This window comes from Eublepharis macularius, chromosome 16, assembly GCF_028583425.1.
Source record: "Eublepharis macularius isolate TG4126 chromosome 16, MPM_Emac_v1.0, whole genome shotgun sequence".
In the NCBI taxonomy this organism is placed as follows: domain Eukaryota; kingdom Metazoa; phylum Chordata; class Lepidosauria; order Squamata; family Eublepharidae; genus Eublepharis; species Eublepharis macularius.
In genome coordinates, this window is record NC_072805.1 from 17,391,532 (window position 1) to 17,463,620 (window position 72,089).

General features: G+C 43.9%; 1 protein-coding gene across 2 annotated transcripts; it reads right to left on the minus strand.

The window, feature by feature from the left end:
- Positions 1–15,356: 15,356 nt before the first annotated feature.
- On the minus strand, positions 15,357–39,539 carry LOC129343844 (cytochrome P450 2J2-like). Of its 2 annotated transcripts, XM_055000223.1 has the most exons (9): positions 39,315–39,539; positions 37,697–37,859; positions 36,588–36,740; positions 36,210–36,370; positions 33,857–34,030; positions 31,450–31,588; positions 29,234–29,421; positions 17,991–18,132; positions 15,357–15,848 (listed from the first exon to the last, which is right to left on the minus strand). In XM_055000223.1, the coding sequence occupies exons 1-9, from the start codon at positions 39,471–39,473 to the stop codon at positions 15,661–15,663; spliced, it is 1,467 nt and encodes a 488-aa protein (XP_054856198.1). In that variant the 5' UTR covers positions 39,474–39,539; the 3' UTR covers positions 15,357–15,660. The 2 variants fall into 2 exon arrangements, with proteins under 2 accessions (XP_054856198.1, XP_054856200.1); XM_055000225.1 differs by lacking the exon at positions 36,588–36,740.
- Between the last annotated feature and the right edge of the window lie 32,550 nt (positions 39,540–72,089).

Below are 72,089 nucleotides of genomic sequence, written 5' to 3' on the forward strand. Positions count from 1 at the left end.
TTTGAAGCATGCAAGAAATGCCAGTTTTGGTGCGTACAGTCATCCACGACGCTAAAAAAAAAGAAATGTAGTGCTTTGATAGCCACTTGCAGCACAGAACTGCACACTTATACAAAAGTCACACACTCCGACAATATTCTTGCAAATGTGAAGCACAATCACTGACTTAGTCCAAGGGAACTCAGCTATAGCATGCCAAGCAATAAAGAGGACAGGAGAGGATGGCAGGTAGCTTGCATGCAACAGCCCTAGGGTTGCAGGTCTAGGTGGGAAATTCCCGGAGATTTTGGGGGTGGAGCCTGGAGAGGAGGTTTAGGGAGAGGAGGGCCTCAGCAGGGTACAAATGCTATAGACTCCATCTTCCAAAGCTGCCATTTTCTCCAGGGGAGCTGATCTTTGTTGACTGGAGATCAGTTGTAATTCCAGGAGATCTCCAGCCGCTACTTGGAGGCTGGCATCCCTAAACAGCCCCCATAATGGTTCATAGGACTGCGCTGCCAGTATGGCTTGTCAGGATCTTCAATATGTTTCCAGAGGCCACTGGGATCCAAGGATGCCATGTGACCTCCTGGGCTCCTCTGTAGTAGAGGGATGAAAAGGCATTTCAACCAATCTGGTCTCCTTTGATGAACAATGTCTTTTCAACTCTAGTTTAGATTTTCTTGGTGAAGCGGAAGCGAATGGGTTTCAAAACATTATTTTAGCTGACCCCTGTGGGGAAAGTGTGTTGTCACCTGCTGTAAGAGGGTGCAAGACAGTTATTTGGAACTGCAGTTGTGTCACCTGGACTATTTCCTGCTCGCAAAGCTGCCCCCATATCTGATCAGGGCTCACCCAGCTGGTGCCATTTAGGTGCGCTCGGATTTTCTAGCACTGCCAGCCTTCGAAGAACTTGCAAGTCAGGATCCCTTTCTTTTAAAACACAAGAATCAATCTTGCTTTATCTTGCCTATTTATTTATTTACTTCATTTTCCCTTGCCCTTCTCCCCAAAGGGGACCCAAAGTGGCTTACATCTTTCTCCTCTCCTCCATTTTATCCTCACAACAACAACCCTGTGAGGTAGTTTAGACTGCAATAGTGTGACTGGCCCAAGGTGAAAGAGGTCCCAGAAATGGTATATATTTAATTCTTTGAGGGTTTTTTTGTTGACTTATTTTAATTCCTTGCTTGGTTTTGTTTTGTTGTTTTTCGTTGTGAGCAGGAGTCATTTCGTAGAAAAAGAGCTGGAGGAACTCATTAGCATAGCTCATTAGCATAACTCATTAGCATATGCCACGCCCCTTGCCATTGCCAGAAGTGTGTCATTAGACAACAGGGAACCCCCAGGGAATACAACTACTCAAAATACAAAAATCCGGGGGACTAAAACAGGAAACGATCAATATCAATTGATATATATATTTACATGTGCAAAGTGCTGAAGTGCAAGTGCATACAGAATCAATTCAAAATACATAAGTATCAAGCGTAATGAGGTAGTCTGTCAATCTATAAATAATTACAAAAATTCAGTATACAATCTCAACTGGTGGATAGAGAGTACGCGGAGGTGGAAGAAAAGCGTCCCGCTTGAGCTGGAAATCAGTCCATTAGTCCATTAGTCCACAGGTGGGATTGGACGTGCCAAAGGACACACCTAGCCGACGGGCTTCTGCTCACAATTTTCAGTTCCCATTTCGTTGTTACTTCTTCTTGGGCTAGTTTTAATGAAAATCCGCAAGCGTCTCTCCTCACACCACACTCAGTTGGAAACACAGTGAAGCCGACAGATACCTGTCGGGAACTGAACATTCTGGGAAAAGAGGTGGTGGAACTCAAGACCGCACAATGATGTCACTTTTGGTCAGCTGGAACAAGGGGGGAGTTTTTTAAAGTTTAAATTGCTCTTGGCGAAAATGGTCACATGGCCAGTGGCCCCGCCCCCTGATCTCCAGAGGGGAGTTTAGATTGCCCTCCGTGCCATGGCACAGAGGGCAATCTAAACTTCCCTCTGTCTGGAGATCAGGGGGCGGGCCCACCGGCCATGTGACCATTTTTAAGAAGTGCTGGAACTCCGTTCCACCGCGTTCCTGCTGAAAAAAAGCCCTGCTTGTGTGACTTTATCTTTCCAGCTAGCATTGTGTCAGCCAAGGGCAGACAGGTCTGGCTTCAGAGCCTTGTCTTGTTACTTTGTATCTCTTTTCCACTTTCTCAAATAAACTTTCAGTCTTGGTTAAGATCTCCTCTGTACAAAGTTGCCTTTCAGTATCAGAGGCTCAGATCAGTGCTAGGGAGAGCAAGGCTAGCTCACATCCATACATGCCTTTGGTAAGGGGCACCCCTGAGCAACGAACCTAAGTGGCGAGGGGGGGGTCCCAATTGGACTGGGTCCCCGGGGAAAATTCACGCCACACAGCGCAGTCCCGAAAGCAGAGCTATGTTTTTCTAAACCTATTGACTTCACAGTTTAGTACTGCCCTGTGAGTGTCCAAATAATTGTTGTAAGCCTTACAATAGGCCTATAGGGAAGATGGTGGGTGGATTTGCTGAGACAGAGGGAGAGTGGATTGCCTAAGGTACTTAAACAAGGTCTTCGCAAATACATGATTTGAACTGGGGGCTTCCTGAACCTGAAGTGCAGCCTCTTAGCTGTTATACTACACAGTCAGGGTCAGCTGAATTAATTCTCCATGTAGCAGGGGAAAGAATGAGAGCAATACATTACACAAGCCCGAAGCATTTCCCCTTTTTGAAAGCAACTCAGCCAAGGGAATTTTTCTTCTTCTAATTTTAGAAATGCTTTAAGAGAAATTTTTGCAACCTCCGTTCTTGTTTCAGAGACGACAGGGCTATTCTGTGTGTAATGCGCCGGCAAGAAAAACAAGACGGCCGTACCAGTCAAAAGAGATAAAAAAGCAAGCAAAGAAGTCGATGTCTTGCATTCTTATTGAAGAAATATTGAAAGACCACGAGATTCCCCTGAAGAAGCCTTGTTGGTGAAAAATGAAGGGAATTTTATTCTGAATAAACAAATATATTTTTATTTACCTGCACAATTGGCTTTTTTGCTTGCTTTTTATCTGGGCATTATGTGCTGTCAAATTGTTTCCGACTTTAGGCAACCGTATAAATTAATTAACCTCCAAAATATCAGATTTTGTAAACCCGAAGGCCCATGGCTCCCTTTATTGAGTCAATCCATCTCATGTTGGAACTTCGTCTTTTCCTACTGCCATCAACTTTTCTTAGTATTATTGTATTTTTCACTGAGTCTAGTCTTCTCATGATATGACCAAAGTACGATAGTGTCAGTTTAGTCTTTTTAGTTTCCAGGGAGAAGTTGGGCTTGATTTTATCTAGAACCCGCATTTTGTCTTTTTGTTGGTTATAGAGTCAGTTAACTCTCCTCCAACACCACGTTTCAAACGAATCAATTTTCTTCATGTCAGCTTTCTTCATTGTCCAACTTCAGGAGATTAAAAAAACTCTTCTTCAGCTATGCAATGTGGTGCTTTTTAAAAAAAAATAATTTTAACAAAATATTATTAAAATATTATTAAAATAAAATATACGCAAAAAGCATAGCTATATCATATGGTCATTCAAATCATATCTCTACTGTCATCCACACCTTTAATCATCTGAATCATATATGAATCTAAATTCAACATCTAAATTCTATAAGAGAGAAACATAATAAACTACTATCAATTAAATCAAATTGTCACTGATTAAATCATTCATATACCTATATAGAACTTGCCCATATATTCCAAATTTCTTACTTCTGTTTAAATATCTTTATGTCTATCATCATATTTAATAATAGTTGTTCTTAATTATTCTTGGTTTTCAGCTACATAATCAAAAATATTTTCCCTTTTTCCTGCAATTCTTGAATTGGCCTATTGCGTATATAAGATATGTTGACACTGTGTGGAAATGCCTGCCCTTGTCCGTACCACTAATCTCACACTATGTAATCTGCCTTGAGTCTCCGTGAGAAAGGCGGAGTATAAATGACATAAATAAATAAATAAAACAATAAATAATTATTGCCATTGATGCATATTCATACAGCTTGTTCTTCCGTTCCGTCAGATCTGTTCTGCCTCCCATTTTGCTGCAGATATTACTCTTGCTGCCGTCACCATATATTTAAATAATTCGTGGTGCTTTCCACTTGGATGTGGTCCACAGCTGTAGAAACTTCACCTGAAGGGAGCTTAGATACAGAGTTTCAGGGATGCTCAGTAATCCACCAGTCTGGCTCACTGACTGTGATCTAGATGCAGAGGAGTTAGCCGTGTTAGTCTGTAGTAGCAAAATCAAAAAGAGTCCAGTAGCACCTTTAAGACTAACCAACTTTATTGTAGCATAAGCTTTCGAGAATCACAGTTCTCTTCGTCAGCATCTGACAAAAAGAACTGTGATTCTCGAAAGCTTATGCTACAATAAAGTTGGTTAGTATTAAAGGTGCTACTGGACTCTTTTTGACTGTGATCTGGGAGTTATTCCGATACATCCAAATAAATTCTGATGTGCCTGTTTGCATGATCATAGATGCTTTCTCACAACTGCTACCTCACGCGCTATATGTCTGTCAGTATAACCAATTGTTAGGAGGTGCATAGTTGGAGGGGGAAAAAAATTCGGGTTGATGTTTTTTGATCTGAGCTATACTGCTTAATTGCATTATGTAAGTGGGGGAGAAAGTTCTCTGTATCCACTTTCTCCATCCCATGCATAAATTTCTAAACCTCTGTCCTGCTCACCCGCCTGACTGTCTTGCTTCTAGACTAAAAAGTCCCAGACTTTCCAGCATTTCGTCATAGGAAAGGTGCTCCAGCACCCCGATCATCTTGGTTGTCGTCTTCTCCCCTTTTTCAGCTCTACAACATCTTTTTTAGAGATACATTCCCAAAGCTTTACATGGGATTCCGAATGAGTCCTAAGGTGATTTTTGTGATCTTTTGTGGGAGTGCCTTCACAGCTAACAGATTCGAGTCAGATCGGGCCAGCATCTCTTTCCATGGGGAGAGAAATGAGATTAACAACTCAAACAGCATCCATACTGCTAGCAGGTACTTCTGCTGGTGCACTGTAAAAGTTGGGGAGAGTCTGGCTCAGGGCCAAGCTACAAGTGATGAATGACACTTGAACGGCAAGTGAACAGACTCACGGGTATTCCTCCCTGTTCACTTTCCCTCCACTTGATCGTGATCGAGTGGAGGGCAAGTGAACAGGGAAGAATACCCGTGAGTCTGTTCACTTGCCGTTCAAGTGTCATTCATCACTTGTAGCTTGGCCCTCACTTCACCACAAAGCTGGGGCAAGCCCTCTTCAAAGGAATAGCTCAGGACAGAGCAATTCATGCACAACAGCAAAAACAATGGATGCTGTCTGTCTCTATCTTGATTTTTGGTGTAGTGTTGACTTGAGTTCTGTTGTTTACACCATATTTGCACCATTTTACTTGGTATATGAATACAAAGCTGAATAGGAAATAACGTATTCTCCATTAATTTGGATGTTTGTACGTGTAAAACTTTGATGTCAGTGTCACATCTCTTGTTCTCTCCTCCTCCTTCTGAGCTCTTCAGCTTTCTAAACCAGGTTGCCAGAAAGTGAATGGGAGAAACAAATGGGGAAGAGTAGCAGGGTGGACACAGGTGTTTAATGCAAAAAGGTGAGAAATGGCTGCACTCCACAAGTGGGGGAAAAATTAAACCCAGGCTGTGGAGGTAAGCGACAAGGCAGAACCTGAGAGCCAAGCTACAAGTGATGCCTGACACAGGTTGAACACCTGTCAGCTTCCCTCAAGTTTTGATGGGAAATGTAGGCATCCTGTTCTTGCAGCTTGGCTCTCCATTTAATTGAAGTTTACAGAGCGGCAGTCTATGGGAGGGAGAACATGTGGTCAGGAGGGGATTGCAGACATTGGGCTCTCACTGGGCGCCCCCCTTCCCCTCCGCTGGGTGTGTGTAAACTTCAATTAAATGGAGAGCCAAGCTGTAAGACCAGGATGCCTACATTTCCCATCAAAACTTGAGGGAAGCTGACAGGTGTTCAACCTGTGTCAGGCGTCACTTGTAGCTTGGCTCTCTGTGGTCTGTCTCTTACTGCCATTTTATCCTCCTGGAAGAAAAATGTTACTTTTCCCCTCTCTCCTCCACCCCCCTCATGTGCAGCTTGCCAGATGCTTCAGTATGAAATAATTTTAAAAATTAAAATAAGTGCTGAGGTGAAGAACAGAGGTTTTTACCAGAAGGTCCTTCCCCCTCCATGGACAGCTTTTGCATGGGCAGTGGAACTGTGTATTTTGTTCTGTTTTTTAATGAACTTTCTCCTAGAATTTGACATAGTTGAGCAGATATTGTTTAAGTGAAGTTGTGCACCGGCCTTATAAAAGTGTAATTAATATTGCTGGTGCTTTAACCAAGCTACCACGTAGTGATCAAGTGGAGCGCAAGTGGAGCACAAGTGAACAGGGAGGAATACACGTGAGTCTGTTCACTTGCCGTTCAAGAGTCATTCGTCACTTGTAGCTTGGCTCTTAGAGACCAACTAGATTTCCAGAGTATGAACTTTAGAGAATCAAAGCTCCCTTTCTTGGACAAAGGGAGCTTTGACTCTTGAAAGCTCATATCCTGGACATCTAGTCGGTCTCTATGGATCAAGTGGAGCGTAAGTGAACAGGGAGGAATACACGTGAGTCTGTTCACTTGCCGTTCAATTATCATTCATCACTTGTAGCTTGGCCCTAAGGTGCAAATCTTTCTTTTCTACTGCAGATCAACACAGCTTCCCACCTGAAAATTTCCTGGGAATAAGATCAAGTGGAGCGCAAGTGGAGGGCAAGTGAACAGGGAGGAATACACGTGAGTCTGTTCACTTGCCAGGCAAGTGTCATTCGTCACTTGTGGCTTGGCTCTAAGCCCCATTGAATAAGACAGGACCTAACTTCTGAGTGAACCTGTGTTAGGATTATGTAGTGTTCCTTTTTTTTTTAAGCATCTATGTGGGGCTGCCGATTTGATCCAAGAAGAGGGTAGTAGTGTTTAGCCCATTCCATGTGCATGTTTTGAGGGGGGAAATATAAAGGCATTGTATGTTTCTTCCATGGGGTTAATAGTAGCTCCAATAGTGTAACGATAGTGGCTGCTTTTATACCACTCTGGTGTTTAAGGAACTTGTGGAGAGGTGTGAAGAATTAACTTCCACTATGTGGGAATAAAATAATGAGTATCTGGTATTCATGATCTTGTGGTTTGAATAAGGAGGAGAACAATGGCGCTAAATTACCCCCACCAACTGTTGATGTGCGCATAACCTGTCAGTAGGGCATTAGGGATGCTGGCCCTGAGTAAGCAGGGCTGAATATGACTTTGAATCACATGGTGATCATTGCAAAACAGGAAATAAAGCTCAACCCTACTTTGCAAGAAAAAACTTTAGGCCACCTTCATGTACTCTCTGCCAGTGATTCTCTGGGCAGCCAGAGTCTTGGATGCTACATGCTGCTTTCCTGTTAAGAGTCACAAACTTCAACTTCTGTACCTTTCTCCATCTTTTTCTGCCTTCACTGGTTAAAACATTCCAGCTGGCTCTTCAAAATATAAACAGCAGACATTCAGAGGATACAGCAGTTTCCTTTGTCTGGTTTCCCAGAACCGAACAATTAGAATCAAAAGGAGCACACTTGCCTGATTCTAGGAACGCCTGGAGCCAGTTCGCCCTTCTCTACTTCTCTACAAGGCTTGGAGATGGAACTATGCCAGTATTCATATTGCCACTTTTTGTTTGAATGATGCAATTGCTACTATTTTATCCTCTTATTTTATATTATGGCAGGGAACAAAAAATACTCAGAACAGGAAGTACATCGTCATGAAATTAGCTTCAGTTTTGGCCGATGATTCTTGTATAAGCGTAATTTCTGTCCAACTGTACTAAACTTCTACTCTTATGACTCAGTGACAGCATGGTTGCATTTCCCCTCCCCATCGCTTTCATCTGATAGGGAAATTGCTACAGAATACAAAAGTGACTCCCTACCTAAAAATGTATGAAAAGCACTTAAACTACCAGTTCATCAGAGAGGGGGGATGGTATCAACATAGAGCTTTTGTATGCAATTTAAGTCCACTGCATTCACAGCACCATTCGTAATATGTCAAAATCAGTATTGACACACTCAAAGCATTAGACAGCTCGAAAGGCAAGACTGGTAGCAGACCAACCCCTAACATTCACCATGCCTGAGCTGTGAAAACATAGTGCCCAATTTGGGAGACTTGTGTGGATGAATAGCCATGCCACCTACTAGCAAGAGGGGCAGCTTTATCCAGTTTCTCCTCCTTGATGTGAGCACTTAGGGTGTTGGGCTCACAGGTGACATTGCCCCATCTCTCTTCCTCACATGGCAAATCCAACCCCAGATTCATCTTTGAAGAAAATCCACTTTGAGGTTCGTTAGATTTAAATCCCTGCCCATGAAATCCTACAGCTCTAAACTGTTAAATGTGCATTTCCACACGTGGAAGCAACTGAGCATGGGGGAGGTACAAGGCTACGCACTGGACTCATTTGTGGAACTAGGACAAAAATTAAGCAGACTTCGTAGCACACAGGCTGATTTACTTTTAGATGCTTTAAATTCCTGCCCATCTTTCCTACTGCAGCGTTATTGATACCATTGTCTATATGGACCAAGTCCTTTATCCAGCCTTAAACTGAATTAAGTCCCATAAGCATAAAGTCTGAGCATCAGCGTATAGGACTTGTGTTAGCATAAAACTGTAGTACTCTGGCGGTATGAAAAATGCAGGACAATAAATGAAGATGGCTGAGACTTAACAGGTGTTGCTTTTTTCTTGTTACAAAACAGCATCTGATGTAGTAGTTCTGTTATGGCAAATTTTGAAGAATTCTTGGCACATCTAAGGTTTGTTGTCAGTGCTCCTTACATTGCTAAAACTAGAAGAAACAGATTTGTGCTGTTACTTGGCATGTGAGAATCATGGCCTGCCACTCTGGAAAAATCTTTAAAGCTTTTAAAATGCTCCTTTAGGGGCCACTTCTCTCGAGTCACGTAGGGGCCCATTTTCCTGCCAAAAGAGGCATGTGATATAGTCGGAGTGACTTCTCTTCCCCTCAGTTCTCTCTGAACCGCTGCGTCTGAAAGTGTTTGTGCGTTTCTGAGAGAAATTTATTTATTTATTCTGCCATGTTAAATGAAACAGTGTGTTTCTGAGACAGTCTGTATCTGTGTGATAGTCAAAGAAACTCTGTCGTAAGTCAGGCAAACTGTGTGGAAAGGCCTGAATGAATGGCATTTTTTTTAAATCAAGGACAACAGTTTGGCCGTTGGAGGAAGTGATCTCCGTCTATGAAAAATATATGCCACAATTAATCTGTTAGTCTAAAGGCTCCAACACAATTTGTGGTGTTTGCCACTGCAACTGAAAATGGCTGCTGCTTGCTGGCATCTAGTGGCAAAAGTGTAGAATAATCATGTTAAGAGCTAATTTAAGGATCCATGACCATTTCTAGGTCAACACAATCTATTAACTCAGATGAGCAAACCCTAACCCCCCTTCCCAAAGTTCTATACTGGAAGAAATACATCTTTGAGATATGTTAATCAGTGTCTGAAGTTATATGTTGAAGTTATTTTTTTAAGTGACTGATGAGTCCTGAGAGTGAACTTTTCAAGAGCTGACTAGTTGCTGTAAGAACTAGAGATGTAGTATTTCCAAAAGTTTTGAAGCCATAAGGGACGGGGGACTTGCTCATTGGAAAAAACAGAAATTTTGGAAAAAAACTGAAATATATGCAGCTCTTACTTTCCTATCTAGTGTATATTTCTTTCACAGGTTGAATAACACTCATAAGTTGGTCAGCATATAAAATTGTACTATCTGGCATATTTATGGAATTTAAAAGTGTAAATCGCTTCATTTTCTGTAAGAAAATTGTAAGTACACCCAATGCTTGAGAGAGTGGCATAATGCTACACCCTATGCTACTATAGCATGCGTATCTTTAAATTTTGCCATCTGAGGGCCAAGCTACACATGACGAATGACACTTGAACGGCAATTGGATTGAGTGGAGGGCAAGTGAACAGGGAGAAATACACTTGCCGTTCAAGTGTCATTCGTCATGTGTAGCTTGGCCCTGAGTGGTAGGAAAAAATAAAAGTTGAAGGTAAAAAACCATTCTGTAGTAGATAATTATATTATTTGGACAGAAACTCACTGAGTCATAGATAGGACTGCCAGCATGTTTAGATATTAAGCTGAACTTTCTAACATTGAACTATGAACTATATCATCATAAAACACATTATAGCATATGAATTGGTGCCAAAAAGATTAAGCAAAATAATCTTGAAAATATTATGTAAGACTACAGGGTAAGAGTCTTTTTTTAGTGCTCTCCAACTATTCCCATTTTTTCCACTGGAAAAACTGAAGAAATCCTCAGACTTTTTCATGCTAATAGAAAAAACCTTGCCTTAAGAAGCACTTTACTGATTCTGAAACAGTAACTGTTTTATAGATACTTCATTTTGGTACTCCCCCAAATTCCCCCGTCAGAAAAACTGGAAAAAAGGCCTCAAAATATCTCCTCCCCCTCAATTTTTCCAGTTTTTTCCCCTCAGGACCTCAAATCTCTCTGAAAAAGAAAGCAGGTCAACAAAGCCAGAATAATACTTGCTACGAGATAAACCCAAACAGAACAATGTCAGAACACAACTGGTGGTCACAGACAGCTCCCAGCTCAAACCAGTTTATCGCATCATAACAACCCGCAACCCACACTGGACAATGATACTGTTCTCTCACAGGCATTGTGAGGTGAATTTTTTTCTTTTCCTTAGATGCCCTCCCAACCGTAAGCAACTCCTCTGTCACAACAAAACACTTCCCAGTATGGACACAACATGAACTCTGAGGCCAGAGGCTACCTAATGTACCCCAAATTCACAACAATAACACAATGTCTGGACTTAACAACACCAGCTATACCATCTCAGGCTCATTCAGATGTTCATCTTCTAACATTATAAATGCCATCAAGTGGTCCAGTACTTCTGTCAAAGTCAGAAAAAGCAGTGATGACTGGGCACAACAGAGCTGCAGGGTGCATGGCAAGGGAGAGCACACAAACAAGCGTGAAGACACTGTTGGCCCAGCCAGAGGTCAAGTGACATGGGCCGTCGTCACACGGGCATCTGTTCCGTTAAATTTACAGCATATAGTGTCATACCTGATATCGGCACAGTAACGTTTCTTTGAGTCACCTCACGGCTCTTCACGCTATGAGCTGTCCACACCGAAGCGCTCTGTTCCATTCTGTCTAATGGAGCAGAAGCAGCTCCTCCCCCCCTTTTTTATTTTTTTGCCGTTTAATTCCGCTATAATGGAATGACATTATATAAACATTCCCGTAGACCAACCCAGAACGATGCTGATAGGTTGCTCTTTTTTCCCGCCCATGGAGTGGTCAGAACATTGGTTGACCCTTTTGTTTTTCCAATTTTAGCGAGGTGTGGTTTTGGGTTAAAATATTTCTCCAATGGTGATTGAGTCATTTTTACTTCAGCAGAAAATGTGCATTGTGTTAAGTCGTTATGGCGTTATAAGGACATAATTTTTTAAAAAAGGGAGTCGCGGGGAGAAATGGATTCTGGGATTGAAGGGAGGGCATAGGGCGTTGCAAGGCGAAATACATCGATGTGAGGCATTCTCACTGAGGCACAAAATATCGCGACTATCAAGCACAAAGCAGAAGAGAGAAAATCGCTACAGTGTTGGAATAAGGTGGGTGTTTGCTGGGAAATTGCGCCATTTTCGTGCTAAATAAAAGCCCGTGTGATGACGGCCATGGAAGAGGAGAGGAAGCAAAGCGGTGGTGGGTCAGTTGAGTTACTGGACAGGACGAAGGAGCAGAGGGGACAGATCTGGGAAACCTGCCAAGGAAGGAAAGTGAGAGTCCATCTCTGACTGGGGAGTGGCACATTTGGGGGTCGTTTGAATTCTGTCTCATTACATATGACTGAGATCGGCATTTCCAAAATAGTCTTAATCACCCTCCGTGTTATCCTCACAACAACCCTGTGAGGTAGGTAGGCTGAGAGGATGTAACTCACCAAAGGTCACCCAGCAAGCTTCCATGGCGGAGAGGGGATTCAAACCTGGGTCTCCTAGATCCTAGTCTGACACAAACCACTACACCGCTGTGGCTCTCCAGATCTATACTCCCTTATAAAGGAGAGGGTAAGGAAATCATGCTGTCAAGGAACAGAGTATTCTCCCTGACTGATAATGGAAGAGGCAATCTTAGGCTAGGTAGGTCTTTAAAACCAGCATCTTGATGTGAACCTGGAAACACACTGGCAGCTGATGCAGATATTCTAAAACCTCTGTAAGCATTACTCGGGTCACCTTGTTCCAGTTAACAAGTGGGCCACTGCATTTTGCATTAACTGGTGTTCCCAAGGTGCCTTCATTGCGGCCCTGCCTAGAGCACCTTTTATTAATCTTGCCTTGAAGCTACGGTACCAGGGATCAGCTTGGCCTGATCAGCTGAATCCAAGAGAAGGCTTGACTTCTACGAATATTTTATATTAATATTTTAGGTATGAGAATTTCTGATGCTCATTACTGGAAGGGAGGATTGTGCTTGAATTAATTGGTTGTTAGTCTGTATTTTGATTGTTGTTGGAACTATTTGAAATGGATGTTATATGTAAATTTTCCTGGAGTGATTGGAGGGCCTGAAGCTGCAGGGAGAAGCACTCTCACCTCAAAAGCACTCCTATCTACGAATATTCTATATTAATATTTTCTATGTCATAGCTGATTTATGGCAACCCCGGGTGGGGTTTTCATGGCAAGAGACTAACGGAGGTGGTTTGCCCTTGCCTGCCTCTGCAACCCTGGTCTTTGTTGGAAGTCTCCTATCCAATTACTAACCAAGGCCGACCCTACTTAGTTTCTGAGATCTGGGCCGTTTCCACACAGCTTACCTTGTTCCAGAAAACAGCAAAATCTTGCACAAAATCGCACGAGAAGACGCTGTTATCATGCAAGAAGACGCAATAACAGCGTCTTCTCGCACAATTTTGCGTGAGATTTTGCTGTTTTCCAGAACAAGGTAAGCCGTGTGGAAACGGCCCTGATGAGATCAAGCTCACCTGGGCTATCCAGGTCAGGGCATATTAATATATTAGGGATACCAGAAACTCCCATAAAGAACAGAAGACATCTCAGTGCAGAGCAAAGCTGCAAGTTGATGCATCTTTAAGAGACTGTCTAGACAGAAGTCAGAAAGACTGAGACCTGGATCTGCTCAAATACAACAGGCCCGAATTGTTATATGTTGATTGTCGTCATATATGCTTAATTATTGTTTCAATTAAGATGTCTTTTCAAGATGGCTCATTGTTATGTTCATAAATGAAAGCATTACAAAGTGGGATCACACTAGCATGGATGTGAACTCTCTCAGATTCTTTAAAAAAATAATAATATTGCTCCTTGAATTAAATAGGTTACACGGGCATTAATGTATTTTCCAGTGAGTTGTCTTCTCATGATACCACTAAAGCAATATCTTTCTCCTCCACAAAAAAAGTCGTAGAACTGTCCTCCAACACCACATTTCAAAGAATCGATTTTCTTCCTGTTAGCTTTTTTCATTGTCCAACTTCAGTATGGTGCTTTTTACTTGAATGTGGTCCAGATCTGTTGCAACTTCACCTAAAGGGAGCTTAGATACAGAGTTTCAGGGATGCTCAGTAATCTGCCAGTTTGGCTCATGATTTGCTCACCGACCATGATCTGGGAGCCAGGCATTCCTTGAGCTATGCAGATGCATCTGGAACAATTCAAATATACCTGTTTGCATGATCACAGACTGCTTTCTCACAATTGCTACCTCACCCGCTATGTCTCTATCACTACACATAGAAGGTGCATACTTGGAAGAAAAAAATGTTTGAAGTTTTTGATCTGAGCGATACCTTTTAATTATATTATGCAAAGGATGGGGAGAAAATTCTCTTTATCCATTTTCTCTATTCCATGCATAATTCTCTAAACCTCTGTCAAGCCCACACCACGCTCCACTGTCTTTCATCTAGATTGAAAGTCCCAGACTCTCCAGATTTTCCTTGTCCCAGGTACTTTTCGCACTCGGGTTTTAAAACATGTCTGTACCTGTTCTGCATCCCATGTTTTCAGAGGTTTCACATTTGCAAGCCAGTCATACGACGCAGTGCCGCTCTTTCTCCCCATTACCCTGATTTTTCTCCCTGCTAATATAGCCCGATGTTAATTTTTAATCAGCTGCCCAGTCGGGGCAGACGCGATTAATGCCAATGTGAATGTTTTACAGTGTTCCTCCCCCTCTTCTTTTCCCTAGTTGCTGATTGGATTGTGTAAAATTAACCACACCCACATAACTCTGCTCTCTGAACTCCTCTTTTCCGCCATCTTTTTGGCTGCACATACAGTCTCTCTTACTTTATGACTCAACATATACTTTTCCTTTGGGTGGGACCTGCAAGAGAGGGGGGGTTGTTTTATCTTCATTCCCTCCTCCGCTTTATGTGCTATCCCTGCACCCCGGCGCGTTTTCATGCGAGCGCTGCCTGTTTAGGTTGGGTTGTTTCCCTCCCCTTCTCCTCAGCCTGGATCCATTTCCTTTTCTCTCCCTCCCTCAAGACCATCTCTCAAAACACTGTCAGTCAGAGTGGCAGGGGCTTCTCTTTCATCTCCCCCTTCCATCCTTTCAAGCCAGCGAGCGCGAGCGCGAGGTGGAGGCGGAGGAGTGGGTGGCGGGGATGTTAAAGTCACATTACTGGTGTGAGGGAAAGGGAAAGAGAGAGAGGCGTACACACACACACACACACACACACAGAAGCTCTCCATTGGCTCTCCATGCAGCCAACTTGCTAAGCTCAGCCAAATTGTGCCGGGTTCAAGAGCTGCTGCAGCCTCTCCTCTCTGGAGTATGTGCGTGCAATCCCCACACAAGAGAGTATTTCCACACAAGAGAGAATTTCGCAGCCCCTCAGAAAGCACACCAAGCCCCGGCTCGGCGCGTCTCAGCAGAGCCAGAGGCGGGTATGAGTCTGCTCCCCCCCACACCATGCCCAACCCCTGGGGAGGCAAGTCCTGCCTTACCCCGGGAAGAGGGAGGTGGGAGTGGGTGGTTGAAGGGGCGGCATGGGGGGAGCAGACTCATACTTTACACTCTCCTCTTCAACTCACTAACCAGACTGCCAGAAAAGCCCTACTCAAATCACTGAGTAAGCAATGATTGGGAGAAACACTATGGAAGGAAGAACTCTCTGCACAATTGTTTACAGTGGCAAAATCTTTAATGCTGATGCTCCAGTGGAATCTTAAACTTCAAGAGGAGTTAGCCGTGTTAGTCTGTAGTAGCAAAATAGTAGAGTCCAGTAGCACCTTTAAAACTAACAAACTTTATTGTAGCATAAGCTTTCGAGAACTACAGCTCTCTTCGTCAGATGCATGTTCTCGAAAGCTTCTGCTACAATAAAGTTTGTTAGTCTTAAAGGTGCTACTGGACTCTTTACTGTTAAACTTCAAGTATCTCATGCCCAAATATCCATAATTATCTGAATCCCAGTTAGTGCTGTTCATAGTTGCGGACGGCATTTCAGAGCCACCTTAAAGCAGGATGGAGACAGCGTGACTCCAAAGTTGGGGGTGAGGTCTGGCACCTTTGTCTCATCTGGCCACACTACCTGGAATCTTCTCAGAATGTGGGTAAAGAAGAGGAATAGCTCCATCCGAGCCAAGTTCTCTCCTAAGCAAACCCTTGGACCTGAAAAAAAAAACTGCACTTATATACCACTCTTCTAGACAGATTAGTGCCTCACCCGGAGCGGTAAACAAGTTAGTGTTATCATTATCCCCACAATGCAGCTGGAGAGGAGTGGCTGCTGAGAGGAGTGGCTTACCCAAGGCCACCTACTGAGCTCGTGGCAGTAGTGGGATTCAAACCAGCAGAGTGCTGATTTGCAGCCCAACTGCTTAACCGCTATGCTACAGCAAGGAGATTAAAAGGGAAGCCACTAATGGCTAGTTCAGACATTCAGATTTTTCTCTGGTGCTGTGCCAGCTGAACCCATGGACCCTTTCACAAAGAGAACTTTGTTTCATTTATGCCCCGCCTTTCTGCCCAATGGGGAACCAAAGCGGCTTACATCATTATCTTCTCCATTTTAACTTCACAACAGCCCTGTATGTTCAGTTAGGCTGAGAGTGTGTAACTGGCCCAAGGTCACCCAACAAGCATCCATGGCAGAGCAGGGAATCGAACCTGGGTCTTCCAGATCTTAGTCCAATGCTCTACACCACACTGGAGGTTTGGACGGTATCAAAATCTCCACCTCTAGTGTTAAACCTTTCTCTTAGCTGAGAACAGACAGGAGGGGAGGTGAACTCAATTACTCTCCAAGCATGTCCTGCCAGATCTTTTGAGATGCTGCTGGCTGGCTAGGCCACCACCAATGAAGTGATCAGCTCAGACCTTCTCCTGAAAGTTGACTCTTAGAAAATGAAGAGACGCTTAATGCTAGGAAGGATCTTCCTGGGGTCTTCAGGAAAAGCTTCTTTGACCTTCCACACCGGTCTCAGTGGGAGAGCAAACAGAGACCATCTTATCTGTTGGTACAGAGGGGAAAGTCCCTTTTGGACTGATTCTATCAAGCCAGGAGGATCTCTCACCTGCAGATGGCAGCCATTGCCATGTGGAGGGTTGCAGTGTGAACCAGGACTACAAAGTAATGGAAGGTTTATAAAAAGTTGTATCTTTTGTTAAAGAGCCTGTCTTAGGGCACCTATAGAGCGAGGGCCAGAGGAATTGTGTGTTACACTTTTCTTTGCGGTGCTTGACATATGTGTGGTGGTGGAGAGTGCCCTCAAATCAGAGTGGACTTATGGTGATCCCTGGAGGGGTACTCATGGCAAGAGACTAACAGAGGTGGGTTGCCATTGCCTGTCACTACAACCCTGGTTTTCGCTGGAGGTCTCCCATGCAATTACTAACCAAAGCAGACCCTGCTTAGCTTCTGAGATCTGACGAAATCAGGCTCACCTGGGATATCCAGGTCAGGGCACTTGAGATGTGTGTGAACATTTTAATAAATGCCTTTTAGCTCCTAAATGTTGGTAGTTCTTCTCTTTACCATGTAGACTTCCACTGCTTGAACATACTCTTTAAAGCAAGAAACAGAGGAAGGAGGTGGTCTGTTGGCAAATTGCTAATCTCCCAGTGGTGCACAAGTCCAGTAAGCAGTCTATGAGCCAAGCTACAAGTGACGAATGACACTTGCCTGGCAAGTGAACAGACTCACGTGTATTCCTCCCTGTTCACTGGCCATTCACTTGCGCTCCACTTGATCAAGTGGAGCGCAAGTGAATGGCAAGTGAACAGGGAGGAATATGTGTGAGTCTGTTCACTTGCCAGGTAAGTGTAATTTGTCACTTGTAGCTTGGCTCTATGTGTAGAGTAGATCTTGGGTAGCAGGAGAGTCAAAGATGAGGCGGGGCCTTCGAGTGACAAGTTGACATAGGGTGCCTTGGTCCTCTCAGTGAGTAATTTCTCTATACATGTCAAGTGGTGGCAGCAGTGTACCAAAAGGAGGAGAGAAAAGCCTCCCTGAGGATAGGGTCAGCCAGGAGAATGACATGTTGTTGCCAGGTGGAGGATTTTGGCAGCTGCTAATGCAGAGACACCTCGGAGGGCAAGACAGAACAGTGCTTGCCGGTCCATGGGGCTGCTTTGCCACATCTTGGAATAGCCTCACTGAGTCATGACCACAAACTTCCACACGGACCTTCAAAGGTATGTCTTAGTGATTCTAGTATTCCCTAAGTGAAATTTGTGATTATAGGGTCACATCTTTGAAGATGCTGCCAATTCAGTGTTGGGACAAACATCAAACTCAGTCAGAAAATTTACCTGCTGAGAATGCCAGGAAGGCTTCAGGCTTCACAAATTCTCCCTTCTCGTTCAGAAAATTGGAGGGGTTAAATTCACGTGGGTATTTCCACTGAGACTCATCATAATGGACAGAAATGAGGCTGGTCACAATCATCGTGTCCTGCAAAACAAAACAACCGTGTCACACGGAAAAACCCAGCAAGTATTTATCTTGACTACTTTTGCTACACTCACTTGACTACAATTCCACAATTAAAAATGTAAAACAATGATTTTAACAACCTGGAATCCCCATTTTTAATACACACCCATTCTGTTGAGAAGTTCAGGATAGATTTCTTAAGATACACCAAGCTGTACCTGGGTAGAAGAGTATGCAAGCCAACAAGTGCTTATAAAATGCAAACTGTAGCTTAATGCAGCCTCACTTTTGCCTCGGGGCCATGCAGGGAAAGGAGAGGTTGTTTAACCCTTCAACCTCCACTCGGCTTCACTATTAAAACTTGAGCTCCCTACTTTATTAGTAGTATTTTAAAGGAGAATATGTGGCTTTTAAAAACCAGGGGTTGGGCTTGGGGTTGTGGGGGGGGGGGGTGCCTGTCAGATGCTGGCAGAAGTGGAGAGGTCAAAACAGAATGACCAACAACGCAGAAGGATCACGTTACAATCTCCTGGACTAATTTCAGTTGAGGTGTGGCCCCCTACACTGATGCTTGCTGCCTACCCATCTTGGCTTATTCTGTTTTACCATAGTGGTATGTCTTGTTGGGTCCACAGGGCCATTAATTCTTCAGTGAGGAAGGGTGTCGTTGCCATTGCCCTGAAAGAGGATACAAATAAATGCTACCAAAAATTCACTCTGCAGTCAACTTTATAAATTCAATAAAGTGACGAGGGGCTCAAGAAATATAATAAAGTGCTCAGTGATAATTTCAATGGACAGTTTCCAATATGTAACAGCTTCTAGCTCTCTCAGCCCCACCCACCTCACAGGGTGTTTTGTTGTGGGGATAATAATAACGTACTTTGTAAACCGCTCTAAGTGGGTGTTAAGTCATTCTGAAGGGTGGTATATAAATCAAATGTTGTGGTTATTGTTATTGTTATTATTATTAGCATTTACAACCAAGTAATGCTCAATAAATATCAGTATAATAAATATCACATATGTAAGATCCATACAAAAATATTACATATATAAGATCTATACAAAAATAATACTCTGTTCGTAACAGCCACAGCAATACAAAACATACACTCAGCAAAAAAACCTATATAAGTCCTTATAAATCTATTTCCAGTAAGCTGACAAAAGAAACTCCAAGGAGATGTTCGAAAATATGGTAAGTAGTATGAACAGTCATGTTGTATTAAACATTTCTCTTTTCTCTTTTTCTTTCAGGTGGGTGTATGTCTTGTATTGCTGTGGCCGTTACCAACAGAGTATTATTTTTGTATAGATCTTAAATAAGTGATATTTATTATACGGATATTTATTGTGTATTACTTGGTTGTAAATGCTATTTATTGTTGTGACATATTGGAAACTGTCTATTGAAATTATCACTCAGCACTTTATTGCATTTCTTTCTTTTCTTTTTTTTAACACACACAGTCCACTAATAAAATTACATTTCATATACATATTACAGTATTATCTGACATCACAAACTCAGCACAGCATGACTGGCAGGCAATCTTCTGGCTCCAGGGGGGGAAATGTATAGCGTGGGGCAGATCTGGCAGAGGGAGAGGACAGGGTGATTTTTTCCCAGGTTTAATTTTTAGTTTATTACATTTTAATTCTACCGTTCAAAAGAGCTCTCGGTGATCTTGAGCACCTAGTCACTTTATTGAATTTATAAAGTTGACTGCAGAGTGATTTTTTTGGTAGCACTTATTTGTATCCTCCTGGCTGTGGCTTAACCACTTTGTCTTTTGTTCTTTGCTTTACCGGGGGTACATCTCTTGCTCTTACATTGCCCTGAAGGAGGCTCTCATTAAGACCCCTCCTAAAGAACCAGACATTGGCCTATTGCAAACTCCTATTTTTGTACAAAGTTCTGAAGGGACTGGAGGTGGCTGTGAAACTTCATGACTTCTTTTTTTTTTTTTTAAGTTTCAAAAAAATTTTATTGAAAGTGTAACAAGTAACAAGATCAACAGTAAATGCGTAGAAAAAAGGTGACATCATACATAACAATGTTCAGATACAACAATACATAAACATCAAAACACTAACAGTTGGCAATAATCAAGTGTGCAAATATTATACATAATCAACAGGAGTCTAATACAGTGTTAAGCAAGCTAATTACAACAGCGTCGGGGGAATCATGTACAGGCACATCCATTATGTCGCAGAGTAAATCCATAGTTCAAATTTCGGGGTTTATAATCGCGTAGTGAGGTAGCTTAGAGATCAGCCATTCATTCTGAGATAAAAACTCCAGGAAAGGGTACCATTGTGCGTAAAATTGTGTAGGTTTGGAGGGGTTATGCAATGCTCGAATTCTGTCTGTTATTTTTTCCATCATAAGGTGGTCCCACACCACTCTATACCATATGTCAAGAATGGGAGGGAATCTCGATTTCCACCTGAGTGCAATTGCGGTCTTTGCAGCTGCTAGGAGAGTTCTGACCAATGCCTTCCGCAGATGAGGAATATCTAGATCTCCCCAAAGATCCAAGAAAACAAGTCCCGGGCTTGGGGGTATCACATAAGTCGTGATACGGGAAATTTCCTGGAGAACCGCCTTCCAGAAGGCAGCAACACTTTTACACTCCCACCAGCAGTGCAGGAACGTACCCTGCTCCCCGCATTTTTTCCAGCAGAGTGGCGATCTGCTGGGATATATTTTCGCCAGCTTTTGGGGAGTGAGGTACCACCTGTGGATAATCTTATAGGTTTGGAGGCGCACATTGATGACAGGGGAGTTAAGCAATGCAGATATCCAAACATGCTCTCTATCTTCTCGTGTGAGTTCTATCCCACAGTCCTGCTGCCATCTATTGAGTAGCGCTTCAGTGTTTAGTGGTTTGGAATCAAGCAGGACGAGGTATAGTTTTGACAAGAGACCTTTACGGTTAAATGAGTGGGAGTCCAGAAGTGCTTCAAATTTAGTTGTTGGTGTAGTCATTACGCTTTTTATATTCAATTCGTTCAGAAGATATCGCAGTTGCAGGTAGAAAAACCAGGGGACTTCCCTGCCTAGGTTGTTGTTCAAGTCTACTCTGCTTATAATACCATCCTTGGTGGCTATGTCCAACAACCTCAAGTCCCTCAGGTCATCCCAGGAGCGCAGTGCGGTTATATTATGCTGGCGAGGCATGCCCTTATGTGATGTGAGCACTGAAAAGCGGGATATGGCCGGAAGAAGGGATCGCTTATGTCTGTCCCAAAGCTTTAGCAGTGCAGCAAGGAACATATTTTGATATATGGAGGAAGGACGCAAACTTGGGGTAGACCAGAAAGTTTCTCGCAACGTTTTTGGCTGGGAAAAGGTGCCCACTATGTTTATCCAATCAGAGTGTCCAGAGGGGAGTAATATCTGGAGGATGTCTGACAATCTGGCTGCATCAGAATAGAGCCCTATGTTTGGGTAGTTAAAGCCCCCTGCTGTTTTAGGGGCGCACAAAACTTTGAAGGCAATCCTAGGGCGCTTATTCTGCCACAAGAATCGGTTTAATGCCGCCTGCCATTGGCTCAGAATTTTGCTAGGGATTTCAATCGGAATTGTTCTATACAAAAATGTCAATTTTGGGAGGACGAAGGATTTTATCAAATGGTATCTTTCATACCATGCCAGGTTTTGCTTGTTCCATTTGAGCAGGAGGTGTTTAATTTCTTTCATCTTTTGGACGTGGTTTACCTGGAGTAGCTGGGCTGGGTTGGGAGGGATATTTATGCCCAGATATCGGAGGTGTGATTTGGCCCACTGGTATTCAAATTGCCGTTTTATGTCGCTACACGTCCCCTCTGGGAGATTCACTGATAGGATGGTGGATTTGGCTTGGTTTATCCTCAACCCCGATATACACCCAAAGTGAGCAAGAACAATTGCCAGAGCCTTTAGGGAAACAAGTGGGCACGTAAGAAACAGCAAGATGTCATCAGCGAATAAGCATATTTTGTAAGTACGTTTGTCTATTTCAATGCCTCGAATCCTTTCATCGGTTCTTATCTCCTCTGCTAAGGGCTCTATCGCGAGGGCGAAAAGGATGGGGGAAAGGGGACATCCTTGGCGCGTGCCTCGGTGTAGAGTGAAGGGATCGGACGCTAAGTCATTAAGTTTGATTCTTGCCTTGGGGCCTGCGTATATCGCTTTAATTGTTTGTAGGAAGTTGGGGCCGAATTTCATGTGGGAAAGGAGCATCTGCAGGTACGGGGCCTCCAGGGTGTCGAAAGCTTTTTCGACATCCAAGGAGAGGAATGTGGTTTGTAATTTGTTGTGTCTACTGAATGTCAAAATGTTCAATGCCTTATAAATGTTGTCGGAGATGTCCCTATTGGGGATAAAGCCAATCTGATCCGTACAAATATAATTTCCAATGAAAGAATTGAAGCGTCGTGCATATAATGAGGTAAAGATTTTATAATCGACATTCAGCAAAGAAATCGGTCTATACGAACCGGGGTTAGAGGGGTCTTTGCCTTCCTTGGGGATCATGGTGATGACTGCCTCAGCCCAGGTTCCAGGTAAGGTCCCCAATTTATGTACCTCATTACAGGCCAATAACAGGGGCGGGGTTAACACCAAAGCAAATTTTTTATAGAATTCGGCCGGATAGCCATCCGGCCCAGATGCCTTATTGCTCTTTAATTTCTTAATGGATTCCAGCAGTTCTGTAGCGGTGATTGGGGTATCCATTAATCGGCTGTGTTCCTCCGTCAATTTTTTAATGTTCTTATGGTTTGATAGGTAGCTTCTAATTGACACTTTATCTGGCCTGGATGAAGTATATAAATTTGTGTAAAATTTTGTGAATACATTCAATATATCGGGAGATTTAGTGAGCGTTTGTCCCTTGTCGTTTTTTATGAGTCTGACGTGCCTATTTATTCTCTTCTCCTTGACCTTCCAGGACAGATAACGTAGGGTCCTAGGAGAGTGGTTCCAATACTTTTGTTTTAAATATAAGATGTTCCTTTGAATTTGGGACGTTTCAAGTGACTCCAGAGCTTTGCGCTCATGGAGCAGCTGTTTATAGGTTTTTTTGCTGCCTCTATCCTTGTGTAAGCGTTCCAATTGGTGGATTTTATCCATTATGAGTTGCTTTTGGAGTTTTTTCTTCTTATTTAGCGAGGCAGAGAGAGCGATCAGTTGTCCCCTTAGTACCGCCTTAAGAGCGTCCCACACCGTTTGGGAAGATGTCGTGCCCGTTTGGTTATCTTTGAGATATTGGGCGATATCTCGTTCAATTTGTAGGACATTGTTCTCATTAAGTATGAGGTTTTTCTGAAACGTCCAATGCCTCTCCCTTTCGTAGGGCCTATCTAGGGACAATTTGCACGTTACCCAAGCATGATCCGAATAGCTTATGTCTCCTATGCTGGAGAGTAACACTCTGTCTCTCAGATCTGGGGACACCAGGATATAGTCGATCCTGGTGTATACGTCGTGGCGTGGGGAGTAGTATGTGTAATCTTTGGCCAGTTTGTTCATCTCCCTCCATATGTCCAATAAGTGGAACCGAGTAAATAGCGTGAGCATCTGTGTGTCACGATTAGGGTTCTTAGGTCTTCTTGGCGCCCGAGGTGCATTGTTGAGGGGAAATGAGGATTTATCTAGGTCATGGTGTGCTACATAATTGAAGTCCCCTCCCACAATTACTGATCCCTCCTGGAATGCTTCCAATTTTCGGAGAATTTCTTCCGTGAACTCCAGTTGCTGCGTGTTGGGCGCATAGACAGATGCCAGTGTAAGCAACTGTCCATTGAAGTGCCCCTTTATAAATAAGAACCTGCCTCTAGGGTCCCGTAGGGTGGCTTTGTGTTCAAATTGGACCCTGTTTGCTAGTAAGATTGCCACCCCGCGGGATTTGGAGGAGCCTTTTGCGTGGAATTGCAATTTTATCCATGGGGCCTTAAGCTCCGCCTCATAGGATGCATGGAGGTGTGTTTCTTGGATCAGGGCTACATCTACATTCAGTTTCGCCAGGCTGGTCAGAACTCTCCTTCTCTTCACCAGGTTGTTTAAACCCCTCACATTTTGCGAGACAATATGGACATGTGGTTGTGAGGCCATTATAGAATGGGTAAAAGTAGAGTATCAGAATTGGCCTTTGAAGTGGAATGTAATAGTATTGCAGAACCAAAGGTGCAAGTATAGAAATCGCTAGCAGTCGTGTAAGGGCTCTTGCCTCAGTAGTTTATAATAGATATGAATGAGATGGCTGAAATGATCTAAGCACCAAAGGAAGGGTCAATACGCAAATGCAATAAGATTCAGGTAAATAAATCACTGTCTGATGTTAATTAATTAAGCAATCAAATTTCATCACTTTGAAGGCAATCATGCAACAAATTCATTAGAAAGGAAAGAGAAATCGTATCACAAAACACAAATGCAATGAAATGTATAGCAAGCTTAAGTTAATCTACTATGTTGGTAAGTTTCAATAAATAATCAATCGACTTTCGCCCTTACCCTTTCAAAGTATGGTGAGAAGCAAGCAGACTGTCAGTGGGTAAAACTGATAGTTGTGATAAGCTTGTAGTCTGCTATGCTACCTCCCCTCTCCGATTATGGATGGATCAAACTGCAATTAATTCCAGGTAAGCCAATCAAGTAAGTACTAATTAATTAAGATTTCTTATTGTTATCGTATGTAGGAGTAGACCAAATTAATAGACGTACCTCTTAACCCCAAATCACTAAGTTGCTTGTAATCTGCTATGTTACCTTCTCTCTCTGATTATGGACGGATCAAACTGCAATTAATTCCAAGTGTACAAGTTGCTAATCAATCAAGAACCAATTAATTAAGATGTCTGTTTGTTACCTTATGGAGGAGTAGATTGAATTGATGGATGCACCTCTTAGCACTAAATCACTAATTTGCCTAACTACCTTAACAAAGTTATATACAATAAGCACGCAGCACTTTAATATAGTTTTTGGTAAAAGCTTGAAAGTGTAAATATATTCAATTAACTCACTACTTATACTCCTTTAAACCAACTGTCCCCAGACTTGTAATAAATGATTAATGAATTCTTGCCCTTACCTCTGCAAAATGCAGTAAGGAGCAAGCAGATAGTCAGTGGGTAAAACTGCAAGTTGTAATTGTTGTATAGATTGCTTCGTTACCTCCCCCCCCTTACTAACGTCGGGTCAAGCTGCAATGAGTTCCGAGTATATGATATGCCAATCAAGAAGGTATTAATTAATTAAGATTTCTCTTTATTACTTTATGTAGAAGTGGATCAACTCAAGGGGCGCACCTCTTAATATTAAATCACTAACTTGCCTTAACTACCGTAACTAAACTATATACAACGAGCACTCAGCGTCTTGTTACTTATTTTCCAGGAAGAACTTGAAGAGTGTATTTATATAATTATCACAAGATCTAATATTTCTCTAAAGCAACCGTCTCCAATAGAGAAATAGAAACTAAGGTGCTACACAGTCCTCAGCAGCCTCGCGAGAAATCTCTGCAACGAGGTTGCTGTAAATAAACAGAACGGAGGACTGTTTGTGTAAGGGGCTAATAAAGAAGCAATCCCTTCAATCCCACCCCAACCACCCCTACCCGCGAGTAAATTAAGTAAGATTGGGACGTTCCAACACAACATATTCTAGTCATAAGTCCTACCAGTCAGAGCTTCAAGTGTCCCGGACCGGTATTTTATTATTTTTCTGAGGAGACATGGGCAGCGGTCGTTTTCTTTTCTGAGAGCTGGCCTCCGTCTCCATGGCGACCTCTATGCCTAGCTCACGTAGAAACCGGAGGCCTTCCTCGGGAGCAGAGATCAGGTGCTGTATACCCTTCAACGAGACTCTCAATGCAGAATACCGGGTCCAGCTGTATTCTATTTGGGCATTTCTGAGTTCCTCTGTTATCTGCCGGAGTTGTCGTCGTCGCTCCAAAATCTCAGCCGGTAGGTCTGTATAGACGCTGATTCGCACTCCATTGTAGGAGAGGAATTTTCGCGCCCTCGCCACCTCAAGCGTTTTTTTCCTCAGCCTCCAGTCGGCAAAGACGGCCACCACATCTCTAGGTCCCCGCCTCTTATCTGGATTTCTGGGGCCCACTCGATAAGCCTTGAATATAATCAATGCATGGGTTTCCTCCAGCTTTAGCTCCGTCGTCAGCCAGCCCGCCAAAAAAACGGCAAGGTCTGCATCCACGGCCGCATTTTCCTCTATCCCCCTAAATTTCAAATTAGCACCCTGCAGTTGAATCTCCATGTCCAAGATCTTATAGTGGACACGATCTTGTTCTGATTGCAGGGAGTGGACGTCCTCCCTTAAAGCCGCAGTCTGGGTAAGAGCCTGATCCGACTTAGCGACCACGGAGTCCATCACTATCTTAAGATCAGTTAATTGTTGTGATAGTGGTTCCATCAAGTGGGAGATTTTGTTAGAAAAGCTCGATTCAAGGTCTAGCAGAAAGGCTTTCAGTGCTGGATCATAGGAAACCGTCTGAGATTTTCGCGCCTCAGCATTTACTATCGCGGCCTCCATGTTTGCACTCGTTCCCTCTATCTCCCCCTCCGTGCCTTCTGCTTGCGAAGCTGGGAAATAGCTCTGCAAATTTTTCACCGCCTTAGAGTTGGGTTTCTTTGAAGTAAGATCTTGCTTACCCTTCATACTAAGTTTTGTAGAACGTTTTTGATGCGTTTATCGGGGTTTAGGGGTGGAATTGAACCGGAGCTCTGGCTTTAGGCGTCCATTCCTCTCGGTGCCGACGCCACGCCCCCCCCCTTCATGACTTCTTGAAGGAAGGTCTGTTTCTAGACCCATTTCAACCGAGCTTCTGACCTGGTTTGGGGATGCAAGCAGTCCTGTTCACCCTGACAGTTTATTTTTGCCAGGTGAGAAACAGGATGTGGCTTTCTTGAATCTCCTGGACATCTCTCAGTGGAAATCAATACAGTCTGGGCTGGTTCTCTGGAATGTGTATTAGGAACAGACATGGGCACGAACAGAAAAAAACCCGAACATGGTGTTCATTGTTCATTGCCATCCACGAACAATGAACAACGAACACTGACAAACATGATCCCATCATGAACATGTACATTGTTCGTTGTTCGTGGGGGCCAGCAGGCTCTCCTCCAGCCATCAAGATCCCTACCACACCACTCCCAGAAACCCTACCTGAGCAGGCAGCAGGAAATGTACCAATAATAAATAATAGCTTGGCCCGAGAGCCTGGCAAAAGGCCTGGAACCTGAAGGGGTAGATCCCTATTGCACCACTTCAAGAAACCTTACCTGAGCAGGCAGCAGAAGAGGTACCAATAATAAATAATAGCTTGGCCCCAGAGCCTGGCAGCAGCCCTGGAACTTGAAGAGGTAGATTCCTATCCCATCACACACAAAGAAAATTCAAGCTCCAATGCACTCTCCCTGTCTCTCTCTTTCTCTCAAAATGCCAACAGCAACTGTCTCTCCCTCACTGTCTGCAAAACCAGAGCTGGGAGCCCCCTCCCCCCTCCCCTTTGCTTCCTTGTAAGAAATTTGGAGCTCCACACTTGAAAAGAAGACTTGCCTATCAAGCTAAATTGGGCTTAGATTGGGGTTTCCAGGGCAACCGCAGGCATTCAGACAGAGTCCAGGAAGTCCTTGCCTCCAGTTGCCAAGGGAATTGATTGCAGGTGCCAGACTGTCTGGCTTGATGAACAGCAATGAATGAGGCTTGCAACAACCACCTGTTCATTAGAGTTCATTTAGAATGGGGCCTCAGGAACACCTTGTTCATGAACAGCTGATTGGGCTGTTCATGGCTTTTTTTAGTTCATATTGTTGTTCATGCCCATCTCTAATTAGGAATGCTGCTCTCTGATCTTTGAAGGTAGTGCTGAGGGATTTCGTGTTCAATCTGTGGAAGGAGTCCTGCAAGTTTAAATTCCTGCTTCCACACCCATGTTATGGACAGCGGTCAGATTATAGGGTTAATTTGTCCTTCTTATGTTTTCCTTTCTCCATCTTTCTACTTCATCAAGAGTCCCCCTGTGTCAGAAAGTGCTTAGTTCCTGCAAGCAGGGCTTTTTTCCTGGGAAAAGAGGTGGTAGATCTCTCTATTATCACATGTGGGCGCGCAAAATACGCATGTGCTGCTGGAAACACGTGATGACATCACTTCTGGGAAGTGACATCACTTCCAGAAGTGACCTTGTGGCAGCACAGCAGGAAAAAAGGGAAGAAGAAAAGACATGGAAAGAGGGAGGGAAGGAAAGAGAGAAGGAAGCAAGGAAAGAAAGAAAAAGGGAGGGAGGGAGGGAGGGAGGGAAAGGCTGGGGAAGAGGCCAGGGAAGCTCCACCCGAGGAGACGGCCCATGGGTCTTTGGGTGCTGTGGGCGGAGCCATCAGTCATGTGATCTTTTTTCAGAGATGCTGGATCTCAGATCCTGGGAGATCCCGCTGAAAAAAAGCCCTGCCTGCAAGAGATGGAAGGTGAAGATCCATGGGCATTTGGACCCACACATAAAGCAGGTTAAAGATTTATCTGGATAAAGATGGTAAACTGTAATGTTCAATGACTGGTTACAGAAAGGAAAGTAAGTATAATAATATTGGGGAATTTTAAAATTCAAGTCAATACAGATAGAATAATCTAGTTATTTGTTGTCAGTTAAATGATACGATTATTATAAAAGAATTCGAGATGATGTAATTGAGTCACCATTGACAATGGCACCAGGCCATTCAACTAAGTGGCTAGTTACCCTTTTTCTTGCTGGGACAATGCACGTAATACTTTAATTGTAGCTATCTTTTTCAATGTAGCCATTGAGATAAGATCCAGAATGGTAAAAGAAGCTTAAAAGAGTGGCTGTGGGTCTAGGAGGCACATGTGATGCAAAGTCCTCGTGTTGTCTACCAACAACAAGAGGGATTTGTAATGTATAGTGAGGCCCTGATTTATCAACACAGTGATCCTGCATTTGTGAAGCTACAATCCAAGCCCAGCTGCAGTTGTTTTATGATCTCCCTTGATGTCACAGCATTGTATTTCCTTACGCTGTTGAGAAACATATATGGGCAGATTGGCACATCCTAGCCCATGCCATACCCCTTCAGTTTTTACCTTGGGAATATTATAACCGAAAAGCTGCATGTCTTTGACAGGGGCATGAGGTATTCCTAGGGGTACTACATTTGCAAAGCGCTGGATTTCATGAATGACAGCATTTGTGTAAGGCAGCTTGTCCCGATCTTCGTACTGGATGCATGGATTATTTCCAAGAACATTATTGATTTCCACGTGACATTTCTCTAAGGAACAGAGACTTCAGTTACCATTGATAGCATTTCACTGGCAGCTTGAGGATCTACCACATTCATTTTAATTTTCTTCTGTTTGTTCCTTTTAAAAATTATTATTGTTATTGTTATTAATGTTATTTATAGTCCACCTTTTTGACTGAGACTCAAGGCAGATTACACAATGCCGGTCACTACAGTCTGTTTCAAAGACATTTCAATAAACAATGTGATAGGGTATGTAAATGCAAATGTCCAAAGATTTAAAACTAACAAGAATCCAATAAATGTTAAAACACAGCATAGGCAATTCTAAGACGGCTATATTAAACAACACAGAAACTATCTAGTAGGATCATACATACAGCAACAGACATTACATAGTAGTAAAGTCTATAGTTCCTATATCTCTAACTTATGCGTCTTTTTTGAGATCATTGCCTTAAAGTACAGCCCTCCTATTTAAGTAAAAAGCCCACTTGAATAATTCAGTTTTGCATTATTTGCAGAAAGCCAGGTGATTGGACAGATTCATGGAGGATAGCTCTAACAGCGGCTACCAGCCATGATGACTAAAGGGAACCTGCATATTCAGAAGCAATAAATCTCTGCATACCAGTGCGAGGAAGCAGCACTGGGGAAGATCTGTTGTTGGCCCTCTACAATAACTGGTTGGCCATTGGGTGAGACAGGATGCTGGACTCGATGGATCACTGGTCTGATCCAGCAGGGCCCTTCTTATGCTCTCCTGAAAAAAGTGGCTGGATCCAACCAAATAACTGAATCGAGGATGGATCCCAGAGGTATCTTCCACTCACAGGAAGACTATTTTTGCACATTGTACATAATACATAAACCAGTGCGCTCAGCTCTCTCTGGCCACTGCTGGCATGCTTCCTTCTTGCAGAGCACAGAGTGCATTTAGGGGAGGAAAGGGAGCATGCCAGTGGCAGCCAGAGGGAGTCAAGCAGACTGTGCTCTAGCCCTCGGTCTTAGGGAGGCAATGGAGAATGCACGGCATTTGCTCAGTCCCCAAACAGGAGGTGGTGGCTGCAAACGCTCCTGACTAAGGTGGGAGGAGGAGGGAGTGCTGGGTGCCACTGCCGCATGGTGAGGTGGGCATGTGGGTGGGCTGGCTGCTGCCTTCCTGGGCTGCCCTCCTCACTATGGTCCTGGAGCGATGGGAGGGATTCTCTCCCTCTTTTCCCTGGCGGAGAATCACACTGAGCTGCTGTTCTTTCTCACTACATTTCATATAGAATCTTGCGGGAAACCAGGGCTCATTTGGAGACGGAACATGCCGGAACGGTGTTCCGGTAGATCTGAAAAGAGGTCACGTGGGTTTTGGTCCCGCCCACATGATCCCTTTTCCTCGTGGCTGTCCTTGTCTTTAGCAGCAGGCAGCAGAGTGAGTGCAAGCCGAGTGGGGCTGAGCTCCAAAGGAACATAAGCTGCTTTGAATTCATTCTGCTCTGCTGCTTTATTTTCATTTGTGACTTGTGAGAGAAAGTGAGTGAGTGAGTGAGTGAGTGAGTGCGTGCGTGCATGCAAGCAGGGCTGGCTCTCCAGAGGAGGGTAAACTGCTTTGAGTTCATTCTGCTTTAAGGAAATACCTGGAAATTTTGGGGGAAAGGGGCCTGAGGGGTGGATGTTGCCTTCTGAAAAACTTCTGGTGATGTCAGGGTGTGTGGCATATGCTAATGGGATATGCTAATGAGTTATGCTAATGAGTTCCTGCAGTTCCTTTCCTAGGAAATGACTCCTGCGGGAAACCAACACATGAAGAACACATGCCGAGCACCTTGTGTAGTTCCCCTCTTAGCCCAGGCTCTCAAGGTGTATTGTGGGGATGCTAGTAAGCCTGCCTCCAATTCAATACCTGCTACATTAATGACTAGACAATAACATCTTGATTTTTGTTAAAAGAAAGGACAGACATTCATTTCCATCTAATTTAGCACTTCTTAAATCTGACACCCTAGGCAGCTCCGATGCTCATATATCTGATAGTGCCAGCCCTGTTCTTTGACACAGACATACCTTGAACCTCTGGGAAAGCCATCATGTACAACAAACCCCACCCAAGCGTTGTTGCAGTCGTTTCTACTCCCGCAATGAACATTTCAATCATTGTTAAAGTCATGTACTCCTCTTCAAAACTTGATCCTTTATTCTCTGGCTTTTAAAAAAGGAAATTTGAAAGCAGTATTTCATAGTCAAATATACAGCTAAATAGAAAAGACCTGAATAATGTAGCCGTTTGAGTTGGGAAGGTCTCAACCCGTAGTAAAGTAATTGAATGAGTATTTCTCATTTACATAGTAACCAGGACTCCATGTTCTGTCCGTATCCTAATTATTCTGTTCAGTCTTGGGGGGAGGGACACATCATTTCTTACCTCACTTGCCTAGTGGCAATTCAGCTAAGCTTGACCCCTTCAACTCATGGGCCAGTTCACACACAACGATAATAATGATTTTATACAGGGTCATTTCCAAACGGCTTACCTTCCCTCAGAACGACCCAGAACATCATGCAAAGAACACGGAAGATTGCATTTTCTCACACAAGATTTGTGCGATGTAGCGCAAATCTCACGCAAGAAAATGCGATCTTCCGCATTTTTTGCGCAATGTTCCGGATCGTTCCAAGGGAAGGTAAGCCGTGTGGAAACGGCCCAGGTGTGGTGAAGTTCAATAAGAGTGACAAGATTTTTCAATAATGTTCCAAATTAATTTTTTCTTAAATACTTTCCCATATGCCACTGGACCGGAAGTAATCCTTTTAGAGTATGCAAAATATGCCACAACTTCCATTTATCCTGATACAGTTTTATACTTCTTAACAGCTAAACGTATTTTTGAGAAACATTGGAATCTCGCTTAGACGCTTCTAAGAGGACTGGTGTACTGCAGGATTGGGAAATAATGTACAAAAAATAATCTTTTGTGAGGTTCAGATTTATTTAAGAAATGTGTGGGAACTGAACAGAGAGTTAGTGAAGGGTGCGTGATTATCCTGCAGAAGAGTAAGCTCAATGGTTATTTTTAGAATCCTCTGGGTAATAATGTTAATAAAGTATTGTTACACAACCAGGAAAAAAAGCTTCCTGTTTTATTTACCAACTAGAGAACACCAAACAGGTAAAACCTGATCCAAGATCAAGACCGATGGTTCAGTGAGTGTGTTTCCATGTATATGTCATTAAATTCAATTCTGAACTAGGCACCAGAGTGTAAAGCTGAAGGGAGGAACAAAAAAAGGTAGTTAAGTGGGTGGGAGAGAAGAAAACAAGTGAGGCTGCCAAAGGGAGGGAAGGAATGAAAGCAAAAGGCTGGAGAGGAGATAAAGGTGGGTGGGAGAGAGAGAAGAAAACAGGGAAAGGGGAAAAGCTACGGGGATGTTAAATAGCGGGTTCAGACACTGAGTGATTCAACAAGCTCTTTATTCGACCAGAACATCACTGAAAACCTAGGTGGCAAGCCGCACATATATTCACAACTTTCATTCCCAAACCACGCCCCAACTATCTTCATTTGCATCAACCCTTCATTTGCATAAACTATATACATTATAACTTATTTACAGCTCAGTGATTGGTCTTTATCGTGCTGCCCTGATTGGCTGCTACCAGCAAAACACAACCAATGATAGTGCAGGCTTCAGTACCCTTATTTGAGCTAGCGGCTTGACGAATACATAACAGGGGAGCTGCCAGAGGTAGAGAAAGATGAAGCAGGGAGAGAGAGAGATGGGGGGAAATGAGATGGCTGCTGAGAGTCCTGGCAGGTCTCCCACTTGTATGTGTGTGAGACGAAGGATAATTCACATGTAGTCATTAAGTCCTGTGATAGCAACTATATTGCAGTTGTGTGTTTTAAATAAAAAGGATGTCTACTTGCGCACTTTGAGCAACCCTCCAACCATTCTTGGGACATCTTCATGTGGACAATGTCAAGTGGGAGCTGAACCAACAGCATTTTCTGTGCTTACAGAGGCCCTTCTCCATCTAGCCAAGCTTTTGGTTATTGTCAAGTACTCCAAAGTTCCCCTAGATCTAGCATTCGGGCACACAAGTGTATATTCAAAATTAGACAGAACATGGCATGTGGATTCTAAATGAAATGAAAAATCTGTGATCCATAAGCATGAATTTAAAAAAATAAACTTTAAATAAGGTGGCAGAGGGAATTCTCACGTTTTTGTATTTACTCATGTATTTCTGAAAACGAAAATGATATCAAAATCCACTCTGGAACTTATCAAACTCAAAATTCAATAAGCTGTTACTTGAATTTTCTTTTTTTTAGTCAATCCTAAATTTTGCTATTGTTCAGTAAAGACAAAAATGTGGTGAATTTAAAAAAAAAAACACTTGGGAGCATTTTCTAAGTTTATGCAGGAAGAAAACATGGCTTGCCAAATCAGGGTGAGAGACATTGGGTACCTTCTGTATTTCTTCCAAATAGGCATCAGTTATGTCTCGGTGGTCTCCGGGAATAAGCGTTGCCCTGTGCTCTTCGACTTCTTTTGAAAAGAACGCAATGACCTTCTCTGCAGCCTTGAATAAATTTTGGTGTGGAAGAGGAAGCCTCCGCACAAATGGCACTGCATTATAAAGCTGCGGGCAAGCAGAAGAACCAATTATTGAATTAATTAAGCAACTTGTCTTCCTATGATCTTGATGGCTGAGCAAGATTCCAGCAGCCACCATGTATTGCAAGCTGAAACAAAAATTTCAGAGTGTGGAATGCAATTAAAGTAAACAGCAAAAATTCATTTTACAAATCTGTAAAATGACCACCTCGCGCGTCACTTTGGTGACGTCATCACGCAGGGTGGAATGGCGGGGACAGTGTGCGGGGCTGGGAAGCTGCCCACAGGCGAACCTCCCCACAGGCAAATGGCACGAGCGGCCTCGCAGCCCCCCGCACTGCTTTCGCCTGCCCCGCAGGACAGGGGGTGGCCGGCTTGCCACGCACCCCCTGCCCTGCAGGGCAGGCAAAAGGCAGCGTGGCCACCCGCGCCATTCGGCTGCCCCGCAGGACAAGGGGCGGCTGGCCGGCCCCTGTCCTGCGGGGCAGGCGAATGGCATGGGCGGCCCCACAGCCCCCATGCTGCCTTTTGCCTGCCCTGCAGGACAGGGGGTGCACGGCAAGCCGGCCGCCCCCTGTCCTGCGGGGCAGGCGAAAGCAGCGCAGGGGGCTGCAAGGTTGCCCGCGCTGCTGCCTGCGCCCTCTGGCAGCTGGCAGCTGCTCCCGGCGCTCCTCCCTGGTGGCACTGGGGGCAGACTACCCCCCCTGTCCCCCCTTGATCCAGTCCTGTTACTACATTATCACATTGTATTTTATTATTGCAGAATTCATCATCTTCTTCATCTAGTTCTACTGCATTGTTATATATTTCTTGCATTGTTTTTAAAATGTTGTGATTTGCCAGAAAGGGGAGTGGAAAATGAAGTAAACAAGTGTTATGGTTAGGAAATGGGGGAAAGTGGATTTCCTTGCTGGGAACAAACTGAGAATAGCTAGACTGATCCGCTGGGAAGGGGCCCTTCTAGCACAGCCCTAGCAAAATAACAAAGGAAAAGGGTGGAAACCTTGAAAAAAAATGTAACAAACTAGTTAGTGCCCAAACGGTCTGGCCCGTAGGGAAGAGAGTCAGAGAAATATCCCAGGGAAATGTATTGTACCAAGGAAGCCAAAAATACATTTATAGGAAGAAGGTTTATTATAGAAAAAAGAGAGAGGAAAGGGTGGGTGGATTCAAAAGGGGTAGGAAGGAAAAATACAAAATCCAGAGAAAAGCACACCATCACACAGCACACAGTCTGTCAAACAAAACAATAATGTTGAGCTAACTCAGCTAAGCACACTTTACCTAAATGGTAGAAGGTTCCTGAGAGCATGTACATAATTCCTTGTACCAAGGTAGTGGAGGAGTCCTCCTTAACCCCTGGCCCACTTGTCTTAGGGTCTCCAGATGCTTCGAAGTGGGGACAAAAAAAGTCCAGAGCTCCCAGATAGTTATGGGCCATGGAATCTGACCTAAGCCAGCCTCGTCAGTGAGATTGATTAGCAAATCTAACCAATCCCAAGCAAAGCTCCATCTCTGATGTCAGAGACTATTTCTACCCATCATAGAATTATTAGAGGATGGTCCCGCCATTTTTATGGGTCTGCACTAACATGACGAAAAGGGAATCTGGCCCAAGACCGTTGCCCCTTGTCAAAAAAGAATTAACTTGGCCAGCCAGCCCCAATGTGAAATGGAGTATAAAGCGTTATTCTCAAGTAAGCCTCAGGGATCCAAAATAGTAAAGAGTCCAGTAGCACCTTTAAGACTAACCAACTTTATTGTAGCTTAACCTTTCGAGAACCACAGCTCTCTTTGTCAGATGCATGTGGTTCTTGAATGCTTATGCTACAATAAAGTTGGTTAGTCTTAAAGGTACTACTGGACTTTTTTACTATTTTGCAACTACAGACGAATACGGCTAACTCCTCCGGATCTATGATCAGGGGTCCAAGAATCCAGAGGTTCTAAGTGGCACTCTTGAGTCATATTACATCTTAGGGTTCTGTCACAGCAAGCCAGTGAATAATAGCAGGGTGATTAAAAGTAAGTTAGTTTCAATTTGTAAAAATAATATTTTTTTTAAGTTGCAAAGAGACATTCCATGCATTGCGCATGTGTAATTCACAGAGTGCTATCAAGCAAAATATGCTACCTGCTCCTGAGAAATATCTGGTGAGAAACATCCAAAAGCACATTTTTCCGTAGTCCTGTAAGTTAGGTACCTGTGCCCAAGGTCCTATAATCGCTGTAGTATTCTCATGGAACAGGTCCAACACATTTCTCAGTGACTTATCGTCATAATTAAAACGCTTCCCAAATACAGTGGTGGAAATGATGTTTGCCACTGCGCTCTCAATGAAATCACAGGGGTCAAATGGCACACCTGTGGAATTAAGTGAGCAACAAAAGGGTAGTTTATATTATTGATTGCACAAACACCAGAGGGGCCCCTCCTCCATCACTGCCCCCAGCTTTTGGGTATCTCTTGAATTGGCCAGGAAGCTGAATATGGACTTGGCCAACCCTACTTCCTCCCTTCACAGAAGTGACATAGTTGGGGGTCCCACCCATCAGCAAGCTATCACCTTGTGTTAACTCACTCATATTTTCCTCAAATATTTGCATCAAGTAAGCGGCCTCATCCGAGATCTTTTCCTCCATGGATTTTTTACCCAACCCAAAATTTCTAAGACCCACCAGCATAAATCTTCTTTGCTCTTTCCACGCTTGCCCATAAGGTGCTAAAATTATCCCTGCAGTAAGATAAGAGTGAAAATTGAAAATGGGTATAAAGCAGAAGAAATCTCATTTCCATACTTTATTTTAGCCTATTTCTTAGATAAACAGTTCCAGATTTTCAGGAAGCAAAATTGTATAGCCAGTCTTGCATTCGTACAGCATCGATGCTTTCATAGAATCACAGCATACACATATTTGTACATACGGCCATAGCTTCTGCAATCTGTGTATGTTGGAGAGTAAAACACAATGGCATGAGTATGTCCTCATGAAGCTAACCTCTGGTAGGAATCCCCAACTTGCAGACTGTGTGTAGAAACATTGCTTGTGCACTGACATATTAAGCAATCTCACAAGCACTAGCCAATAGATCATTGTGGCATTAAAAAAACTATATTCTTCACAGCATTCCAAAGTGAAATAGGCTTGATAAGCAATATGTTCCTCTTGAGTGCTGTAATAAAAGCAGGGCTTCTTTTCAGCGAAAACGCAGTGGAATGGAGTTCTGACACCTCTTGAAAATGGTCACATGGCCAGTGGCCCCGCCCCTGATCTCCAGACAGAGGGGAGTTTAGATTGATTGCACAAACACTGCTGGAGTGGCGTGGAGGGCAATCTAAACTCCCCTCTGTCTGGAGATCAGGGGTGGGGCCACCGGCCATGTGACCATTTTTGCTGAGGGCGATTTAAAAAACTACCCCCTTGCTCCAGCTGACCCAAAGTGACGTCATTGTGTGGTCCTGAGTTCCACAACCTCTTTTCCCACAAAAAAAAGCCCTGAATAAAAGCATGATAAAATAAATATCTGGAAAAGCCTTCAAAGGTGAGTTTTGACTTGGGGCTCATGAGGCATAACGGCATGGAAAGAAATGTTTTCATGAATCCACAACTGACATTAGTCTTTTACAAAGACAAGCAGAGAAACGAACAAATCAGGGGAAACGCAAACTTGGAAAACCTCTTCAGGTACCTTTCCTATTATTGACCGCCTCTACAAAAGGATTTTCTGGTCTTCCAGCAAATTCCATTCCTTTCGTGAGTAGGACCTCTTTCACCAATGAAAATCCCTGAACAAAGACAAAAGGTTTTCCTCCCGCATACAAACTGAAGATGGGACCATATTTCTGTGCATACTGAAAGGAAACGGCTATAGATTAGTACGGTGGCATTTGAAGAGCCTCTAGAACAACTCACTATCATGACTCTGAAATGTAGCAGCAGGCATCAAGAATGAGATTGTGAAATATCTGCTTCTTCTGGTACACAGTCAAGCCCACCCCCTGCCCCTGAAAGTTTACAATCAATACCGTTTTCTTGTCTGAGCACAAGTTTACCAATGCATGTTCCCCATGGTCTTGGATGCTGGTTAGCGCGCTTCTCTGTGTGATTAGAAGGAATGCACGAAAATAATCTCAAATACTGTTGCTCTCTGTCTCCCTCTTGAAGACTGTGCCAATGCAATCAGAATGCTTTTCTCAACAGCAGTAAGGGGGTCCTGGCTCACGAGAGAGAACCTCCCCTTCTATCTCTACCCACCCTTCACCTGTCCCTGCCACCACTGATCTTTATTGGGCTCTGGCTTGGGAGTAGGAGGACTGCCCTGCCCATGGCAGCCTGAAGCAACTTCCACCACAGCCGGGTAGCAGTGAGTGCAACACATAATCCCACAGCCTCCCCCCACACTATCTTCCAAACAACAGACTTAGCAGATGTTCCCCCTGGCCTCCAAAAGGATCTCCCCAATAAAATTCTATAGAAGCCAAAGCGTTTGCTGTTTGTTTGGTGTTCTATCTCTTTCCTGGTGGCACCCTAACCAAATTTTTTTGCTTGCACCCTATGAATGCTGGACCTGCAGTCTGTGAAGGGACAGAGGGAGAAGCTAGCTAATTCCTCCCAATACCCATAATTTTAAAAATTGCTTATACTCTCTGGAAGGAGGTTGCTAAGTTGCTGTAACCAGGGGAGGGGGAGGAAAATGCAGGACACCAGAGGAGATGAGGAATTGTGATAATGGTAAGATTTCCAGGAGTCAGAAGGGGTTGCAGGAGTGACATGTGAAAACTCTACTTTCTGTGCAGAGACACATCTTCACGTCATGGGTAATGCTGATTTATTGATGCAGAAGTAGAAAAATGAAAAATGCCTTTATTTCACAGGAGAAACATAGGAAACAAACTGCGGGGGGAAAGAATTGGTTGGAATTGCACAGAGCTGAAGCAATATCCTGGTGAGGTGGGATTGGCTAGAAACAGCAGGGATGAAAAATTCACAATTAGCATGCATCCCAAACCTTCAAAATTCATTCAGTTATGGAACATTAGCAAATAAGTAATCTAATCACTGCAGCTAGAACAAACTGTAAGTCACTCTTACGGCTAAGACTGCAATTAATTTAAGGTAACTTTTTCTAGGCCCACTATAAAATAAATATTTAATGTCACACAAATATTTGACTCCAGTGCCTTCCAGGGACATCTATGTAGATGTCTGATTGAAATATTACAATAAATCTTCTTCCCCTTCCCATCTCTGTCTCCTCTTTCTTTTATCTCTTCTGTGGATTTAAAGGTAATAGAAAAGGGACCAACCTTATCAAGGTCTTTCAGGGGATTGCGGATGTTGATCTGGAACAAGTTTCCAAGGAATGGTAGACGCTTTGGTCCTGGGGGGAATTTCTTGGGACGGACAGTCTTCCAGAAAAGGTACAATATGAAGGAAATCAGCAGCAACCAGCTGAAAATTTCCATGGTGAAAGGAAGGGAATACTGTGGGCAACGGGAACATTTATTCCTGGCAACTACAACAGATGGCCTAATTCAACAAACACAATATTTCTTTGTATGCTTGAAAGGATGCACTTTGTACGGGACAAGGGTGGCTTCCTAATCAAGATTCATTTTGTTTATCCAGTCCAATCATTTTGTTTATCTAGTACTCATATTTTTTATTAACTTTGTTACGCAAGGATAAAATATGCCCTTAGAATAACACAGGATCAACTGTGCAATTAAATCTGAAAGTTACATGGGAAAGGAGGGGCGAGACAGGTACAGGGTGATCAATTGAGCTAAGAATGTAACAGAACCCTAGATGCAGCTCACAATCTGGCCATGCTTTCATAGGAGTTCCCATGGATCATTTCAAGGTTCCCTCCTTAATGCCCTAACCTCTGTTATCCAGACTTTTGAAGAGATTGGTCAAGAGCAGGCTTGGAGGGAAACTTTTGGCCCACACTCCTAAATTCTGATTGGGTTGGGGGAAAAAGCTCCCAGGCTGTAGGAAAAGCCATAGAACTGTTAGCCTGGATTGGAATTTTGTGTCAAAGGCCGTTTCCACACGCATTGAATAATGCACTTTCAATGCACTTTAGTTATCCTTTAGAAGTGGATTTTTTGTTCCACACATGGAAAATCCGTTATAAATGTGCACTAAAGCGTATTGAAAGTGGATTATCCAACGTGTGTGGAAACGGCCAAAGACAGGCCTTATCAGTTATCACATTGTGCCAGGACGATCCATCTTGGAGCCATTCCTAAATGCAGGGCTCATTTTGAGGGGGAACACACAGGAACGCAGTTCTGGTAGTTCTCCAAAGAGGTCACATGTCAGGTGGCCCTGCCCACCTGATTTTCATCCATTTTGGGCCCATTGTGGCCTGGGTTGGGGCCGAAATGGCCAGGATCGGGGCCAAAACAGCCAGGATTGGTCCCGAAATGGCCCAGATTGGGCCTCTGATGGGTGGTGGATCACTCTCCCCCTCAGCAGCGGCCCGATCCTGACCATTTTGGGCCCCTTTTTGGCCATTTTCAGCCCCCCTTTGCCATTTTGGGCCCAATTTCAGCCCTGAATGGCCAGGATTGGGTCCAAAACAGCCAAGATAGGTGATGTCAGGGGGTGTGGCATATCCCAACCAATTATGCTAATGACACACTTCCGGTGATGGCAAGGGGCATGGCATATGCTAATGAGTTATGCTAATGAGTTCCTGCAGCTCTTTTTCTACGAAATGGCCCCTGGGTGCTGATTGTTTTAAACCCCACTTACAATGGAGACCCCCTACTCTACGTGCATATTAGGGCAGAGTTCTATCTATACATCGAATGTATTTTTATCCCATCCCGCCTCCAAGCAATTCAGGTAAAGTAAACATTATTCTCCTTTATATTATCCTCACAACCTTGTTGGGTAGGCAAGGCTGTGAAATCCCCAATGGCTTAAGGCTACTCAGTATGAATTTGAGCTGAGGACACCCAGTTCCTTCTGACAGTCCTTAACCACTACTCTGCCCTGGGGTGTAATTTATGAAACTCCAGGTCATACGCTTAGAAACAATTGTGAAGTAATTTTGTTGTGATTAATCCAACATTACAATATAGAGGTTCTTTATTATGAGCCCATTCCTGACTGCAAAAATTGTATGATACTCAAGGGAAGTCAGACAGAAAGAATGAGCTTGGAAGAAAAAATTGCCAAACTGTGGAAATAAGAAACTGGACACATATTGGACATGCACAGGGGAAAGGGAGGGATACCTAAACTAATGAGTTTGACTGAAAATTGGAGGTAGATTGTGTGTTTTGGTAGTAACAGCAATCAAAAAGCCAAAGCTCAAGGAGATAAAGATTGGGGTTACAATGAAACACCCTAAAAACATATATAGATTGTCAATTTGCATACAAATAATCACATAGTCTAGTTCACAATTGTATTTGTTGGGTATAAGTCATTATTTTATATATGGCCTTTCTGTTTTTATGTTGCCTTTCTCGAGCACACAGAATCGCTCAGCATGAAGTCTACGCAAGCTGCTTGTCTTCCTCCAATGCGGTGAAGTAGAAGCGGTACTCCAAGGTGTTGGCTACAAGCTTTGCCGGCTCTTTTGTTATCGGCTCATTTCGAGTCCTGTCTTCCTCTGGCCAATTTTTAATTTCTTCCAATAAATCTTGCTCAAATCCAGGCTGTAGTATAATCATTACGAGTTGATCCAGCATTCTGGAAGTGACATCACCACGCCAGGTGCATGGCAACGTCACTTTTGTGAGTGACATCATCACGCCAGATGCAGGAGCACTCCTGCGCTCTGCACGCGACCAATCTGGCCCATTTGGGGTCCAAATCAGCCCCAAACAAAGCATGAGAACGCTCCCGCGGCCAGCGCGATGACATCACTTACAGAAGTGACTTCGCCACCCCAGTTGGGAACACGTGCTCTCCTGAGGTGCTTGACCCCTCCCACCGATTGCCCAGCGATCAACGGATGAGAGGGCAAATCCCTGGGAGTTTGCCCACCACCAGTGGGCACCTGGGAACCCTATTTACCCAACTGAAACAGGAACCACATCAATCCAAAACCTCAAACTTCTCCTCTGAACAAAAATGGTTCCAAAAGCCAACAGCCATCTCTTTGTTGCACCACTATCGCTCCCAGGCATTCTAAGGAACTTTCCGTACAAAACAGGGTTCGCCCTCTCAGAACATAATGTTAATTGCCAAAACCTTGAGTTTGTATAAATCAAGAATGTATGTTACTAGTAGTAACATGATAGTACTACTTGCACATACATAGATTATTTTATTATTCCAAATTCGGTTAATAACTGAAATTAATAAAATCCATGCCCCTATTCAGTTTAGGAGGATGACACAACTTCAATGGAATGGAAAATATTTAACAACTATTTCTTGAGCATTAGAACGGAAGCAGTTCAAAAGGCACAAGAGACCCGTTTCTCTAAAAGCTCCTTTCCTGAGAAATTTTTTTTTAATGTGATGGTCCTGAGTGTATGCAGGGAGTGCATATTTAAATCTTCATATGCTCTGTTTAATCACTTTCTGCTATAACTGGAAAGCCCCTGCAGGGAAAGGGGGGAAGAGAATTTCTGAAAAGAAGCCTTGGAACTTACCTCTCCGAATGCCAGCAATGAATCCACAAGACCGTGTGTGAGAGAGAACGACTCGAGTGGCAATGTTCGACTGCCAGAGCAACCAGAACTGTTTTGCCAATCTCCTCCTTTGCTGGCTGCTGATTTGGATAAAAAATTCCCCCGGGACCATCCAACTCACACTTGAAACTCATCCATGTCTGTAAAAGGCTGCAGGGTTTCCTAACTGCCTGAAACATGTTAAGCAAAGGCTGATGAAGCTCATGAGAAACATACATTCCAGGTCTCCTTGTTTTCAACAGTCCAACGGATAAAACGATTTATCCATGCCAGCACATGGCGTACCTTACATCGTATACTATGAAGATGCCACAAAAACATAATTGTATTCATATCCCCACTTTTGAACCATAAGGTCCTCAAAGCAGTTTAAAACGTTACTTTTTAAAAAACCCACAATATTAAATATGTCTTTCCGTTCCCTCCAGGACAGGTTGTAGTTCAGTGGCAATCCATCTACTTGGCATGCAGACAATTCCAGGTTCGATCCCCAGCATCTCTGTAGCGGAATTTGGGGGTGACCAAGGATCGAGATCAGACAGAATCTTAGGAAGCAATGGAGTTTATTAGCCGGCAGGACCCGGTGAGACTAAAGTCACATCTCCAGTTAAAAAGATGTGCCAGAAAGTGGTATGAAAGACCTCTGCTTGAGAACTGGGAGAGCAGCTGTCAGTCAGAGCCGCCATACTGAGCTTGACAGACCAGGGGTTGGACAGTTGTGGAGCAGCTTCAGGCACTCATGCTAATATATTAACCTTCACTGCTAGGCTTGGAAGTGGAAGTGGCTTAGAAGGTGCGTGTATTAGCCTCTTGTTCCCAGGACAAGCCATTTTTAATCTCCTGGGACCAAGCAGGGAGGAGCTAAGCATTGCTTTGCCTCTGATACAATTCTGCTGAAATTCAGAAAAGAACGTTATAGCAGGAAAACGTATTCCATGGGCACGATCCATGGCTGGCTCAAGGTGCATTCTAAAAAAAATTGCTTTTACATCTTCCCACGGCTGACGGGGTGGGACTGTGTTTCCATCTGAGGGGGCTTCCCAGTTGCAGCCCTCCCCCCTGCTGTTTATGAATGTAGTTGACTCATTGCCTCATACCTTTTTCCACTGACCAAAGCATGCAATAGCCAGAGAGAGATGTCTTAAAAAATGGCTTCTGAAGTACTCGACCATTCCTGACTCTTTAAGATTAGGATCGCGTCTGAGTAATCTTTGCAAAAGCTATATTGTGGACATAGCAAACTTTTGTTTTACTGTTATTTTTAATTCTTAAGTTTTATTTATAGTGTATGATCTATGGGCTGTTAAGCTGGAAAAAACTGAACTAAAACTGAGAAGCTGCTTTCAATATGCAGCATGCACATAGAATACCAAATTCAATGCTGGATTGCATGCTGCATTTTAATACCGGCACTCAGGGCTCATTTAGAGGGAGAATGCACAAGAACGCAGTTCCGGCAGTTTCCCAAAGAGGTCACATGTCAGGTAGTCCTGTCCACCTGACTCTTGGCCATTTTGGGCCTGTTTCGGCCTGACTTGGGGCCAAAACAGCCCGGATCGGGCCTCTGACAGGTGGTGGATCACTCTTCTGCTCATTTTGGGCCCCTTTTCAGCCATTTTCAGCCCCTTTTTGCCATTTTGGGCACAATTTCGGGCCTGAATGGCCAGGATTGGGTCCAAAACAGCCAGAATAGGTGATGTCTGGGGGTGTGGCATATGCAAATCAGCTATGCTAATGACACACTTCTGGTGATGGCAAGAGGTATGGCATATGCTAATGAGTTATGCTAATGATTTATGCAAATGAGTTCCTCCATCTCTTTTTCTACGAAATGGCCCCTGCCTAAATGTAGAGGTAATAATAGGATTAGCTAGCAATATCTTTGTTGGTTTCCCCCCCTAGTATTCTGCCTATAACTCTTTCATCTGCTGGTAATTCCCAAGTATCTGTGTTTTATAGGGTTTATGTATAGTTATTAAAGATTTCTTTTACATATCATCTTTGGGTGATTGCTTAGAAATCCTACCTTCGTTATACTGCAGGCTGCTTTGCTACTGAACTCTGACAGGCTGACATATACCAAAAGTGATCAGAGAAACATCCCATGTACCTCCCTCTCTCCATCTCCCTCCCTCCCCCTCCTCTCTCTCTCTCGCTCTCACACACGCATACTCACAGTTGTTCCGGCACTAAAAAAGCAGTCATGTCCAAAGAATTCTTTTGTGGTGGAAGTAGGGCTGCCATTCCCCTTCCTGGGCAGGGCCGGATTGAGGGGGGGCAGGGGAGTAGCCTGCCCCCGACACCGCCAAAGAGGGGGCACTGGGCATGGCTGCCAGCTGCCTGGGAGGCTGAGCGCAGGGTTGGGAGACCCTCACCAGCCCCGCCAATGGGGCGGCTGGCTTGCCGCGTGAGCAGGACCTCCCAGCCCTGTGTTCAGCCACCAGCGCGGCAAGCCAGTTGCCCCAGTGTATGCCCTCGCTGTTGCCAGTTCCGCAGCTCACCATGCACTGGGGCAGCTGGCTTACCGTGTGGGCGGCACAGGACAGTGGGGCACGTGAACCGCACAGAAGGCCTACTAGCCCTGCGCTCAGCTGGCCGCACAGCAAGCCGGCCACCCCAGCACCTGGTGAGCCATGGAACTGGAGGCAGTGCGGGCATGTGCTGGGGCAGCTGGCTTGCCATGCGGGTGGCTGAGTGCAGGGCTGGGAGGTCCTGCATGCACAGCAAGCCAGCCAGCCACCCCAGCACATGCCTGCACTGCCGTCAGTGCCATGGCTCACTGGGCGCTGGAGCAGCCGGCTTGCTGCACAGGCTGGCATGCTTCCCGCCCCTGCGTGGTTTGCCCCAGGCGCCCGCACACCTAGATCCGGTGCTGCGCCTGGGGCAGGGGATCCCCTGTTCCCACTCCTCCCCCTGAACCTACTTACCTGGCCAGCAGGGGGCATGCCCCCTGGGGCACCCCCCAGCACTGCATCGTGCCCCCGCGCCCTGCAATGGGCCTGTTTCATGCCAAATCGAGCCCACAGAGGGGCGATTCAGCCTTTTGGTGAGCGCACGCTGGGCTGACCTTTGACCCGCATGATGATGTCACTTCCCAGAAGTGATGTCATCACGCATGCTGGGAGCATGAGCGCTCACACAGCACGCACACAAGGAGAGACAACAATGACTGTGGAGGGTGAGTGCCAGGCTCTCAGTCCCCCACTGGGGAACTCAAGGGACCTGGCAACTCCAGGTGGAAGCTAAATACCAAAGTAATAATCCCAGGCAAAAGGGGGTGGGTGGGAAGTAAAGGTTTTAAAACACATCCCCTTGGTTCTCAGCAAAGGTAACTGTTACGACCGTCTTTCTTTTCCAATTAGGTTTTGCTTTTAACCCTCTTCTTCCTACACTATCTGGGTAGATTGCTGCCGCCAGGAATTATATTCCAAAATACTTCCTTTAAATTTCCCCTTTAATAAGGTGCCTAAGCATCAGGCTTCTTTGTGAGACTATGTGGCCCTGAGGACAGGAATGGGATACAGGAATAACAGATACTCTGGGATGAAAAAAACCCACAAAATATACTTTTATTTTTATGGGAAGCGTATCGATTTCACACTATTATTTAAGCTTGATGGTTTCAAAGATAGTTCTCAGGCACAGTCACTCAGATCTTCATAGACTTCCTCTCTCAGGTGCACACACAGTTTGCCTGCTTCACACAGAATGCAAGTTCTCTCACAGACACACACTCAGCCTTATGGCTTCCACACAGGTTGCCTAACTGAACCAGAATACGAATCCTTCTACACAGCTTGCCTGCTTTGCCCAGACTTACTCTTTTCTCTCCACCCAGTAAACTAAAAACTGCAGATCACTCTGCCCCCACTCTCAGTAATTAGGGTTGCCAGCTCCAGGTTGGGACATTCCTGGAGATTTGAGGGGTGGAGCCTGCAGAGGGCAGGGTTTGGGGAGGGGAGGGACTTCAGCAATGTATAATACACTAGAGTCCAAAGCAGCCATTTTCTCAAAAGGAACTGATTTCTATGACCTGGAGATCAATTGTAATTCCGGGAGATCTCCAGCCATCACCTGGAGGCTGGCAACCCTATCAGTCATCAAACAATCCCCTCACTCACTTATCCCTCTCTTTCACCCCCCCTTCATCTGTACCACATCAAGCGTTTAAACACACTTAAAATCATTACAGTAGCATTATGATTGGGAGGGGGCTTCCTCCTCCCACTCTGTCAGAAGTTTTCCTCTGGTAGGCTGCCACTATCCCAACTGAACAGGCTTTGACCCTTCACCAGCTGTTTGAGAAGCTGGTGAACCTCTGAGCCTGTACAGATTTCTGTACAGAAGGCTTGTAGGTGAGGACATGTTGACACAGCTTAACTTAACCAAAGAAAAAGCTTTATTGGTTTACAGAAGAATATAGAAGATAGAGAGAAAACAAGAACATAGGTATATAGGGAGTTACCATAAGCTACAGTTGCAGCCACCACCTGGAGGCTGGCAACCAGCTAGGGTTACCAGGTCTCTGAGAGCTCAAACCGGGGGATGTAGGAGTTGCCGGGTTGGGGGGGGGGTGCCAGGAGAACGTGGAAGCGACAGGTCACACGAGGGACCAATTTGGTAAAGATCGGCCCCCTAATCTTGTGTTGGGGGGGGCAATTTTTACCCAATCAGCCCTGACACAACCCCACAATTACCCATTGTGCCGGGAATGATGACAATCCTGGTGCAAGGCAGAAGCGATATGGAGTCCAGGGGAGAGTATGGGCTTTAACCTGTTCCCCCACCTTTCCCCCCACTGGCCAGGTAAGAAGTGGCAGGGGGCAGAGATCCCCGCCCTCACCAGGGGAAAGGGATCGCTACTTTCAGGTTTGTTGAGAGGGTAAAATGGAAGAGGGGAGAACAGCACAGCAAGCTGTTTTGTGTCCCCATTGGCAAGAACAGCAGTGTAGAACTATCCAAAACTATTTCGATGGCCTAAAACAAAACAAATCTCTTTTTTACCCTTGTTGTTTTGCTCAGTTGCTACTAGACAATTCCAGCTCTTTGTGGGTGATCAGGCCAGTGGCCTATTATGAGATTGGACTGGATACCAAGTGCCTTCCTGCTTTATCCTGTACGATGTGGCTAAGCTCACTGAACAGATCTGGAAGCATTTTGCTCAGCACGTGCCATTGGAGATAGGCCTGCTCTCTGTCTATGGCCCACTGTGGTCCGGACCAGAGTGCATGCGCTGGTTGACCTGGACATCGGGTGGAATTATGGTCTCTGGCCTGTCCTGCTTTTGGAGCAGGTGCTTGGAACAGAAAGAGTATCGCATCCTTCTCATTCTTCTCAGAAAGACTCTAAACGCAACGCTTCATTGGCAGGAGAGTTTTTCTTACGGCAAACTGGCATTCTGTAGGAAGGTGGTTGCTTGCCGCCCAAACCTGCAGCTCTTGTAGTTCCTACAATAATACATATCATGAGGCCAGCAGGATCACACAGTGAAGCCGTTGCTTCAGTGCGCCACTACATCCTGAAAGGGAGCTTTGCAAGATCCAGATCTTCGAGACCTCCTTGCACACAGAAAATAAGCAGCAAAGAGAGAAGACCTTTTATGCTATTTTTCTACTTGCAACAGCATGGAGGACCCTGAGCACTTGGACTTGTGAAAGTTTAAATCTTCTGCAAAAAAACTGGAGAACAATAAAGAAGCCACACCTCTGTCCAACCTTGCTTCTAGTTTTAGCAGTCCCTAACGCCCAACAGAAAGTGAGGTGGGATTTCTGATTATTATGTTAAATATTAGTTATTTAAAATATTTTCTTGAAAATTTTTTATTGGTGAGTATAAATTCCAAATTTAATACATACATCCCCTTAATATCTAATTAACCCTATCCCCCACCCTTTTCCTCCCCCCTCCCTATCGACTTCCAACAGCTTTCCAACCCTTAACCCTTCTTATTACTTAAATCTATTCATTTATACTTTTCCTACCACATATAGTCATAATATCCCTTACTCTAAGCAGATTCTAATTTTTCTGATATTCTATCAAATATGTCAAATATACTATCAATATAGTATACACCTATCAAATATACTATCAATATAGTATAGTATACATCTTATACTCCTCAATGTAGCGGACCAGTATAGTATAGTATAATGTATAGCAAAGATCTTAGTTTAAACATATTCTAATTCTTTTAAACATATATTCTATCGAATATACTACTATCAATATTATATGTATTATAAAACCCCTACTGTGTGCCATGCCACCAATGTAGTACAGCACACAACACAGTATAACACAATCACATAATTTAATATACAATCTGATCCACATTTGGTTATTTAAAATATGTTTATCCTTCCTTGACCTTGCTTCAGGCAGCTTGCGGGATCAAAAAAAGTCAAACAAAAATTTCAACTATTGGTTTTAACACAACAGATTTGTAATGCCGATAACTTAATAAAGCCCGGGAAATGTAATAGAGCAATTGTCAGCCAAATGCCCTGCACAATCAGAATGGCTTTGCTCATCTCCTTGGAGCCATGTCAGGTCAAGGCCTGACATGGCTCCAAGGAACAGCTGTTTGCTCATTGGGGAACCTTAGATGTACCAATATGTAACAAGTCAGGAAAACAGTTTGGAAGAGGTGCTGAAGTCCCTTCTGTCCACGCACCATAACATGGATCTAGGCTTGCCAGTCCCCCAGTGGGGGCGGGGGATTCCCCATCCCCAGCCTCCACCCAACGATAACTTTCACCTGGCCAGTGGAGGGGAGAAAAGTGCAGGAATGCAGTGTCGGGGGTGAAGCATGCTCTCACATGCTCGGGAGACCCCCTGAGCGTGCCTGCATCGCACCAGGAACGATGTCATTCCTGGTGTGATGCAGAAGTAATGGGTCATGCCTGAGTCCGACTGAGAGAAAATCACCCCCATGTGATTCCTCCTCCTTTCTTTAGTGCCCCCATGTGATTCCCCCTCCACACACCCCATCCCCCTGCTTTGACCCCCCCCCCAGGGACCTGGCAACCCAGTCCAAATCTGCCCCCCACGCACCTGATAATTTCATTCCTAGCACGGAACTCCAGGCGCATGCCTGAACCTACATCCTTGTGGAGGCCAAATATCTGCCAGATGGACTTTGTAATCTGAGACTGACAATGCCATCCTAAACAGAGTTACATCCATCGAGGTCCATGGGTTTAGAAGGGTGCAACTCTGCTGAGGATCATTCTGTTAAGGTCTAGGAAAGCTAGGGTTGCTAGGTCTCTATACCCTCCTGACTGGAGGGGGTGGATCCGGTAATTACTGGGAGGATCTTTTCACGTCTGCTTTGTATGAGCATGCTCTTGGCACCCTGTGATGACATTACTTCCGGAAGTGACATCTTTGCATCAGCGGCAGGCTTGTTCCAGTGCTTCACACAGGGCCAATTCAGTCCGTTGGGGCCAAAACTGGCTTCCGTGATGCACACGACCACTCCTGCTGTGTGCTTGCCCGTGTTGCCTGCTGGTGGCGAGTGATCGCCAGGTTGAACGCCACTTCCCGCTAATCGCTGGCAAACCCCTGGAAGATTGCCCGCCACTGGCAAGCAACTGAGAACCGTAAGGAAAACTTAGTAGGGAGAGAACCCTGAAGAATGACTAGGCCTGCCAAAACTTTTCCTGGTACTCACCAAGGGTTTTTAGAAAGTGTGAAGCCAGGTAGGGCTTTTGCCAAGCATGGCTCCATCCTAATTGGCCACTGGAGATTTGATTGGCTGTGCAGATTTCTAAAAACATTGCTTTGGCAGAAGCTGCTTCCGTAGCACAGGAATAATCACTGTGTGGCTGAGGGGAAGCTGTAACAGCCGTTTTGTGGCAGCCATTTTGTGGTTGCGCCCATCACACTGTGTCAGAATTCCAAACACGCTGGCAGGCTCAAGAAGATTGGAGATCCTTAGACTACCACCTCAAACAAACAGTCCTAAATCCCCCAAAGATATACATATACTTCACACAGACATTGTATAGTGATTGATTTACTAGGGAGAGGAAGCAGAAGGGGCTGCCCTAAGTAAAGAGGAACAGTTGAAACGTATTCAATCATCCTTCAGGATTCATAAGCACCTATTTCTGTAAAGTCCTTTCTTTTTTGAAAAAGCAACAGCAATCTAATGTCTCTTCTCCATGGGAATGTTTAAAATTAGCAGCCGCTTGTCTCTTTGGAAAGCATTTGCTTTGTTGATGTTTAACTAGTGAGCGATTGAACCTGAAATTATTTTGAAAAGGGCTGCAGAGGACTTTTACTGCACAGGGATAACCAGAGAGAATTCTTCAGCAGAAGATGTTATCATCAGAAATCAGCTATGTGAGCGCAAAACCCTGGCTGTAAGCTACTGTGAGATAAAAGCAGCAGTAATCTATTGCAAGATTTCCTTGACAGCCAGTTTAGTTTCAAGTGCTGGCTGAGAAACTGAGGTCATGTACACAGAGATTGTTGAGAAGTGTGTGTTCCTGCTTCTCCGTGGCTTTGCGGTGCTTCAGTGCCTCTTCAGGGCTTTCTCCCTCTTTTCTGTAAACTTTCTCAAGGATGCTTTGCTGCGATATTTAGGGAAAGAGTGGGGCAAACTAGGTGGGCACCCCAAGAAGGTCTGGATCTGTCAAGGGAGAGTGTGATAGCCTCTAGCAACTCACAAAGGAAGGGTTGTGTGAGGATACTGTCAGGTCTCTTGGAGCCCGAACAACTAATAAAATCGATAGCGTTGTGATCCATGAGAGCTGAAAGCCAACCCCTGGTAGGGAATCTTGGCCAGGGCATTAGACATATCAACATTGTGAAACTGTATGAATGGGGAGGAGATAGGTTAGAAACTCACCGTGTCCTCATTCCATAGTTGGAGGTGCTGTACACTAAACAAGAAGCACCAGGGAAGTGTAACAAGAGGTTACACCCCTATTTTAATGTCTTTGGAGATTAAATAAGGAAGACGAAAGTTTAGAGTGTTTGAGTCCCAAACATAATAGCACAAGAAGAAGGGTCCAAGTCCTGCTATAGCCTCAGAAGAGACTCTTACACACTTAGAGGTGCAAGTTATGGTAGTCAAGGAGCAGCAGTTGCCACTCAGGAAAAATACTGATACTTATCATCTGGAGGGAGGGGTCTCTGAGATCAGAGGCCATGAACTGAGTTCTTGGGAATCAAGAGGGGTGACTCTTGCATCCCCACGTGAGGAATGCAGTGGAAGTGGTTTGCTGTCTGCTTCCTGCTTTCTCTTGGGCGATGTGGCTAAGCTCACTGAAGTGACATGGAACCATTTTGCTCAGCATGTGCCATTGGAGATAGGCCTGCTCTCTGTCTATGGCCCACTGTGGTCCGGACCAGAGTGCATGCGCTGGTTGACCTGGACATCGGGTGGAATTACGATCTCTGGACTGACCACAGTCAGTCTAACCCTATCCCCCCCCTTTTCCTCCCCCCTCCCTATCGACTTCCAACAGCTTTCCAACCCTTAACCCTTCTTATTACTTAAATCTATTCATTTATACTTTTCCTACCACATATAGTCATAATATCCCTTACTCTAAGCAGATTCTAATTTTTCTGATATTCTATCAAATATGTCAAATATACTATCAATATAGTATACACCTATCAAATATACTATCAGTATAGTATAGTATACATCTTATACTCCTCAATGTAGTGGACCAGTATAGTATAGTATAATGTATAGCAAAGATCTTAGTTTAAACATATTCTAATTCTTTTAAACATATATTCTATCGAATATACTACTATCAATATTATATGTATTATATAATATTCTGTTCATAGTCAAGGAGCAGCAGTTGCCACTCAGGAAAAAAACTGATACTACTACTATAGTGCTGGAAAAGGAGCTGACCAAAACTACCAAAGCCATCAGTGGGATTGAAAACATAGTAGGCCCACACCAGAATAATGAAAACAGTGAAGCAGGTGTGATGGGGCCAAAGACAGGACAGACAGTATGCGCCATCAATGAAACTTGTGCTGCTAGCAGAACAATCTACACAGCAAAAAAGCAGCCGGGAGATAAAACATAAAAACAGATTACCTTGCCAGTGGATTAACAAGGGCATTCCCCAATGACGGGGGTCTCTGGCAGCAAAGAAGCAAACAAAAAGGCAGGCCATGGACCATTATCACAATACCAAATAACCCATGCCTCCAATCAGAGAATCTAGGAGTTGGTGCCAGTTAGCTGAGGAAACATTACTGCAATGCATTAAAATAACATGGAGCATGTAATGATTTTAAGTGTGTATGTGTGTGTTTAAATGCTTGGTGTGGTACAGACGAAGAGTGGGGGTGAAAGAGAGGGATGAGGGAGTGAGATGATTGGTTGATGACTGAGAGTGCGGGCAGAGTAAACTGCAGTTTTGAGTTACTGAGAGCCAAGCTACAAGTGACGCCTCTCACAGGTTGGACACTTGTCAGCTTACCTCAAGTTTTGATGGGAAATGTAGGCATCCTGGTTTTACAGCTTGGCTCTCCATTACAGCTGCAAGACCAGGATGCCTACATTTCCCATCAAAACTTGAGAGAAGCTGACAAGTGTCCAACTTGTGTCAGGTGTCACTTGTAGCTTGGCTCTGAGGCAGAGAAAAGATTCAGACTGGGCAAAGCAGGCAACTGGTATGGAAGCCTGAAAGGATTCTCAGTCTAGTTCAGTCAGGCAATCTGTGTGAAGCCCGAACTGTGTGCTTCTGAGAGAAATATTGAGTCAGGTTTTGATGGGCAAGCTGTCAAAAGACAGCACCCTCCACTCTTCATCTGTACGACACCAAGCATTTAAACACACATGCACACACACTTAAAATCATTACACACCCTTTTTTCAGTCTTAGTGGAAATACTGAACTGAATAGTTCAATTAATGGGAGGGCAGGTGACCTTCCCTGAGAGGAGAGGCCCAGAAGGCCTTGGGTCTTTTGTATCCAGAAAGCTACACAGACATGAAAAGGAACTGTAGGAAATCTGTGAAGGCTGGATAAATCAGCAGACCCCTGAATTTTTACTTTATCTGGACTGAAGAATTCATAGTCTCTGTGTGAAGTCACAGTAACAGCCACTACGATTTTTTGTCTTAATATGGACTACGGCAGTTCAGCTCCAAATTAAAGGAAAAGACTCATCACATACACTACAATTATAGGCTGTGAACAGCACAGATTCTGAAGGAGTAAGTTAGTCCTTAGGGAGCCACTGGGTTTTTATCTTATTCTACAAAGATGCAATCTACTATTGGAGATGGTCAATAGCCTCAGTTTAAAACACTTTGGCAATCTACTATTGGAGATGTTCAATAGCCTCAGTTTATAACACTTTGGCCAATACCTTTATTCCTCAGGATGGGGTTAAAACATGTGTCATACTCCCTTCAAAAGGGGTGGTAATAGGATCATAATGACCTGTTGATTGGCATTAGAATCTGGATTCCCCAGAACCTGGCCCACTATATCAAACTGGCTCTTGTTAGAGATGGTGTCATACAGGAATGACTCCAGAGACAAGATGAACACAACTGAAATAAGAACTCTTTCCCAGTTGTAATGTTGTGGAGACCGTTTTGTGTTTCATATTAGTCTCAGAATACTAGAAGCAGGAACAGTTCCAGCCCAAGTTTTACTCATGGCTGAAGGACTACTAGGGAAAGCTTGAGCTAGGCCTTGGGTTGTTTTCTTTGTTTCTGCGGAATAAAGTTACTCTGTGTTGATTAAAAGAGACCCTCTGTACATTCCTAAATGACTGCTGCATCTTATAGCAACGAGATTGGGAACCATGGGTAGAGCTGGCACCATTCCCTGGTAAGAAAAAGGGGAGTGTGGGCAACCATGGAACAGACAGGGGAAAAACTGTCTTCCAAAGGCATTGGGCTTAGAGGTGCAGGTTTATCATGTCTGTTAAAACAGAAGCAGCTGAGGATCCCCAGTCATTACACTGACGGTTGCAGGCTGCTATGTCACGGTGACAGCTGCATTAACTCCTGCCTCCAGGGACTGCACCGTGGAAGCAAGAACAGTCTGGGAGGAGGAGGGATTTCTTGAGCCAGGCAGGCCCATTTCCAAAGGCCTTGTGGAAAAGCCTCAGAGCCAAGCTACAAGTGATGCCTGACACAGGTTGAACACTTGTCAGCTTCCCTCAAGTTTTGATGGGAAATGTAGGCATCCTGGTCTTGCAGCTGTAATGGAGAGCCAAGCTGTAAAACCAGGACGCCTACATTTCCCATCAAAAATTGAGGGAAGCTGACAAGTGTCCAACCTGTGTAAGGCGTCACTTGTAGCTTGGCTCTCAGCCTCCGATCCCAGGCCTCTGTTAAGTTACACCTCCAAGTGTCTCCCCTCAGAGCTGACACAGCCAAGGAAGGGGAGGGGCTAGGGTTGACAGGTCCAGGTAGGGAAATTCCTGGAGATTTTAGGGGTGGAGCCTGGAGAAGGTGGGGTTTGAGGAGGGGAGGGGCCTCAGTGAGGTGTAATGCCATATAGTTCACCCTTCAGATCAGCCATTTTCTCCAGGGGAACTGATCTCTGTTTCCTGGAGACCCATTGTAATTCCGGGAGATCTCCAGCTACCACCTGGAGGCTGGCAACCCTAGGAGGGGCCTAGTCTGGCTGGCAGATAACAAAAGGCTTTAGAAAAAAAGCCTCTCAGACTCCCAACTGAGAGATCTGCTACACCTCCAGGTGTCTTCGCTCAGAGCTGAGACAGGCAAGGAGAGGCCTTTATCCAGGTAGGCATGCAGGCAAAGACTCTGAGAAAGAGCCTTGGAGCCGAGGGCTCTGCTGGCCACATCTCCAGGCTTCTCCCCTCCAAACCAAAGAGACAAGTGCCTTTAATCAGGCTGGCATGCTGCGGCAGCCTTGAATGAAGAGCCATTGTGAGGAGGCTCCGATGGGCCACACCTCTGGAATTAGTCCTTGGTAATCCAGGGTGCCTGGGAGGGAACAGGCGCCTTTAATCAGGCTGGCATTTTCCAGCGTCTTGAAGATGCGTCTTTTGAGCCATGACTGCAATAAAAAAGACAAACTTTTCTTCTTTAAATGTAGTTGTATTCTTCACTAGAATGTTGATTGAGGGTTAAAAACTTTTAAAAGAAACCATTCTCCTCAGCCTCAAGGATGAAGGAAAAGCAGAGGACAACAATTTTGCTTTAGAGCAGAGAACGTTATTCATTTCCACCAATATTACCTGAGCATGATATCCATATGTTAGTTGCGGAGAGGGGGATGTTTTGTTTATACCTAACTAACCCACCTGGAATTTGAACTCCCACCTACAAGTTGGAGCAACATTCTTGTTTCACTTTTCTTTTTTAAAAAAGGAAAAATACACTCTTGAGGAGAAGTAGGGACAGCTTTTTATTTAGTTAGGTTATTTAAAACATTTGTATGCCACCTTTCCACCCAAGCGCAATCAATAAATTTCTATAAAGGTTCCAAAGCAGACCTGCATCCGGATACAATAGGATGGCAAGGGGTGGAAAAATGTGCTTAGGTATTTTTGGTAAAGTATTAAAAAACAGGAACCCTGGGATATAGGTCATCTAAGAAGTCAAATGTCAAAATGATAATTTTAATAAATCGTACCAGATGACTAGTAGGGTCCTCTGAGTAATTTTCTCATAGTATGACACATCATTCAATTGGCGCACAATTTCCTGGTGACAGGACTCACAGTCAAGAATCACTTTGGCACCCTGTTTGTCGACCAGTTTGATCACAATATAGGAGTCAGATGTTAAGGTGGTAAGTGCCTTCCGTTCCTGTTTATTTAAATAAAATCTATCATGCATACATGATTTTTCCAACTCTTCTATGTCTCTCAGAAACACCTTCTCAAATACAAGAATGTTCAGATTATTTAAATGGTATGAATGTAGACTTGGGTTTAATATAGACTCTGGCGGTGTTTCTAAAGAAGCTTTTAAATTTTAATTGGCGGGTGAGTTTAAAGAAGTCCAATCGAGTTTGAAATGGATCATATTTGGGCAGTAGTATGAAACCCAAACCCAAATTAAGTACTCTCATCTCCATATGTGGAAGAGATCTTTTAGATAGATTCGCCATTCAGTTTTCCTGCCTCGTCGAGGAAAATACTCTGGAGGTGTGTCCCTCCCCCATTTTTTGTAGCCTCTTGGCCCTAAAAAAGGTCTATTCAGTTCTTTTTCCTCTTGAGAGGTAGAAGCCCCTTGATCCCCATCAGTAAATCAGCTCAGAATTAGAAACCGTTTAATCTGCACAAGAGACATTTCCCCTCAAATTGTTGGAACCTGGAGAGCACCATTTATAAACCCTGGATGTGGAGTAATTATGGGCATCTCTATTAAATTTGATTTTACTCTCCCTCAGATTATTCTCAAAGTTCTTAAACTGTGATTTTAATTCAGATATCTTAACGTCAAAAGTGTCAGACTGTAGGTTCTCCTTTAAAGCCTGCTTAGTCAATTCAATCTCAGATTTACGTTTTTTCATCTCAAGCTGTGATTGCTCTATAATAAGTAACATAAGGTCCATAGAACATTTATTGAATATAGTAATCCATTGCACATGGAATTCTTTGCAGTGTAGATAAGGCAGTAGCCTTTTGAATTCATAATCCGCTGGGGATTCAATTGGCTTTGATATAGTCAGTTAAAGATACAGCATGTAAATGCAGTCTAGATCTTTTCTTATTAAGAAATAATAATTGGTTCCAATCAGAAGCTGTTTTACCATCTTCTGAGTCTAACATACTTGGCATATTGGCCAAGATACGAATCGGTTGGTCAAATGAGCCATGTCCAAAGGCGGTTAACTGTAATGCATACAATGAACCACGGTGTAGTATTAGCAACACAACAGAGCCACCGTGTGGTAGTAACTGGTAATTAATTAAGTAACACAATCACCCTAGTAAATATAAACGTTATAATATATTGTTTGCAACAGTATGCCCAAGTACCAATAATTCAATGTAGACAGCGTAATCACAATTATCTGATAGAAGCAATTAATGCCACAAACAGATGACTTATACAACGGGCTTCCGGTATACATCCCATTTCAGGAATCGAGTTTCGTCATCAGGTTCAACGCAAAGTAATCTTCAGTAGGAAATACACTCTTCCACTCATATAATCATCTTCAGTGTTACTAGGCCTCCCACCTCCCTCCAGGCCCCTTTGCTGCCCAGGGGAGAATTTTGTAAAAAGCTGGCATCACACACTGCATGATGCCACTTCCAAAGAAAACCTTATCCCATCCTTTCCACTGACTGCTAGAGTGATGTGATGTCACTTCCATTTTCCCCTGGAAGTTTTGTCATGGCACACGCAATGGCTGTGCCCCCATGTCCCCGACCCCCAAGCTCCCACCGGTTGCTAGGCACAGCCTGGCAACCCTAGGATAGAGTCACTTTCTATTCTACAAATAGTAAAATTGATGTTTGGCATAAATAAAAGAGTGTGTTTGGGTCAAAGAGGGAACCCAATTCCAGGACACTATTTCCCAGTCATCCAATGGATCTTGCAGATATCTTTACCCAGAAAAGTTACGCTGGCAGAAGTAATACATAGAATTTTCTCATGAATAGGCTGTCAGCAGAGATATAGGATTCTGTTCATAGAACTGCCCCAGAAGAAGAATCCAAGATTCTACTCATAGAAAAAAAGAGAGAATGCAGACAAATCATTTCAAGAAAACTTTTCCATTTGCATCACAGAGGAAGATTTTTAAAAGATTGTGAACGGGAAATACTGCCTCACATACCAAAAGCCCCCTTTTCCCTTGGCAAGGTGTGCTTTCTTTGAGTAGTGAAAGATTAATTGTCCTATGTCTAGACACCAATATGCAAGAGATTTCAGGGGATTCCCCAGGTATGCAAAAAAGACTTCATAATTTAAAAAACCAAACAAAAAACAGCAGCCAGATGATGAGCACACCCTCCAGAACTCACCAAATGTTGAGAGCAGCTAAGACAAAAGAAAAGGAAAGACTGGAGGCAAGGATATTGGCCTACACAACCCCCTAGAAATTGGTAATATCATAGGAAGGGTGAGCCCTGCCCAGCCCAAACTCCACCTCCGTGCACATGCGAGTGCGTATGTGCGTGGACGGCATTTGCACCAGGTTTTTGCTTCAGCGTAGCTTCTTGACTGCGTTGGCTTCCCTTAGAGACAGTATCTACCAGTCATTGTTCTGTTTGTTTTTTAGTTTTTCCAGTGTTTTTTCAGACCACTGCCAAAATAGTGTGGAAAAAAACAATGAAAAATTCAAAGAAAAAAACAAATAGCAACAAATGATAATGTTTGGAACGGAGGCGAAACCCGAGGCAATTAAGAAGCCACTGGAGGGACCTTAGCAGTGATCTGAAGCCAAAGAGTCTGCTCTGTAAAGCTGCCATTTCCCCCAAGGTCACTGCTCACTTTATTCTGGAGATCAGATGGAGAGCCCCATCTCCAGCCTGGCAGATGGCAACCTGAGCTGTAGCACCTATTTCTGGGCTAGATCCTCTTCCTTACCTAGTCTGAGACAACAGTCAGTGCTATAAGCCATTGTGTTACACCGCAGGACTGCTGAACTGCCTTGCGCTCTTGAGGAAAGGGAATTTCCCCAATTACTTATCTCCTCCCCATGACACTTTGTGAGGTCCCCAACTTGTATTCGCATATTTTCAGAATGCAAAATATGAAGAAGTTGATTGGGGAAAGGGAGAAGGCAGAACAGCCACTAAATAATGTTTTAGAACTAAATGCCTCCGAAGCCTTCACCCAAAATTTTATTCAGGAGAAGGTCAAAATGTGTATAAAAAGAGGAGGGGGAAGTCAGGGGGGAAGAGTCCACTTCTTAAAGCTACTACATTAAGCAATGGGACAGCTTTCTTTGGGCTTCATTATGAAATATTTTTGTTAACTTGAATGAAAATTAAAAGAATCTCTCTTAGAGCTGTTAATGATTTCTTAACTGTATCCTTGTACATTCCTAAACAAAATGGAGAGATTTTGCTCAGGAAACAACAGAGGGGCTTGCCCAGGCCTTCCAAACTTCTTCCTGGAACAGAGTCTGTGGTCACACTCTGTGGAATACTGAAAAGGTATAATTCAGGTTTACAGATTACTTTTATGGAAGTGATTTGAGGAATGCAAGAAAGGGCTGTTTTGATGTGTACAGCCACAACACTTAAAAAAAGAAATGTAATTTTACAAGAAGTTTAGTAGTTCAGTTCAGTTCAGTACAGAGTTTATTGTGTATAGCCATAGGCCGTCACAAAATTACAAAGACCCCATTACATAAGATAAAAATTAGGTAAAATACAACTATATACAATACAGATTTACCAAAAATGCCATTAAAACAGATGTCAATTAAAACCATCAATCAATAAGTTAACTGCAAGTTCAAGAGTGATTTCCCTCTTGATTTCAACAACTCATTTCATGGCCTCTGGTCCCAGAGATTAGTCCCTCCCTCCAGATGATAATTTCCCTTGACACCAAGGTGCCAGGGTTCCAGCATCCATGGAGACAGAGAACTCTGAAAGATGCTTCAGTTTTGCTCAGAGGGGCTTCAGACTGAGCAGAGTGTTGGTGGATTTGGTGAGTCTCAGCTCCTCAAGATGCCCAAATCTGAGAGACCTGTAAGTTACCTGGAGCGTTAGGGTTGAGTGATGTCCATGCATATGCATACACCTGTTTGATAGAGATTATACACTTGTTTCTTGCCTCATCTTTTTTGTTTCATAGACAGAGAGCAGGCACATCTCCAATGGCACGTGCTGAGCAAAATGGTTCCATGTCACTTCAGTGAGCTTAGCCACATCATCCAAGAGAAAGCAGAACGCAGATAGTAAAACACTTCCATTGCTTTCCTTACTTAGGGATGCAACAGTCACCCCTCTTGATTTCCAAGAACTCAGTTCAAAGCCTCTGGTCCCAGAGATCCCTCCCTCCAGATGAGAAGTTCCATGGACACAAGGTCACGATGCCAGGGTTCCGGCCTCCATGAAGAAAGAGAACTCTAAAAGATGCTTCCGTTGACCAGTGGGCCCAGAGGAGCTACAGACGGAGTGGTGTACAGGTGGATTTTGCAAGTATCAGCTCCTCAAAGATGCCCAGATCTGGGAGATCTGTAAGTTACCTGGAGTGTTAGGGTTGAGTGAGGTCCCTCCTGCCATGCACATGTGTACACCTGTTTCTACAAGACAGGCAACATGCGTTCCTTTGACAAATGAAACCAGGGACCAGTGCCTGGATCAATGTGTGCTTTCAAACCACCTTCAGCTGCTCATGTCTGACAGATGCTTGGCGTATTTGGCATCCAAGGGATAGAGATTAGACGTTTGTTTCTTGCCTCATCTTTTTTTGTTTCATAGACAGAGAGCAGGCATATCTCCAATGGCACGTGCTGAGCAAAATGGTTCCATGTCACTTCAGTGAACTTAGCCACATCGTCCAAGAAAAAGCAGAACACAGACAGTAAAACACTTCCATGAAGAAAGAGAACTCTAAAAGATGCTTCCGTTAACCGTTGGGCTCAGAGGAGCATCAGACTAAGGAAAGTGTTGGTGGACTTTGCGAGTCTCAGCTCCTCAAGATGCCCAAATCTGGGAGACCAGCAAGTTATCTGGAGTGTTAGGGTTGAGTGACGTCCATCCTGCTATGCCCATGCGTACACCTGTTTCTACAAGACAGACAACATGCGTTCCTTTGACAAATGAAACCAGGGACTAGTGCCTGGATCAACGTGTGCTTTCAAACCACCTTCAGCTGCTCATGTCTGACAGATGCTTGGCGTATTTGGCATCCAAGGGATAGAGATTAGACAAAGTCATGATGCCAGGGTTCTGGCCTCCATGAAGAAAGAGAACTCTAAAAGATGCTTCCGTTAACCGTTGGGCTCAGAGGAGCATCAGACTAAGGAAAGTGTTGGTGGACTTTGCGAGTCTCAGCTCCTCAAAGATGCCCAAATCTGGGAGACCAGTAAGTTATCTGGAGTGTTAGGGTTGAGTGAGGTCCATCCTGCCATGCACCTGCGTACACCTGTTTCTACAAAAGAGCCAACATGCGTTCATTTGACAAATGAAACCAGGGACCAGTGCCTGCATCAATGTGTGCTTTCAATCACACCTTCAGCTATTTCTGTTAGATTAATCCTTGGCGTATTTTGGATCAAAGGGTTAGATATTATATGTTTGTTTCTTGCCTCATCTCGTTTCTTATATTGTCTCAGTTTCTTTGATGCCCCAGATTATACCCTGTGACACAGATGTGGTTGTTATTTCTGATCATGCTCACATTTCCCTAGCCCTTCAGCTTTTATATTGGGTTAGATCTCCTGATACGTTGCTTTTTAATGTTTCTCTTCTTAATGCTGGAACTTTTAAAACTCAAATGGTGGCTGAATTGTCAGAGTATGAACACCACAGAAAGGATGTCTTTTGACATTTTTTAAAAAATACTTTAACAGTGATCTCATGCTGTGGAGAAGCCCTCAGTAACGTCAGTATGGTTGGAAGGAATCGGGACACCAAGAAAAAGAGGTGAGATCTCTTCTTATATCTTCTGTATATTTAAGCCTTTCAGGATTGGTCCCATGCTGGGGAGAAGTCTTTAGTATTGTCAGGATGTTTGCAATGGATGGCAACACAACCGAAATGGAAGTAAGGTCTCTGGATAACTTTTTGACTTTTAAGCTTTCAGTAGCAGTCCCATCCTTTGGAGATGCCCTCAGTAGTGTTAGTATGGTTTCAAGAGATTTGAACATGAGAGAACAAGAGGCAAGATCTCTGGATGTCTTATTTACATTTAAACCTTTCAGGATTGGTCTCATCTCTGGGAGAAAGCGTCATTCATGAGAAGATGGTTTCAAAGGTTCCGAACCCCACGGACAAGGAGCTAAGATCTCTAGATGTCTTCTATACATTTAAGCCTTTCAGGATTGGTCCCATCCATGGGAGGTGACTTCAGTTGTGTGAGGATGGTTGCAAGGAATCTGAACACCACGGACAACGAGATAAGATCTCTGGATGTCTTCGATACATTTAAACCTTTCAGGATTTGTCCCAATCCTGGGAAAAGGCCTCAGTCATGTGAAGATGGTTGCAAGGGAACTGAACAAACAGAAATGGAAATAAGATCTCTGGATGTCTTTGATACATTTAAGCCTTTCAGGATTGGTCCCATCCCTGGAAGAAGGCCTCAGTCATGTGAAGATGGTTGCAAGGGATCTGAACACCATGGACAACGAGGTAAGATCTCTGAATGTCTTCTGTACATTTAAGCCTTTCAGGATTGGTCCCATCCCTGGAAGAAGGCCTCAGTCATGTGAAGATGGTTGCAAGGGATCTGAACACCACGGACAACGAGGTAAGATCTCTGAATGTCTTCTATTCATTTAAGCCTTTCAGGATTGGTCCCATCCCTGGAAGAAGGCCTCTGTCATGTGAAGATGGTTGCAAGGGATCTGAACACCACGGACAACGAGGTAAGATCTCTGGATGTCTTCTATACATTTAAGCCTTTCAGGATTGGTCCCATCCCTGGAAGAAGGCCTCAGTCATGTGAAGAGGGTTGCAAGGGATCTGAACACCATGGACAACGAGGTAAGATCTCTGGATGTCTTCGATACATTTAAACCTTTCAGGATTTGTCCCAATCCTGGGAGAAGGCCTCAGTCATAATAGGATGGTTGCAAGGAATCTGAAAAGCATGGAAAAGGAGGTTAGATCCCTGGATGTCTTCGATACATTTAAGCCTTTCAGCATTTGTCCCAATCATGGGAGGAGGCCTCAGTCATGTGAAGATGGTTGCAAGGGATCTGAACACCACAGAAAAGGAGGTAAGATCTTTCAATATTTTTTTTACATTTAAGCCTGTCAGGATTGGTCCCTTAGCTGGGAGAAGGCTTCAGTCATGAGAAGATGGTTGCAAGGGAACTGAACAAACAGAAATGGAAATAAGATCTCTGGATGTCTTCGATACATTTAAGCCTTTCAGGATTGGTCCCATCCCTGGAAGAAGGCCTCAGTCATGTGAAGGTGGTTGCAAGGGATCTGAACACCATGGACAACGAGATAAGATCTCTGAATGTCTTCTGTACATTTAAGCCTTTCAGGATTGGTCCCATCCCTAGAAGAAGGCCTCAGTCATGTGAAGATGATTGCAAGGGATCTGAACACCACGGACAACGAGGTAAGATCTCTGAATGTCTTCTATACATTTAAGCCTTTCAGAATTGGTCCCATCCCTGGAAGAAGGCCTCTGTCATGTGAAGAGGGTTGCAAGGGATCTGAACACCACGGACAACGAGGTAAGATCTCTGGATGTCTTCTATACATTTAAGCCTTTCAGGTTTGGTCCCATCCCTGGAAGAAAGCCTCAGTCATGTGAAGATGGTTGCAAGGAATCTGAACACCACAGACAATGAGGTAAGATCTCTAGATGTCTTTTGTACATTTAAGCATTTCAAGATTTGTCCCAATCCTCGGAGAAGGCCTCAGTCATATGAGGATGGTAGCAAGGGATCTGAACAACACGGAAAAGGAGGTAAGATCTCTGTATATCTTCGATACATTTAAGCCTTTCAGGATTTGTCCTATACCTTGGAGAAGACCTCAGGTATTTGAAGATTGTTGCAAGGGATCTGAACACCGCAGACTAAGAGGTAAGATCTCTTCTTATATCTTCTCTGTATTTAAGTCTTTCAGAAATGGTTCCATGCCAGGGAGAAGCCCTTAGTCCTCTCCTCATGTTTGCAACAGAGTGAACACCACGTAGTATCAGGTATCAGGAGATTAAATCTTGGGATATGTTTTTTATCTTTAAGACTTTCAGCTTCAGTCCTATTTGGTGTCAAGCCTTCAGTCCTTTTAACATGGTTGTAAGGGATCTGAACACTATGGAAAAGGAGGCATGACCTCTGGAGATCTTTTTCACATTTCATTCTTTCAGCTGCTATCCCATCAAATGGTGATACCCTCCGTTTTCTCTTTATGGTTTCAAATGATATGAATCTGACATATAAGGAGGTGAGACCTCTGGATATCCTTTTTACTTTTAAGTTTTCAGCAGCAGTTGCAGGCTTTGGAGAAACCTTCAGCTTGGTCAATATGGTCAGAGGGGATCTGAATACCACAGAACAGAAGGTAAAGTATTTTCTTACATCTTTTGTATAGTTCAGCCTTTCAGAAGAGGTCCCATCAGCCAGCATATTTGCGATGGGTCTGAACACTATGGATGTAAAGTCTCTGGATATCTTCTTTACATCTAGTCCTTTCAGCAGTGGTCCCATGATGAGGATAAGCCCTCAGTCCTGTCACAATATTTGCTAGGGATCTGAACACCATGGATGAGAACGTAAAACCTCTTGGTATCTTTTTTCTGTTTTGGCCTTGCAGCAGCCGTCTTATTCTGGGGAGAAACCCTCAGTCTGCCGAACATGGGTATTTTCCACATAGGAGGTTAAAACCCGTGTTTATAAGTACTCGCTCCAATTGACTTTGATTCATCTTGGGCTTCCTGCTTCCACTTTGTATGGCACTGATTTGATTTGGTGACTGGTTTTTCTTTCCAGACATTCGACAAATGTTCTTTGCTGTTTCGGGCTTTCTATGGTTTGCAGTCCACCTTGTTTATTTAACTTTCTTTTCTTCTTTCTTTCTTTGCTATGACATTAACCAAAGTATTCTGTGGAGCCCGCATTGTCTGTGGAAGTGTTTGGTTTCTTCAGGATATGTGGGGTATATAACAGTCTTCCTTCCTGCCATTTTGTCCCCTTCCAGATCATGGATGGATTCCCCAAAGACTCTGTTTCCCACACTGTATTGGTGCAGTGGATGGTACACACATTGCCATCAGACAACACGACTAGTACAGTCATAGCAAAAAGTACAGTTCTGTTCCTCTCCAGGGGACTGTGGACCACACAGGCCGGTTCATAGACGAAGATGTCAGCTGGAGCAGCCGAAACAACGATGTGTTTGTTTTTGCAAACTCTGTCATATGCACCACCACGGACTCTGGTTTATTCTTGTCCAGGAATCCAACCCTGAACCTGAAGGGAGCTGCTGTTCCACCACTGATCATGTCGGATGCTGCCTACCCTATGCAGAAATGGCTCATGCAGCCATATGGAAATGGAAGACCCAGGAATCCTCAGGATAGGCACTTTGACTATGCTCTTGTGAGGGCACGGAATGTGGTGGAATGTACTTTCAGACATTTAAAAAGATGCTGGTGCTGCCTCTCCTAGAGACATACAGTTTTTGAAGGGATTGTCAGAAGCATAGTAATGGCTTGCGTGATTCTGCACAACATGTGCAAGATGAAGAGAGATGCTGTTTTTTGGAACTGCTCTTGGCTACAGCAGACAGGAACACTTGGAAAAGATGAAGGAAGTGTGGGAGGTTCTCTCTCTATATATGGAACATACTTGAGACTTACGTTGATGCTTAACACGGAGGGCAGGTTATTGGTCTGATGTCTGATTGGAAAACCTTTCAATAAAAGCTGTGTGCTTGAACAATGCTTCTGTCTAGTTGCTGCTGAGGCATCAGGGATGGGTGAGGAGATTCTCATGTTCAGCCTCCCACACACAGGGAATTTTCAAACCAGGCACCCCATAAAGTAATTGCTGTGGCTGATCTGTCTTCTCCATTTACAGCACACCAGTAAGGTTTGTGGTAAACTGTGGGTAGAGGGCAAGTGATGGTTGAAATAGTCCCCTCCATTGCCAGGGTCACCGAAGCAGGCTTCACACAACTTTGGAGCTGCTAAATTGATGTTTTCCAACAGTAAAACAGAAACAGGTAACATTCACAAACAACGTACAGTTCTATTTTCACTCTATCAATGTGATCTTTTCCCACTACTTTTCATAGTACTAGGTCATCTGCCTATGTTGTTGATCCCATTGATTTTTCATAGTGAAAAGATGAAATGATCACTCAGTTATGTTAAGTACAGTATTCTCATATCATTCCTGAAATGGTACAGTAGTCCCTCACCGCACAATGTCAACATCTGGGCTTGCTGAGATCTGGAAAGCACACGAGGGGTAGATTGTTCCCACACAGTAGGAGGATCATCCGGACTGGCTGGTTGATATAGTGATTCCCTCTGTTCCAGAACCATACGCTCTGTGGGGCTATTTAATGCTTTCACTGCATTTACCAGAACATCCATGTTCTGTGTCATGGATTCCTGGAAGAACTTTCTGGCCTGACGTGCCTCCAGGATTAGGTCTTCGTGGCGTCTTCTCGCCTCCTCCAGCAGCTGTGTGCACCTCCGCTGCTCTGCTTCAAATGCTTGCCTGTGCCTCCTGTTGGTTTCCTGCTCTTCCATGGCACATTGTGACGGCATCTTCTTGACCACTTTGGTCAGCAATGCAGCCTGTCACTTGCCGTTGTGGACATTCTCAAAACATGTTGCAGGTGAAAACTGGGCCACATTCTGCAGAGGGGCAGGTCTGGGTAGAGTTGAGGTACTTTCTACAACAAAAAGCAGTGAAATAGTTGAGGGGGAGGCGGGGAGACCACTGGAAAGGTTATTTTTCTCCAGTTGCTTACCTGCTTGTGCATTGCTGTTTTCAGTTGTTTCTTCCACATCCTCTAAAAATTGTGTTTCATCCACATCTGTTGTAACATAGCAGAAACAGGAATACATTAATTTGGGGAAGGGGATATTTTAGACACTGCAGCTTCTCAACCGGCTTACAGCTGCACCTGTTATTTGAAAGAAAAGGTAACTCTTGGTTCTGATGGAAGAGAAGCAGTCATTCTTGCTGTTCCCAAGAGAGTGCATGCATACACACTAAAGAGTGTGCTTTTCTGGGTGTCCTGTGGGTGGGGGGTGGGGGAAGAGAAGAATCATGTGATCAGATCTCATAGGGGTATGATACCTGCAGCACTGATGGAGCTCATAAGTACATGTCTGCACAGTCAGTTTACACACACACACACACATACACCATTTATGGAAAGGTAGGAATGATGGCTGGAGGCAACTGATCACTCACATAATAAGGAGTAAGGTGTGGGCTCATTAATATCAGGGCCTGTAGTGAGTGTAGGGTTTCTCAAGAAAGAAATGCACGCTTACCATCTTCTGCATTCTGTTCTGTGGTTTGGAGTAGAGATGTCACATTAGATGCAGTATCTGTTGCAGTATCTGGACCCTCCAGAGAGCACCTAGGCAACAGGTTATGGAGAACCACAGTTATAGGAAGTGAAAGGAACATTTCCCCCCACCCTTCTTCCCAGACTTTACTTTCCCCCATATGTGCCTGTCACCTCCCAAACTGACATCCCACAACTCATTCCCGGCAGCCAGCCACCATGCCCAGTAATCCAGTATTTAAAAAGCACTTCTTTGCGTTTGTGGAGGTAGAGGAGCTGATGTCCTGAAGCTGTTACTTGGCTCGCTGAAGACTGGAGAGATGAATCTATGGCTAAATTAACTTCCTATGTGCATAATAGACCAACCTTAGAATTTCAGAATTCTAAGAATTCTTAGAATTTTGACTATGTAGCTGAAATTAAGAAAAACTAAGAATAGTTATTATGGAAGCAGACTAATTAGAAAATTAACATTAAATTTGAATAGGTGACAGAGGTTATTGAAATACTGTTTATTATAAGCCTTAGATTTTCCAGAATGGAAACACATATTATTTAACTCGACTAGTTTAGTATAGTTAGTATAGTTTGGTGCATTGTAGTATAGTAATGAAATGTATAGATCATGGTGTGTTCAGAGCTATTGAATGGGTATAGCGGTAAATATAGTCAAATACTTTAGAATAATAATTTTGGTTTAACAGCAAGACACAGTGGAAGAGAGAGGAAATGTCCCTGAGAATGGTTGTTGTGGGCTTGAATATAATATTCAAATGATGTATAGTGATCGTCTTCTTAGATAATCTGTGTAAAGGGCATCTTAATTTCCCCCCAGCGTGATGAGTATTTCTGTTTTTCCTTTTCTTTCCTGTATCTCCTTTGTTGTTTAGAAAATAAAAAGAAATTTAAAAAAAAGAAAATTAACTTTTTAAAATGTTGACTATAAAATGTTGAGTATAAAATCTTGAGTATAAGTAAGAAAGAACATGGGCAGGAGTAATATTTTGTAGCTTAAATGTGCTGTTATATTTTCTGTATGTTTCTTCATGTTAATTGTCTTTTTCTTTTTAAATATATATATATATATATATATATATATATATATATATATATATATATATATATATATATATATATATATATATATATATATATATATATATATATATATATATATATATATATATATATATATTTTAAATTACCAGATTGTGTGTAAAGATCCTTCAATTACATTGTCCTGCTGTAGGTTGGCAATGGGCACTGCTTACAAGGAAAGGCTTCTGGTGATGTGGTGGGGCTTGAGACAGGCATCCCCCCTCAGGATCCAGGGCAACCGCTGGTAGAAGAAGCATGTAGATGGAGAGTTCCTGGACTGGCTATTGTGGGTGGCAAACCACTTATACTCCTCTTGCATAGCTTTTGTTTTAGTGCAAGACTCCAAGGCTGCCCAGCTGTGCCCTCTCGCCACCATCTGCTCTGCTATTCGCTCAAATATTCCTGTGCGATACAGACAGGGCCTCCAGGACCTTTCCCTCCCCTCATAGCTCCAGGAGATCCAGTGTCTCCTGCTCATGACAGGAGACACCTCCGCCACCATCAGCCCTTTGAGCAGCCATCTCTGGGATCCTGCTTGTTCTCGGGCGCAGAAGAAAATGGCACCAAGGAGTAGAAAGAAAAGGATTCTGGTACCAATAATGAAGCTCCATTATTAGACCTCTGCAGTCATGTGATCTTGACTGGGGCGAGGGGATCAATCTAGCGAGCAGGACTCCACTGCTGCCACATTCACCATTTTATGAGCCCTCTCAAAATGGAACCTGGGAAAGGCATTGAACTATAATGCTAATAAATAAAATCTTCAACCAGAAGGGCATGAATGTGGGCACCCGCAACCTGTGAACCAATGTCTTTTTATCGCATGGGCCAAATCAATGCTGCAGCGTTACAGCCTTCAAAAATAAAATAAAGTTAGGGGTGAGGGGGCTACCTTTGATTGTGGTCTGCTTAGACAATACTAAAAAGTAAAGCCAAGATAGGAGTTTGCAGTAATGTTCCAGCATTACTAACCTTTCTTTTAAATAAAAAAGCCAAGAAAGAGGTGTAGAGAACTGGGGAGGGGGAGTGGCTTCCGGCAGGTGGCCTACCAGTCAGCACCTGAGGAATGGCAAGGGGGGAGGGGAAACGAGGAGCACAACCGGAATAAGAGTTCTGGGCTTAGATAAAGACACTTTAAGGATAGCTTAAAAGAGGATTATAAATAAGTCGCAGTGTTATCCAAATGGGAGGTCTCCTTAATAGTTGGGGGAATTAACATTAAAGAAGCACTGAGAGGGAGTAACTGGGATTCTCCTCCTATGTATACCAGGATTATCCCCTTAGAGAACTCAAATAAATAGGCAGATGTTCAACAGGAAAGGTTTTTATTACAAGAGAAATAAAAAGAGCACTCAAACAAGATCAAAACACACACGGCACTCGCACAGAGCTAATTAAGAAAACAGTGAGGAAATGGGAAAGCAGTTATGGAGGAAGGGCGATAATTACTAGTCTTAAAGAGGATGAGGTCTGTGGAGGAGCAGCAAATCAACCAGTGTTTCATAGAGAGTAGAAGCCCAAACTCATTGGTGGGGCTTGGATGGGTACAAAGGCGCACACACACACCGAGCACATGGCTGGGAAGCTCAGTTATAGGGCAAAACATTCCCTGGGACAATGCTGATGTCTTGCTCCCCAAAACAACAGCTTAATGGCTCATCCAGAGGTAGGACAATAAATTGGGAGAGGTTTGATATGACTATTTGGAACAGTCTGTGAGTAAAAATAATGCTTGATGGTAAGTACTGGATGGGAAGGCTTTCAGATGCGCTGAAAAACTTTGATTAGGTACATGGGAGAGGTGAGGTAGAGAAAGGTGTTGATGGGATCAGGCAGGGAGGTTTCTCAGGAAACTTTGTTATCTCTGCTTTTCTCTGGGGCGTGGAGGCCATCAGTCAGTCATCCCTCCTCTGATTCACACCTTGATAGATTTCCAGTCTCCAGGCCAGCGGGCATCTGCTCTACCTTGGGCCAGGCAGTGCTCAGGACTTATGGCAAGGGGTTTATAATATTCCATATCTATAAACTGCCCTTACAGTGTGGGGAGGGGGGTCTGACTGCTAACAGCAGTACGTGCACAGGGGAAAATGGGGGAAAGCTGGAGAAAATTCTGCATCATGTCTTCTTTTCATGTACAGACCTCTGGAGATCATGAGAAGTAGAACTGAATCTGAACAGCTGCCATTTGACTGTGCCAAAAACACCATGGTTGCAAGGAATGGGGACACCAAGGAAGAAGAGGCAAGATCTCGAGATATCTCCTTTATATTCGGGGTTTTCAGCAGCAGTCCCATGCTGGGGTCAGCCCTCATTCCTGTCAGCATGGTTCCAAGAGGTCTGAACACCAAGGACACGAAGGTAAGATTTTGGATATCTTCTTTACATTCAGCATACCAATGCTGGGGAGAGGCCCTCAGTCTTGTCAGCGTGGTCGCAAGCGATCTGAACAGTATGTACAAGGAGATAAAATGTCTGGATAGCTTCTTTACACTTAAGCCTTCCAGCAGCAGTCCCACGCTAGGGGGAAAAAAATCCTCAGTCCTGTCAACGTGGTTGCAAGGGATCTGAATACCATGAACAAGAAGGTAAGCACCAATGCATATCTTCTTTCAGCCGCAGTCCCATGCTGAGGACAAGCGCTTAGTCCTGTCAATGTCATTGCAAGGGATGTAAATTGAGGTAAGTCCTTTGGGTATCTTATTTACATTTAAGCCATTTGGAATGAAAAGGCTGTTCTAGCAAAAAATGACTTGTTCGTATAAAATAACAGATATATTCACCTGTTGAATTTCTACTTAGCTATGACTCATGGCTTTGGTAGAGAAATTCAGAGTGTGACCCTGTTCAGCAACTGGTCTGCAATGTCAACATTCTGGCAGTCAGCAGTATTTGCTCGAATTCCTTTTTGTGGTTTCTCTGTTGTGTTGCTGTCATGAACTTGGTTTTGAACAAGTTCTATGAGTTGCTGCCATGATGCCACAAGACTGAACAAAGATTCCTTGTATTTTGCCCTTTGCCTAAAATGCCTATCAAACCCTGAGCAGAGCAAGTGTTGACATCTAGGCTTTAAACTGCTCTTTCCCATTCAGTCTGGAGAAGCAGGAGTCAAAGCTAAGCATGATGTAACAAGCCCTGATTGCAGGGACTCTGTTTATTTACACCTTGTTGCAAAGCTCTTGGCTAACCAACAGCATGACTCTATACAGTTTC

Coding starts and splice junctions, on each gene's coding strand:
- LOC129343844 (XM_055000223.1), bottom strand. CDS start 39,473: ATGGAAATTTTCAGCTGGTTGCTGCTGATTTCCTTCATATTGTACCTT. Junction 37,860..39,314: donor CCCTGAAAGACCTTGATAAG/GTTGGTCCCTTT, acceptor GTTTCCTTTCAG/TATGCACAGAAATATGGTCC. Junction 34,031..36,209: donor TTATAGGACCTTGGGCACAG/GTACCTAACTTA, acceptor GCTTGCCCGCAG/CTTTATAATGCAGTGCCATT.